The 72,089-nt window shown below is 37.1% G+C and overlaps 2 protein-coding genes across 2 annotated transcripts; one reads left to right on the plus strand and one right to left on the minus strand.

Annotated features, from left to right (window-relative positions):
• Positions 1 to 5,914: 5,914 nt before the first annotated feature.
• On the minus strand, positions 5,915 to 25,113 carry LOC137715342 (nuclear cap-binding protein subunit 1). The gene is made up of 19 exons (XM_068454633.2): positions 24,847 to 25,113; positions 24,666 to 24,725; positions 24,059 to 24,115; positions 23,086 to 23,157; positions 22,207 to 22,269; positions 21,198 to 21,374; positions 20,486 to 20,617; positions 15,591 to 15,657; positions 15,262 to 15,461; positions 13,781 to 13,851; positions 12,801 to 12,885; positions 11,647 to 11,715; positions 11,424 to 11,542; positions 10,388 to 10,526; positions 9,732 to 10,232; positions 7,290 to 7,589; positions 6,914 to 7,092; positions 6,525 to 6,636; positions 5,915 to 6,337 (listed from the first exon to the last, which is right to left on the minus strand). The coding sequence occupies exons 1-19, from the start codon at positions 24,928 to 24,930 to the stop codon at positions 6,227 to 6,229; spliced, it is 2,598 nt and encodes an 865-aa protein (XP_068310734.2). The 5' UTR covers positions 24,931 to 25,113; the 3' UTR covers positions 5,915 to 6,226.
• Positions 25,114 to 40,325: 15,212 nt separating this feature from the next.
• Positions 40,326 to 41,613, plus strand: LOC137715806 (protein GAST1). Its single transcript, XM_068455155.2, has 4 exons — positions 40,326 to 40,518; positions 40,597 to 40,656; positions 41,027 to 41,060; positions 41,239 to 41,613. The coding sequence occupies exons 1-4, from the start codon at positions 40,447 to 40,449 to the stop codon at positions 41,418 to 41,420; spliced, it is 348 nt and encodes a 115-aa protein (XP_068311256.2). The 5' UTR covers positions 40,326 to 40,446; the 3' UTR covers positions 41,421 to 41,613.
• The last annotated feature ends 30,476 nt before the right edge of the window (positions 41,614 to 72,089 follow it).

Genomic DNA, 72,089 nt, shown 5'->3' on the forward strand with positions numbered 1-72,089 from the left:
GCCGGCAGGAGCAGTTATCCTTGTAGTGTCACTAGGAACAACATGAATTTCCCGGTCGCCCTTCTTTGCCAATTTCTTGACACGTTTAGAAGGACGAGGAGCATCATCCTCCGGCTCGGCCTCTCGATGAGGGTGTTTGGCGGGGATTGTCCGCTCGGTGGCGATGGTCCTTTTCGTGGGAACCAACTTCTTCGCCCTTGCCACCGCGGCGGCCACTTCCACCTTCTTCGACACGCGACCCCCTGAAATAGCAAAGTAATTAATAACAAGGACAAGTGATTGAAAAAAAGAAAAAAACAAAGAGCGGAAAGACTATACCTTGGGCCAACTCCTTAGGTTGGGCCGAGGGCGCTGGTCTGGGCTGGTCGCCGAAGACTTTGTTCACCACGTCTTCGGCCGGGACGCCGAAGAAGTCACTGGTATACTCCTCCCACCAGTCCCCGAAGGTGTCGGTTCCCAAAGATTCAAGAACCATCGGCTGGAGCTGGAATTTCTTGCATTTCTCTTGAAACTCCTGCTCCGACGTCTTGCATTCCATCTCAGAGGAACCAGAAAGACGCCATCGACTCAGGAGAGACCGAGAGGCAAGCAGGGGAACGGGGCAGCCTTGAAGGTAGCCGAGCTTCCGGGCGACAAAATAGGGGTGGTAGACCTCCCAGCTGGTTCGACGGGCGTCGCAACCAAGAGGAAGATTACGAGCCAGGACGAAAGACCCCCAGCATTGACGGATGTCCGCATCCTCGGACTCAGCCCACGCTGCCGTGGGGAGCCTGATCGAGGTAGGGTACTCCTGGCGTCGGCATACCAGGAACTCGTCGTCCGAAAGGACGTCGAGGCTGAGGAAGTGTTTAAGGACCTCGTCGGCTCGGTGAGGAGTCGCCGGTCGAGAGGCCAGTTGAAGGCCGAGGGCAGCCGATTGTTGGAAGGCAGGAACCTCCGGCCGAAGGGTGGAAAAGTAAACCTGCAACCAGAGTTGGAACACCCAGAGGGGTCCATTCTGGTGCGGGTCAATCTTGCTAATCGTCGCCTCGGCCAAGCAACGGTAGAGGTTGGCGAGTATAGCCGGGCTGAGGGCCAAGGAGCGACCATTAGCCAGTGCCTAGGCCACTGGCATGTTCTCGACCAGGCATTTGTTTGACCTGGTACAACAAATGAATTTGTTGTACCAGTAGAAGAGGAAGGCCTCGTGTTCACCCTTCCTAAGGCTTTCCTCGCCTTGGCCGGCGAAGTGAAGGATCAAAGTGTTGTAGTTGAAGAAGTTCTTGTGGAGCTTCTGAACTTCTTCCCTTGAGGGTTCCCGATCGCCCTGACTAAGCGTCTCGACGGCCCTTTCGTCGAATAATGCCTTCAGGTCGAGAGACGAAGGGCGTCCGGAAAGGGCGGCATCAATGGGAAGGCCGGTTGGAGAAGTCCCAAGGATGGCCGAAATGTCGAGAACTGTGGGGCTGAGAGGGCCAAAAGGCAGGATCATGGTGTTGGTAGCCGAACACCATAAACTCAGGGCCGCCATGAGTAGCTCCTTATCCATGGCAATCTCCATGGTCGAAAGAATGATGGCATCATAGATACCAAGAGCCTTTCACTCCTTGCCGAAGAATGTGCTCATACGGTCAACCTAGGTGGCCCAGGTTGTGGTGGTCGAGGGCTAGGCTCCTTGAGGCCGCGCCAGAGTCCACTTCGACCAATCGAACCCCTGCAGCAGGGGCATTAAACACTGCTCCTTGAGAAGATTAGTGATGGACGACGACACTGCGTCTCTGAAAAGGGGACCCAGAATCATTTTCAAATCGCAGCGTCTTGACGGCGCTCCGATCAATGAAATCCTTACATTTGCTGCACTCGTCAGAAAGCTTTGAGATAAAGGAGGCCATTGATGGAAGAAAGGATTTGGAGTTAAAAAAGGAGGTTGCAGGAAGAAGGGCTTGAAGGCTTTGCTTGAACAAACAGGAACGATAAAATAGAGATTTCGAAATTTCTGAAGGCGTGAGATGTGAATGACAGAAGTTTGCGTATTTATAGGCTTTTCAGAATGAAGATCAAACGTTTGGTATTTGAAAAGCACTGGTTCAAATGGGGGGAAATTTAACCGGGAAAAGGTCCCAATCATTTCGGATATTTTGGGAACCTGCGAAGATAGGACCGAGGGGTCGAAAATCCAGGACGCACGATTGCGTGCGGCGACGGTTTTAATGCATTAATGAGGATAAGACGCTTCGGTAAGTGCACGATTTCAAGGGCCATGATTGAAAGCTTTTAGGAGCGGCGGAGAATCGACACGTGGCTGTACGTTGGGGGTAACGAGGAGAGTGCAATCATATCTCATAAATGTGCATAAGTAATGGTCATCAAGGGAAGTAAAGTCTGAAAAGCAATAGGCGTTTCCGCTTCTTCAAGGCTGAGGCCCGACCAAAAGTTAACAGTCGGCGACCTCAGAAGCGAGGGGGCAATGTTTGGGCCCAAAATAATATTGTTGGGCTGAGCAGCAGGATGTGTTCGGCCCAAGGTTATGTCATATTATGGGCCGAATGATAAATCCCGGGCCTGTTGGCAGGGTCGGTCAAGTCCTATCCTAAGTAATCTGGATAAATAGAAAAGGTCGACGGAGTCCTGGTGCGACCAGGATTCCCGACCGGCAAAGAATAAAGCCTCGAAATGAAGGAAAATTCAGAATCCCAGTAGGAGTAGGTTTGTTCGAGTTAGAGTTGAAACGGGACAAGGACTCCCAATCCAAATCAGAATGCGAATCGGTCTCAAGGAATAGGGTGCTATAAATACAAGAAATCATGCAACGGAAAAGCCCCTTCAAATCAGCATACAATTGCCCTGTGCAAAACCTCTCAAATACCTTGAGATTTTTCCTTTTCCTTTTCCGCCGACACACCTTCAGTTTGGATAAACAGCACTGTGGAGGCACCCGGCGAGCATCTTCAGTCTGGATAAACAGCATTGCTGCCGCAGAATCAGCCGACCGAGAAACACCTTCAGTTTGGATAAACAGCACTACATCGAGGTCGACCGGTTACCTATCTAAGTCTCGGCCGAGAAGGGTTTTCGAACCTTTGTTGGCAGAGGTCACCTTGCTAGCCTTCTCGGCATAGTCAGGTGTTACGAATTACATTGCTCGGCGTACTGGACGCCGAGTGATTTTATGATTGGATACTCGCAAGTAAGTTTCAGGGTTCGGCATTCCGACGGCCGAACTACGTTTACCATCAAGACATACATCACATTTGAGTACCTATGCCCATATAGTTTGGTCTCGATTCGGCGTGCTTATACTCTTACGAATATAATCACAGTGACCGAATCGGGCTCCGACGATTTGTGAACTCCGCAGAATTAGTAGCCTTGTCTTCAGGCTATAGAACCCAGAGACCGAGAGTGTTCCTTCCTCGGTCGCAATCACAAGATAGAGAAGTCAACGACGTGCTCAACGCAACATCAACAAATTTTACTCCTCGGCCAAGCTCGGCTGACGAGTTGGCACGCCCCGCATTCAACCGAAGGACGTAGTTAGCTTGTTAGTTACTCGGCCTGCGCGCCACGTAGGTTTTGTAATTTTTAGAGTCAACACTAGTCTACTGTGCAAAGTTAAATTTTTATTTGCAGGATATTCTGTCTGGTACCAATTTCAATGTGCGCCTCTAAAAATATTTTATATAGAAAATAACGTTAATTTATATGCAGATCAAATGCAAATTTGGAATTAATATTTGCTAACCAAATATCTAGTTTGCCTAACTTGACTAATGGGTTTATTTATTTGAAAAAATGATACCATCTACACTAAGGGGGAGGGGTAGGCTTAGCCTTATAATGGATTAGCAATAATGTGTTTCAAATTTGCCTTTGGTGAGAATCGAACCTATGACCTTTCACTTACAATTGAAGAAGAATATCACTAGATCGTAGTACTAAGTGGCAGATAGATTTATTCTTAATTTTGTATGGATGGTGGCCTTTTTCCAAACAATCACGCTACTTACAATTTTTTATTGCGTTTATTTATGCAAGATTGTTTCACTTGTTTTCTTTTGTGTGTATTTTTTTAGTTGCTTGTTCTTAACCTCTACTCTGAAATATCGGTCAATTAAAGTGAGTAGTGATTACTGTTTGTAATCTTGATCTAACTCCCTCTATTCTTTTTACTTCAAATTAATCTATAATTGTGTAATTTCTATTTTTCTACTGACAACATTTTTCTCATTCTTTTTCATTTCATATTATATTATACGCATAAAAGCATCATTAAAGTCATTAAAAAAAAGGTAGAACGCCTGTCATAGGTGTCTTCTGTCTATTAAAACTAACAAGGATACAAACCAAATCAATTAGTTTGTAAAGAAATCTGGAAACAGTAGAACTCTCAGGTTTGATTAGTTTTTTGATCACTCAAGTACGTATCACTCGCTCGAATTTAGTTGGTGTTGAGAAAAGAATTCGGACGGGGAGGGATTGGGGATGTCTACAGTTCCCTTCAAGCATGGGTAAAACCTTATTCACAAAAGGACGCAAGGACAGTTTATCCTGAATGCACCAAAGTCCCACTTTAATCAAATTCGCTTACTTCAGTCTTGCCAGGAATCATGCAATTCAACACCATCAAATTAACCGTCCCATCAGGTAAAGTTTCCGGCTTCACAACAAAACCCTACAAACACAAAAATCATAACCCAATTTACACAAACTTATGGAGGCATAAAATTGGAGAGAGAATTTGCTATTTAAAAAAAAAATCTATTCATGTAATAAGATAATACGTAGCAAACCTCGTTGACAAGACATTGAGAATTTCGTAAGATGGAGACTCTGTGCACATTTCTCTTTTTCTAATTTCGAGATTGAAATGAGATTTGTGGAAAGATATATTGACAATTCAGTTTGATAGAAACTGCTTTTTGCTGAATGTGGATGCAGTTTTTCCATTTTCCACGTTCATTTTTTTTTCTTTTTTTTCTCTTTTTCATTTGAGGGGTTCATCACATCCTTTTATTTTCATTTTTTCCAATAAAACGAATTTTTACTTTTTTTTATTGTATTTTCTTATTTTTATACATTTTTATGGGATATTAATCTCTCTCCTAAAATGGAGGAGTGGGGTTAATCTCTCCTTAAACGGCACGTCTTAAATGGAAGAGTGGGGGTTAAACTCTCCTTAACCTGCACGTCTTTCCCCCTTTTTTTAAATTTTTTTCTTTTTTTCTTCTAATAAACAAACTTAAAATTTTTTTTTCTTTACACAATTGCCCTTGCGAAAGGCGAATTTAAACCACATTATTGCTAACTCATTGTGAGGTTAATCCTACTTCTTCCCTTTTAGTGTAGATAATATCGTTTGTCAAAAAAAAAAAAAAAAAAAAAAAAATTACCCTTGCACATTTTCATGTATCAATTTGGTCAGTTTTCGATTTTTTTTGTGATGCATTAAGACACCAAAGTGTGCTTCTGGCTTTCTAATATTAGAGATTAAAGATACTGCACTAGCAAATAGCAATGCCCTATATTTTTAACTAATATTTAGAAAAAAGTTGCTCACGCTTCGGTAGCAAGTGGTGTTTTGGGAAAGTCCAGTCAACCCTGAACTGGATTATTACTTAAAGTGTCGCTTAAAGTGTTTGATTCTTATTGGTGGCATATCATTTAGTTTGCAAATTTAGTTTCCCTATCATCATGTTTTACATAATCCTTGGTGTAGGCTAGCAACTAATATTCACAAAGGAATAAGGGGTCGCGTCAGATGTTTTTCGTCAATACGACGCTTTTCACATGGTCGGAATGGCACATTACACTACAACACAACACCAAGATTCTAAGCACCAACACTTGAACGTGGTACAAGAAGTCCAATAAAATGGTGCCGTTCCCATTCGTTGGCAACGAAGACGACCAACATAACCACATGCCTAGCGGCGAGTTATAGGAGGCAACGAGAGTCCATTTCATATATGCAAAACCCCAAAACAATGGGAGAAGCAGCGGAATTGTAACAAAGTGCCTCCATCCATAAGAATTTTCACAATACTAGCCTCTAATTAGTTGTTTTGGTTACATATCACCTAGTACACATCTGCAGCTAGACATACAAATCGCCTAACGCTCGGTATACATGCCGTAGCTAGCCTCATCTCCTTCAAATCTTATAAGGTTACCTCATCAATGTACATGTGTTGCTGTTTGCTTGGAAAAAAAAGAAAAGGGGGAACGGAGGGGTGATAAGTTTGAAGTTTCACAACCCATCAGTTTCTCGACGAAGACCACAATAAACTGATTTCCGAATAAGAGGATGCACGTCTTCGGTTAGAACCTCGGCATCCAACTTCTCCATGTGAGGCCAAATCTGACAGGTACATAATATACAAGGTCAGAGATTCCGTAGTAAAGAATATTAAGCATTTCTGTAAAACTTCACCCAAAAATCCAAAGAAAACGAAAATCATACCGGAAACGGGAGGGGGAGGGTCGAAAGGAAAACGAACAAAAGAGGGAAGTCGCAAAAAGAACAAGAGAAGCAACACTGTATTTACCTCAGAAGCATATTGCCTCGAGAACGCCTTGAGATAGCCTAAAGTTGAAAGACACCATTGCTCTTTTTCCCCTACATTATAAACATTACTTGTCCTCCCACCATTCAGTTCACTGCAAAAGTTAAGAAGAAAAGTTAAATACATTCGAATAGCATGTCACACAATGTCGAAACAATTTATTAATTTATGATAACAAAAACAAGATATTTAGGAAAACAAAGGAGACTACACGAAAATAAAGCTAGTCAATTACGAAGGACAACAATAAAGTAATCCGTATCCCAATCTCTCCCCTCCATAACATCCTTCATCTGCTCTAACCTTGTAGTCAACATGTTTTTCATTTACATGAATATAGGATTTTGTATTTTAGTGAGGGAAAGAAATACCTTTTCTTAGGTATTCCATTCTCATTGTCTACATCCATTGCGGATGATTCTTCAAGGTCAACTGCCATAGAATCTGCATGAATCCCCTTTAATCCCTGCAATGTGACACATTTGGATGCTTCTGGCAGCCGTTCCGTTAACACATTAAGGAAGCTTCTGTACATGGAGTAGAATAATGCCTGCATGTGAACGCCATGGTTAATACAAGGAAAAGATGAAGAGTGCCAACGGCCTGATTAATTAAAAGTTCAGTAATTATGACATGCACCTACAAGACGGAAATATATACATAATTTTAGATCTATTGTGGGAAAATTATTCAACAGATGTAAAGGGGGAAATATGTTGGCGCTTCTTTTCCCCCACTATTCTGTACCTCAAATTCATCAAGGGATCGGGATAGAAGAGCCTGCTTAGCCTCTAAAGATTCACGTACAGACACCACCTCCTCCTCAGCCTTTTCAGCACGTGATTTCAAACGCTTCAGCCACACAGGATTTTCCCCAGTAACAGCTTCGCCGTCCACGAGTGAAAGCTTTGATTCAGAAGCTACTACCTCTGCTTTCACCGTTGCTGCAGCTTCTTCAGCTGATACAACACTCTTTTTGAAAGAAGAAATCTCCTTCCGTAGATCACATACACGGTTATATGTCTTGCTAACTGCATTTCTTAGTATCTGTTTGGATGATATGGACAAAAACGTATAAGCAATCAAGAAAAACATATTTAGAGATTATATTTAAGTACAGAAAGGATAGTCCATATGGTAACAGCTCCAGGTCAAGAAGAATAAATAAATTAGTAAACAAATAAATTAAAAATTAATTTGAAATTCTTATGGAAGGGGAAGATGGGAATGGAGCAGAGCATATGAAGAGTGCTCAACTGACAACAAGCCATGTTAGCAGTACAACATTGAAGTGATTACATACCCAATTAAAATATACACAACAAACTTTTCTTGAAGGAAAAACAAATTTTTATTGCAAAGAAACAATAAAAATACAAGAGCGGACAAGAAGTCCGCAAAAGCACAAACAAAAACAGGGTAAATAGCAACATCACCGTGACACTTAAAAACTACGGCAATACCACAAAACTAACTAATAGCAGCATTTCAATTACGCCAAACTTCTGAAAAAGAAAAATCTCTAAATTCTGAAGTAACGATGCCCATAGAGATGACAATAACCGAGTTTTATCCCAAGATCCTCCCTTCTACTGACTGAGTAGTCCTAAAAAATCAGCTTGTTTCTTTCCACCCAAATGGCCCAGACGATAGCAGAAACTATACAACCCCATAAGACCTTGGCTTTCTTCCCCTTTCCTGGTAGCTTCTCTACCATTTAAGAATAACAATCCCTGGGTAAAACACAGCTGATACCAAACTCCCTAAACAACTTCAACCATAGAATAAAAGCTACCGAGCAGAGAAGAAGCAAATGATCAATACACAACACACACATATACATATATACATATATATGTGTGTGTGTGTGTGTATTTCAACAATCTGAAATGTCTATATTTTATTCTGTAGACGATTCAGTGAAATAATTGGCATCTCAACCATCGCATCTTGACCGAACTGAGAAACAAAACCCCATTTGAAAACCTTAGACGAAAATCTATGTGAAAAAATGTTCTCTTACCAAATATCTGGCATGTCATGTTGCCACTCTGTCGACCATTGATCATGGGGAATTGTGTTGCATCAAGTGGCAAAGAACATTTCATAAATTGGATAAAAGAATGCTACCCTATATATCCCTGATATATATATATATATATATATATATAATGCTATTTTTACCATCTACTTGTACCATCTCTGTAATAGAAATGAGACCCACATGTGTTGGTGGCCCCTACCTATATGAGAGAGATGGTACAAATGATAGTACAAATAGATGGTATTTTGTTTTAAAAGAAACAAACTGAATTGTAATAAAACATAAGGACTGGACAAGATGGCCACAACCAGTAAATGTTAACTTTGTTCAATATTGTTTACACATTAACCAGTAAATGTAGGTTGGTTTTGAGTTCTGATTGATGCCAGAAACATTAACCATTATTCTTGAAACTAAGATGATTAACACGTATGTACATTGATTTGACCCTTAGCAGGGTAAATTTCTGTTATGGAAATGAAGGCCAAGTATACAATAAAAATGGTAAGAAGGGTAAAGTTTGAAAGTATATCAAGGATGATTTCAATCTGGTTGACCAAATCATTGCACAATTCATGAAGGCCACATTAAGAGAAAACAGTTGAAATGTATTAGTTGTAATAACAACCATACCAACATCATGCAAGCAAGAATCTGGAAAGCTCTAAAATTTGGAAGATGTCACACAAAGTAAATTAACATAAAACATTCAAGAATATAAGAATGCAGGCTAACCAGAGAAAACCAACAAAGGCGCCATTTCCTTTTGTTTCTTTTTGTTTTTTTTTTTTTTCATCTTGATAAGTCTCCTGTTTTAACAATCATCCATTTTTTCAACTAGAGTGGCATTATCTTGAATTGCCTATCTTCGCATGATGATTTTGGATTAGACCAAATTTAAAGCTTATAATAATTCAGTTTCCATTTGTGTGAACAAGGTAGATGCCAAATTAATTTTACTATCTCATGTTTGAAGCAGTTGCATAGATTTGTACCACTTTGAAGTGTTCTGTTCATGTTGTTTTCAAGGTTGATGCCAAGCAAGGAAAAACACCAAAACTCAACCAAGCATTCGTAACGTAAATAGTTATAACAGCAGAAAAGACAAGTTTAACTTTAATGCAATAAAAATGCTGTAAGCATACCTCCCATGGACGATCCGATATGTGAAACTGCTCAATGTTTGCTGGTAAAAAGACCCATCTGACAATGGCCAGATTAGACAAAATTCGGTAGCCCATCATCCTATCTATTGCAATAGCAGTCATTTGAGAATTATTCCTCCAGTAAGAATCAATCTCATTTATCAGCATGACCTGCTTATCCTGGTCAGCACATAGTTTTGCAATGACTTGGCCGTATCTCTCCAATACAGTAATCAAATGAGTGAAACTTTTAGATCCAATATCGAGGAGAGTTTGCACAACCACATTGAGGGTAACTTCCATCCCATGAACAGGAAACACACTTTCCTCTATCCATACTATCATTTCACGGGCAGATGCCCTAGCTTTCACCATGTTTCTGAGGTCAGAAGAAAGTGCATGTAGCCCATCTTCTTCGCTGGTTTCTTGAACACTAAATTTGAAATTCGGTGCTCCCTTGGGAGGAAGCAACTCTTCTAGACCAGGGGCATGCTCAATACTCTAAAGGGAAAATAATTAAAGAACTATATTAGAAAAAGTATAACCATGGAGCACATATGTGGTTGTGTAATATCCTATAAAACCTCAAGATGTGAAGCCTTGTGCTGTAAAAACCTCAATTCTAGTTATCAATATCTTTTTGAATGATTAAGTACCTGCTTCACTTTGTCCCAGTAAGATAAACGGACTTCTCTCTCCAGAACCTCCTGAACAAAAACACGTTGTGGGGCCCATTTTGGAAGGTCTAAGACATGAGCCCACTCTTCCCATGGCCAGATGAACTGAAAGTTTGATCTGCATGGTCAGGTAGGCATGGTATATTAGGAATCATACATGTTAACATATTCAGTATATTAACTAAAAATCCAGATTATATCCACGTCTACATTGCTCGGCAGCTATGTTGCATGCATACGGATACCCATTGCGGGACACGATATAGCAGGATACGGATAAACAAAAAATGTCCAAAGCTAGGGTATGGGTAAAGCATCAATACAACAGTAATAAAACGAGCTTAGAGCATTCATATCTTTCTTCAGCTCTTCTTCCCTTCCTCTATGTTGCAAAATATAAAGTCCTAGCCCCTTAATTTGTTCTGTCACACCAGAGTAAAAAAGATCGTCTCCTCTTATTTCCGGTTATATATCACTTATCACTTCCAGAAATTACAATAGCCCAAACTTCTTTTAAAATAATTGCAAATAATCATTACGTTGAATTTGGCATATGTGTCCATCATGCGTATACGGGTATCCCACAGTTAAAGTTGCCAAAAAGTCGATGGATGCAGACTTGAAGTATCAGGTATGTATACTATCTATCTCAGAGTTATCCACCAAGTATCGTATAAAACAGGGAAATAAAATATCTATTTTTTTGGAGTATCTGTGCTTCATAGCTTGGTAGTAATTTCCCTACAAAAATGTCAGTAATGTCCTTGGCAGTTATGGGACCTAGGATAGAATCCCACCTTCACATGAGATAGGAGTTTATGAAAAAGATGCTACTTCTGTAGCCCAAGGTCCAAACATGCGTACAGCAATGAGTCTACTGACTTTTCAAGCAGTCTTTCCCGTTAAAGTAATATACTTAACAAGATAATGTAGCAACGTCACAAAATGGAAAGTTAGAAGGGAGATTTGTACATCACATAGAAAATTTAGTGGTACTGCTTATACTGGAACTTACAAGTGGTGTGAAAACCAAAGGATGAGTCGTGTTCGACATTCCATATCTAAATCAGCCATTTTGTCGAAAAGAGCTCGTACAGCACCAGCAACTACTGCAGGAAAGGCTCCAGGAAGTGCCTAAGAATTAAACTTCATAGTCAGATTGCTTTAAAATTGATGTCTACTTCAATTCAATCAGACAAAAGACCAAGACATAGACAAAATAATTGTATTCACATTACCTTACAGAGGTCGATAATAACTAGCGTGTAATATATTGTCCTGAAAGGGGGTTGTGGTAGCATAAGCAACTGCGCAAATATAAAACACATCATTTTGTTTTACATGAGAAAGTTTAAACTATACAATTTTACAATGACATAGTCAAGGAATGAATCTGTTAATAAAAAGAATAATGTCCAAGATTAAGCAGGGAAGAATATGGATCTAATCCTATCTTATTCTGTTAAGCCTGCTGGTTCAGCAGAGTTAAAAGTTAATGAATTCTGTAGTCAAAAGAAAAATTTATAAACTTTTTCTACTTTGAGAAGTTAAATTGTTACCCTTCTCGATCAAATATATTGAATTCTATAAGAATCTCGTTCTCAAACTCCAATTCCAAGCATCTCAAATCCATTAGATTAAAACCAATTAAGATCCATGTTAGACTATTATATACTTTGTGACAAAAATTCGTAATTAACATATCATTTTAAAAGAATAGTATGCATTTTAAGCTATTTCATTAGCAGTAAATTCATATACAATCTTTATAAGCCTATAACATGGTACTCCACCAAAAACATCCTTACAGATTTGAACAATAAATCAAGATAAATTTAAACAAAAGGCACCCATATTAATTTAGGAAACAATTCCATAACGTTCGATGAAAAAAAAATCTTCAAGAGCATTAATGAACTAGAAAATTGGGATCAAAAATTAAATTTAGACTGCCAATGTTTTATTTCCATATACAGATAGTTAAGGAAAATCTGAAAACTAGAATGAAGCAAATATTTTACCATTATTTCTCCAAATAAAAGGAAAAACTCTCCAAATATTTCCATTGAAACAAATATAAACCGATTGTTCCAAAACCTAAAACCTAGGCAAACCATATGCAGCTTTGGAGAATCATCCTGCAAAAGGATTACTTGCAAATAACACTGGAAAAACCATAGAAACCAAACTGAAGAAACAACTCCAGCCATACAGCCCATTTATCTTGGCTCATAACTAAGCCACCAAATATTGCTACAATGTGTTAAACTCATACGATTAACAAATCATATATCTTTCACAATTGGATAAAGTAATGATTGGAAAGAGAATAAAAATAGCTCATCAAAATAGGAACTAAAAGACGGCAAAAATACAATGGTTAACAACTTACCTGGGAGAAAATTGTCTCTGCCATAAGATACTCATATCTAAAGGGCACAGGTAGGCCAGCCATATATGAAGCACATTCCTTTCGACTAGCTTTGCATGAAGGAAGAACAAACAGAATAAATATTATTAAGGCCAAAAATCAAATAAAAAAAGAAACAAGGAAGAAGTTTAAGTAGAAGGAATCAGAAAGTACAACTGCAGTGTTCAATATCAATTCACCTGCACACATATTAATGAATACAAGACGGTAAGATAACACCAAGTAATCCAGATTTCAGAACACAAGTAAAATTTCAACTAGGTATCTGCTTGTTTTTCTCTTCAACACATCTAGCTATAAAAAATGTTACAACTAAAACTACTAAAAGGGAACACACAAATTATGCTTTTCTGCCCCCAATCAATGCCTTGGCACCATTAGCAGGGTATGACTTAAAAAGCAACAAAATAGTTTGTTCTCCTGAACAAACACAACAAATATATTGCTGCAAGCCTCCAACAGAATATCCAAAATCACAACCTCTGCTCAACCCACAGTTATAGATTATGTTGCAAAGACACGAGCACAAATTAAGCAATACGACATGCAAACTTGACATTTACGTTCGGATGTTTAAATGCCTCAAAAGAGTTTGACTTTATGTAGCATCTGACTTAACTATCCAACATTTTAAAATGAAGTTCATCCTTTCCAAGAAATGCATAAATTAAGCAGTTAACCATCACACAATTTTGCTATCACTATACATCATAAAACCCTTTTGAAACTACAAAAACACAAGACACCTAACAGAATCTCTTCAAGAGAAAAAGGAGTTGGTCTGATTGGTTTGAACAGGTAGCATATTCTCAATTCCAAAAAGAAAAAGTAAAAAAGCATAAAACAAAGTGATCATCAGAAAGTCAACAAACTAATTAAAGTGAGAAGCTATAAGAAATTTAGTTATGTCTTCTATTAGGAGGTCATTGAGAGGCACAAACCAGCCATTTAAGTAAAATAGCACATCTAGCAGATACTCTTCCACGATGAAGCGATCCATGGGTTGCACGTCCTGTCATCAACAAAGACAAGATTTCATGTCATGAATAAATAAAAGAACAGATTTTACAACCAATCACCAATAAAATCGATGCGTAGAATTTATTGCAGAAATGCACTCAAACAAGCAGAAACACAAGTATGTAATGAACATGATATAAGCTAGTAACTCAAAACAGGTCAAATAAATAATAAAGTAAAAAGGACAACATATCTCGGAAAGTAATTCCTTTAAGTTTATATTGAAATCAGAACTGTGGAAAACGGTACCAGTACCAGATGCAACCAAATTCTTACTTTTGTTGCCTCTAGAGGATAGATATTCATTAATTTATCCCATATTATTTTTCTCTTCTTAACTGTGCAGTATTTCAAAAATGCTTGACATAATTGGACTACATACTGAGCACACAGACTACAGTAAAAACTCTTAAGAATAAAATTTACTTTTTGCCCTTGTAGTTTGTATAATTTGATATAAAGCACACATCATGCAAATGGGTTACAAACTAGTTTTACAAACACAACTGACTTGAACTGGAGCTTCATTCCATAAAAAAGTCGAGAGTGATTGCACGAAGAAATTTCTTTTCACTCTTTAATAGTCTTTAATTTATTAATACAATTCCATAAATAATCCCAGGAGGATTCAAATCCTAGAAAATACTGCTTTGGATTGAAAATCATATCTAGAAGCAGATACCTGAAAAAAGAGAAGCTTTTAAATCTGGGCCATTGGTTTAATCTAATGGCCATAAACGACATGCACAACAAATGTGCATTCTATTTATGCTTAGGAGAGAAAAACAGCTTAAAAATCAGCAAATATTTGAAAACCAGCAAATGTTTGATCTAACAAACTTCAAGAGTTGTGATTTTCTGGATGCTTCAGTTAACAAAATTCCCTGGTTGGGCACCTAGGGGACAGGACACTCTTGTTCGCCCAATGCTGAATATCCTTTTGATGATAAATGAACTCATCTTCATATGAGTTGTCAAGAAAACACTACGGCTTGTTTCACTATAACAATATAACACATTGCAAACATACACTTAACCATATGATATACACAAGCCTTGACCTAGTAACACTGCTGCAACAGATGGTCTTCAACACTACATGGTGAAGTCTTATCATTGCATCAAGAGAGCATAAAAGAGAAAGTGTTTGCAAGCCATCACAATAGAGAGTTACAAACTTCAAAAACTTTAAACTTTGGAGGATTTTGGATATTTTAAGCTGGTCACAGTAATGTGGCACTGAAGTTGTAGAGAAAATATTGAAAAAAAAATAAAAAATAAAAAATAAAAAAAAAGAGAAAAAAAATGTAATAAGAAATCACTAGTGAGCTTAAAATTAACAAACTTAAGAATGAGAAAGTTGGTTTAGACATATGAATTTAGTTCTTAGACGGCAAACTACCTCAGTTTTACTTTCAGGAAATATATTCAGCCTTCGTATCCTTTGCGGATAGATAAACTCTGCATCATGCTTTTGTTTACCATAAGTTATATTAGACATTGTTGAAGGCATAGCAGGTTGGTCAGGACAGCCGATGGGTCCAAACTCATGAGACTTTCCAGCAACTAGCTGTGCTTCAAATGATAGGTGAGGTCTCGGAACTACCAAGTGAGTCCATAGAATTTGATCAAACAGTGAAATAAAAGTCATGAGAAAAAACAGAATAAAAAAACTGCCAATCTAAATATAATGTTTAAGTTTAGACGAACTCTGGGAAACTTGATCATTACCACTATCAAGTTTCCATCCATTGCTAGATAAAACTTGTATTCGGCCCCACAAATCTTCCAAGAAATCCTACCAGAAAGTTCAAAAAAATAAAAAAAAATAAAAAATAAACAGTGGTTAGGATAATATTACAAGGCAGCGTAAAACAATGAATAGGATAATAGTTTGACTAGATAACAGAGATATGAAGCAAGTTAAATGTATAGGGGAAGAACTTAATATATGGTTGATATGCTCAATCTACTGAGGTAAGTAAGTTACTTAAAAGATGGAATATATAAAGTTCTAGGGCCGCATAAAATAGCTGTAGAAGTTTAAAAACTCAAGAATTGAGTGACTAACAAAATTATTTAACAAAACTTTAATTCCAGGTATAATGGTAAATGAGACCAGCTGAGGAAATTACAAGAGAATTAACTTGATGAGTCACATTATGGAAGTATGGGATTAATATAGAAACAGAAAACTTCCTCTGTAAGTTTTCGCTTATATTTACTTTATTAATAATTGTACACTGTGTAGGTATATATATAGACTTTGGCTATTTACATAGATACCCCTTAACTACCTAACTACCTTAACTAACCTTATAATAACCCTAACTAATCACAACCATTAGCACAGCAAATTCCATTTAGTTGTAACAAACTATTTAATAGTAACTGAAATGGATGACTTGTCATTCTCCCTAATACACCCCCACAAGCTAGAAGGGGAATCAGAACAGATTCCAATTGGAAGCTTGGAGCACAGATAGTTAAATCAACTTTTAGATAGGGACTTGGTGTGGAGATCAGCCAATTGGTCTTCACTGCAAACAAACTACATTTTAAGAAGATTAGCCAGAACCAATTCTCGAATATAGTGGTAGTCTATCTCAACATGCTTTGTGCGAGCATGAAAGACAGGATTAGATGCTAAGGATATTGCTGAGATGTTGTCACACCAAAGTTTAGGCAGTGTAGGTAGAGGAAAGTGGAGATCTCTGAGAATTTTGCAGGCCCAAATGATTTCTGCAGCTATGTGAGCTAAGGAGCGATATTCAGCTTCTGTAGATGACCTAGCAACAGTACTTTGTTTCTTGGCACTCCAGCTAATGAGATTGGAGCCTAAGAACACACAGTAGCCACTTGTAGAATGTCTATCAAATGTACAGCCAGCCCAATCAGCATCAGAGTATGCTGAAAGATGGACAGGACCCTTTGTGAACCACAAACCATGTGAAAGAGAACCTTTAAGAAATCTGAGAACTCTTTTAGCTGCTTGAAGATGTTGTTCCCTAGGAGCATGCATGAATTGGCAGATCTGGTTCACAGCAAATGCAAGGTCTGGTCTAGTCCAAGTTAGATATTGTAAACCTCCTACAATAGAACGATATTCAGTGGGATTGGACAAGAGAGGCCCATTGTAATCTAGTTTCTTGGAACTAAGAGGTGTGCAGCACGGTTTTGCACCCTCCATGTTTGTGTTCTTGAGAAGATCAAGTAAGTACTTGGTTTGATGTAGAAAGACGCCTTGTGAGGATCTGTGTACTTCTAAGCCCAAGAAGTAGTGTAAAGGATCAAGATCCTTCACTAGGAACTGAGAACCGAGTTGTTTAATAAACTGTTGACAGAGTTGAGAGTTTGGACCAGTTACTAGAATATCGTCAACATACACCAGAACAATAACCAAATGAGGAATATTTAGAACAAACAATGAGGCATCAGAGGAAGATTGTGTGAGCCCAAGAGAATGAAGGGCTTGAAATAGTTTATCAAACCAAGCTCGAGGAGCTTGTTTGAATCCATATAGAAATTTTCTCAACTTGCAAACATGACTAGGAGAATTAGGAGCAACAAACCCTGGAGATTGTTGCATGTAGACATCCTCCTTTAAGTCTCCATGAAGAAAGGCATTGCTTATGTCCAATTGATTGAGAAACCAATTATATTGGACAGCAAGAGTGAGTAGGATTCGAATTGTAACCGGCTTGGCAACTGGACTAAAAGTCTCTTGGAAGTCAATACCCTCTTGTTGATGGAAGCCCTTTGCCACAAGGCGGGCTTTATACCTATCATTAGTACCATCAGCCTTTTTCTTACCTCGAAACACCCACTTGCATCCAACTATATTTTGGGAAGGATGAGAGGGGACTAGTGACCAAGTACCAGTAGATATCAAGGCATTGTATTCATCTTGCATTGCAGCTTGCCAGTGAGCATGCTTAGAAGCTTGCAAGTAGGTACTGGGAACATAATCAAGATCAACAGGAAGAGGATGCTTGGTTGCTGCATAAACCTGAGACTTAGATTTGCATATGCCAGCTTTGGATCTTGTAATCATTGGATGAGAATTAATAGGGATAGAAGGATGACTTGTCTGACTTGGTGGCAAAGATGAGGGTTCTGAAACAGAAACAGAACTAGAAGAAAGAGGTACTGAGATGGTTTTAGGAGAAGATGAACTTGGGAGGATTTGAGACAGGGGCAGAAACATATGGGGGAGGTGATGCACTGCTAGTGGAGAGATTGGGAATATATTGATCAAAGTGAAGATCTAGAGATGAAGAACCTTCTGGAGATGATGTATCTTGGTTGGAACGGTGAGGCTGCAGTAACTGAAATGGATAAAGCTTCTACTCAGAATATATGAGGAACATGAGAAGCAACAAGCAAAGTACGAGCTGTCTCAACAAGGTGCCTGTGCTTTCTCTCAGCACAACCGTTTTGTTCAGAGTAGGAGAAGAAATATTTGCAACATCATTGGTAATGTGAGAGGTGGCACCCGAGTCAATCAACCAAGACTGAGATGGTTTGGCAAAGTGATTGACACACATAACAGCAAGTTTGGCTAGAGGAATCCGACCATAGATGTCTGGATTCATGCGATCAACGCAGTCAATAGCCTCATGACTGGTAGATCCACAGATTTGACAAGGAACTTTAAAGGTGGAGGAACCTTGAGCATGGCGGGGGCTTTGATAACTGCGATTGCCATGATTGTTGGAGTAATTACCATGATTGTTATGGAAGTTGCGATTGCCTCTATGAGAGAAGGAATTGCCCCTATTGTTCTTTCCACGATTGTTAGATTTTGGTTGGTGCCATGATTGGAGTTGGTGCTGAGCAGCAAACACAGATGTAGTGGGTAAGAGAGCAGGCTGAGATTGCACCGAGAAAGATTGAAAAGGCTCAGCTGCAGAAGATGAACTGACATTTTTGCGTCGATCCATAGACAATTCTTTAGTGAGAAGAAGGCCATGGAGCTCATCAATGGATGTAGAGGACAATCGAAGCATGATTGAGTTGATGAAAGACTCAAATTCATCAGGCAAGCCATGAAGTGTGGCTGCAATAAGATCTCAATCAGATACGGAGACACAGCTTGCAAGGAATCTAAGATTTCCTTAATTTCTTGACGATACTCGGAGATGGAGTGGGATCCTTTCTGAACCGATTGAAGACGCGACCGCAATTGATGAATGTGAGCCTCTGAAATTCCACCAAATCTCTATTCAAGCTTCACCTAGAGTTCTCGAGAAGATGAAACCCCAACCGTGAAGGGGATGATTTCCTCAGAAAGTGTGGAATTGAACCAAATCAAAAGATTTTGATCTTTTTCATACCATTCCTCAAAGGCAGGATTGATGCTGCGATCAAGCTGGAATGGCGATGGACATGCTTCAGTTCCATCAATGATTCCAAGAAGCTTGTATCGCTTGAGGATTGGGCCAAACAGTGCGCGCCATGGCAAATAGTTTGATCTTTTCAGCTTAATCGGCACCATGCTGCCGATGTTGTGAATTGTAAGAGAGGTGTAGGAACTCAGAGGACTTGGATTACCAAAGAAATTAGGGTTTTGAATTGACGGAGAAGACGATTAAGTCGGTGGCGAAGATGATTGCACCGCCATATCTTGTAGAAATCAAGATGCAAGAATGATTGGAGAAGAGGAATTGAAGAATCAGAGGAGGAGAAGAACAAAAAATCGATCAAGAATCGATCGATCAATCGATATAGTTGAGCGGAAGGATGGATCGATGCTGGTAAGCAAAATGGCGTGGTACCATATAGAAACAGACAACTTCCTCTGTAAGTTTTCAATTATATTTACTTTATTAATAATCGTACACTGTGTAGGTATATATATAGCCTTTGGCTATTTACATAGATACCCCTTAACTACCTAACTGCCTTAACTAACCTTACAATACCCCAACTAATCACAACCATTAGCACATCTAATTATATTTAGTTGTAACAAACTATTTAATAGTAACTGAAATGGATGACTTGTCATTCTCCCTAATAATTAGGTCATAGAACAAATAGTAAGAAAAGAAAGCGTCAAATTTCCATTCCAAATTTTGTGAGGTAAATCCTATGTAGACAATCAACTCACTAAGATAATTCAAGACGAACATGATATTCAATAACTTAGAAAAGGCCTATGATAAAGGATCAAGGGATATACTTAAGGGGGGCTACGAAGAAAATGTTTCCAATTCATTATAACAAATTGATCTGAGATATATAATAACACTAGAGTTCAACACATGTGGAGAAACCAGAGACTTTAAAAAGGATCATTCCAAGCATCAATACTAAGTCCTAATCTGTTAAGAGTAGAGTTGTAAGATGAAACATTGTGGATATTAAAGAAGAAATTCATGGTGAATGCTATTTCTGGATGACATAGTTTTGACGGACAATACTAAAAAGTCACTAGCACAGAAAACAAACAGAGAGAAACACAGACAAGCAACAATGACCAAAACCAGCTACCACCTCAAACAATCACTGGAATCTATGAAATTAAAATACCAATATTTCTGGTAGACTACAACATACGCAAATCACCAAATGATATTTTAATCTAAAGGAGAAAGCGAGTATGATGTTCAAATAAGTTATACCTTATCGCTAGGTTCTCTCTCATTCTCATCATCATCCTCAAAAAAGGACAACCCAGTGTCAGAAGCACGTTTTCTTATGCTCAAATAAGCTTCAACACCGACCATAACTCTCTCAATTTCCTCAGGAACTTGCTGCAGTGAGACAATCATGATTGCAGCATTTATACTCATAATGAAACAGAAAACTGGAAACATAAGCCATAGTTGAATCAAACAGTAAAGAGTAAGGGAAAAATACAATGACTCGTGCCTCCAACCATACTCCCATGAAGCTTCACCACAACCAAAAGGGCCACTACATCTGTGTCAGACACAGAAAGCCCTCTGACATAGCTACAACATGTGATAGCGTGCATCCATTCAACTTCTCAGACCCAGACATGTAAAGCCGGGCAATAAGTTTTTATTTTTAAACAGTTAGTGGCTGGAACAGAAGTGAGACACAAATTGTGAAGGCCTAAATTGCTTATAGCAAGAATGCAACAAATTATGCCTTTTATGTAACAAGTTCTAAACAAAAAACATAGAATCCACGGGAACCGTTCAGTATCATACTTTTAGTTTATAAACAGACCAAAGACTAAAAGTTTTATGAGTTCCATAAGCAGACATAGAATATAGGAATATTTTGAAAAAGAATACTGAAACAAATTAAATATTGGTACCATAAAAGAGACTTTTTCTTTCTATCAAGCACCATTAATAACAGTACCTCAATGAGTTCCGCTCCTCCCCAAGGGAGACAAGATAAAATGCATGTTATGTAAAAGTCAGCTCGCGATTGCCAGGACGGATTGCCTTTCTCCTCATCAACTGTTGTTGCAGCTGATGATAATAATGTTTCAAACACAACCACAAGAGAACTGGGATGGATAACTTTACTGCACATCTATAGAATGAGAAAGTTACCATAAGGGAAAAAAAATTATATCTTGGTAAAATGCACGCACTCATGCAGAAAGATATGTACATAGTATATAAATATAGGGTAATGTTCTTTTGCCAAGACTGGGAATCTGAAACACTGATCAAGTTGGTTTTTGTCAGAATGTGTACTCCAGATTCACAGTTTTGAAACAGATGCATTCATCTGGCAACCTAAGTGGGACAAGAGAACATTACTCTATGCATACACACACATACATATGTATATGGATAAGAAAAGTTGTTTCCATGAGTATTGAAGTTTATTTCGCGATGTTAGCCTATGGTACCAAGAGGAAGGGGAAAACCAAAAGCTAATATGGGTAGGGACAACTGGGGAAGATATGACAGTGTTTTGGATAACATAATACAGGTAGTATTAGTACTTTTCATTGTATATTATACCTGGGTAGTAGTCCAATATTACACTGGTAAACATAGAAGTTAATGTTCTTTATATTAATGACATGCATTTCCTTTAAATTGTACTCCAGCGAGTAGGAGATGAAACTTAAGAACTTTGTAGATTGTACATGGTCTAAATAAAAAGCTTCTAGAAATTGCAGCGGAGATACAAAATGTATTCATATGAGCAGCCAAATGTGGTAAGATATGGCCTAAAGTTTAAGTTGATAGCATACGGATGACAACATTACATTCCCAGAACCCATTAACAAAAAAATTTCCTTGGTAAATTTGAGCGAATTAAGGCTTATAACGAATAAATGTGATTGTATTCTTGTGTTCTCAATCTGTTCCTGAATTTCATCAGTCACCAATAGGAACATCTTACATACCATAACAGTCAGGAACCTCATCAAAATACGAATCTTGTTACAATTTCCGGAATCTAAAGCATCCTGAAAATCAAGCACAAAAAAATAGAGAATAATCATCCAATAGTTTTAATCTTTCAAACATAGCCTTATAAAAGAGTTAATGAAAAAACTAACAGAACCAACTTCAACCACATAACTTGCATGCACCAGATATTTAAACATCAAATACTCAGACTGTCGGACATCCCACAATTAACCTAAAAGGTAAACGGGCAGCTCAAATCCCACAATTCCTGTTCACTCATTCATCTCTCTTTCTGTTTTTATTTATGAGATCTCTTTTTATTAATAAGAACCAAAAGTACAACTTACAAGAACAAGATGTCCACAATATGTTCACTTGTTCTTATCCACTATTCCAATTCATTTTTCACATCTCTTATATTATAATTCAAGAGCAGATCCATGAACTAAGAATGTCATTTCATTCACACTACCATTTAATCCAACACTGGCATGCCTGACCTGTTTTTATCAGAGTCAAAGACAAAACCAAATTCAAAGTAATTAACCCTTTTGGCAATCTGTTGAGAGACAAAAGAATCAAGTCTTCTGAAATCATCAGTCATGGCAGCAGCAAAATTGAAATTCAAATGAATACAAACAGCACATGAAAAATATGCAAGGTGTATGGCATTCCAGGTTGCAGAGCATCAACTAAAAAAATACTAGACTCTTGGCAAATGCTCCAATTTGCTAATTTTTTTTTACTTTGGTTTTTTGTTTATTACAAATTACAAAGCAGCAGTCCATATTTGGTAAATTTTTTACTCATCGGAGACAAAATTATGATAGGCAAACATATATGAAGCTTGTTTCAACCATAGAATCATTCACCTGGAAATTAGTTTGAGTGTTCTTAACTACTTTCCTAATAAATTCCTCGTTCTCCAAATTTAACAAGCCAATCTGGGAAGAGAGAGAGAGAGAGAGAGGGTGTGAGTAAACGAATCCCAAAGAGTCTGAAGCAGTACACAAGAAATATGGTTATTGAAGAAATTACAGCTCAAGAAGTAAGAAAATATGCATACAGTAGACTCTAGGATTATTGTTAATAGAAATTACAACTTGTAACACAGGTGGTGTGTAATATGATTTTTTTTTTTTTTTTTTTTTTTTTTTTTTTTCGAACAAACTCTTCAATTGTTTGTTAAACATATATGAATCCACCATGTATGGTACATTTCACCATCCAACAAACATACATCTGATGGAGCTAAAACCATTCATTTAGACTTGTGCAGCTTCATGTAATGGTCAAGCTTTCCCCTTTTTTTTTTCTCACAAAAATAACTGAATGCAATTCAATTAATAAAAAAATAAAAATAAAAATAAAAAACCTTCAAAATGGACCTCATAAAATAATTAATTATGAAACACTAAAGAACTTTAAAGTCAACTATTCAACAGGCAGTAATTTCAAATACTTCATCACCAAATTCCAAAGCATTTTTCTAAATGCTTGGTTTGTTTCACTTTATACTAACAATGTGATTGTGCTAATATAATTTTTGGTCTGAAAACTGTGTAGAACCCTAATGGTGCCCTAGATGAGCATTTCCAGTGACTATAACATGTGAATCTCGCTTAAACAGAAGAGAACAGTTTAGTTTAGGTCAAACTCAGTCAGTTTGAAGAAAATGGAAGCTATTAGCTTAGTCATGGTCAGTTTGAAGGTTTATAGACACTTCCAAGTTCAGCAAAGATTTTTATGCATACTATATATAGGGATGAAAGTAGAAACACTGGAAGAACTGAAGAATCGGAAAAACTACATAAATAAAGTCAGCAATGTATTTATACACCCTACCACTGTCCCATATAGAGGACTCTTGTGAGGCAACTGTTCAGCACACTGGATAAGGTACTGTCAGAAGAAAAAGAACAAAGTTAATGTGTATAGCAGCAGAACAAGAAGTATCTATGAGTATGGAATTCTTTTCCTTCCCAAATTTCTATATTAAAGAGAGAGTTTTAGTGTGTTTGAAAGGAAAAGTAATCGTCCCCATGTCCTCTCCACCCTCCTTGTCTTTTCCATTCCATAATCGTAAGTGAAAATGGTGAAAAACAAGACAATGTAAAAAATTGCCCTTATTTTATCTTCCCTGGTCGTAAACCGAACATATTATCACTGACCCATTTGGCTGGAGAAACAAAAACGTCATAAATTATCGGGTGCTTTAGAATTTTAGTTTTTGGTACGAGATGCTTAGACATCGTATACAAAAGATATCCAGCAACATCTAAAATCTCGACCCGAAACATATCCTTAGCTTATAATTCCAATTTTCACAAACTCATACAAAAAATTTAAGACCTTTTTATTTCTTTGCCTTTTCATCAACAGTCTTCCACTGAGTAAACGAATTGTAAATGGGCACTGAAAGAAGGAAAAACAAAAAAGAAATTGGCTTTACTTGCGAAACGTCGTCAGGAGAGTGCTCCAATTCTCGGCGAAGCACGCCATAGCAAGTTTCCTGCAAATCCAAGAGAATTAATCAATCAATAAACCAGACTAGATAGAAAAAAGGAGAGGATGAGAAGACGAAGCAAATTAGGGTTTTGAAAATCACAACAGAGAGAGAGGGAGGTACGAACAATGTGTTCTTTGACGTCGGAGGAGGTGCCATAGTCGGGAGATTTCTCGCCAATTCGAAGAAGAAGACTCTTCCAACTGCTCATTCTCCCTCTCTCTCTCCCTTCTTCTCTTAATTGAGAGAAAGACAGAACAAAATTGAAAACAGACAGAGAGACTGCTTAGCTACCAACTGAACAAGCGAAGCGAACTGGAGCTTCACCGAGAGGGGAGAGGGGGAGAAGTGGGGGATGGCGTTTATTTGGGGCTTGTACCCTGGCTACTATCTTAGGTTCCGTACGGTACGTGTAACGGCACATAACAGACTAAGACGAGACGTTTTGTCGCACGTTTGGTTTGCTCAAAACGGATGCAACGCCGTGATCCATGGGACAAGTTTTGAGTGAATTTTTGTTCCGCCTTATCCCCTGGAACGACTCGTTCCACATTCGTGGAACACAAAATTATAACATTTTAAGACAAAAATGCCCATCTCCCATTGTCTCCTTCGTCAAATCTCAACCTCTCTGTCTCCTTCTTCTTCCTCCTTGCTTCCATCTGAGCCCTCGTTTTCTATGGCATCTCTCAATATTCAGAAAATGGGGAAGCCATCCAAAGGCAAGAAATCTGAGAATATGTGAGATGGTTGGGGAAGCTAGCTGGTAAGCTTCGCTGGCAAACCAGAGCCACCGACGATGACGAACCAGAAGAAGAATTAGAAGATCCAATCTCATTCAGGTCGTACGATCGAAGCAATGGCTTGGTGGTGCTGGTGTCCCTATAGCCGCCGTTGGATGAGTTCACTTTAAAAGTTGACTTGGAGCTAATGAGGGAGGAAGAGTCGACGTGACCGTCTCCGGAGAAGTAGTGGCCGATCAGGGCTGCGATCAGAGGGATGAGAAGTCGAAGTCAACTGCAGTTCCGATAACGGAATTGACAGCTGAGTTTAGGAGGGAGCCCGGGGTGGAGCAGTAGTGGGTCAGACCGGTCGTGCTTGGTCTTGGGCCTATAGGCTTTTGGAGCAAGAAGGATGAGCTTGAGGGATACATTTATGTATGCTGCAGTAGCAGCTCAGCTTCTGGAAGCCTCGCAGTCTTTGCACCTTCGGCTACGGCTCCGCAGTCGTTTCGTTCCGTCCAACATGTACCAAACGCAGAACGGAACAACCGTCCTGTTTCATCCTGCGCGTACCAAACATACATGGAACCTCTGTTCGGTCTCGTCCCGTCCCGTTTGCGTACCAAACGGTACCTTAAGGCCGTCCAACCGAACAGGTCAGGTGGCTCTCTTTAGCTTTTTTTTTCAAGAAATTATATTTTAATAAAAAGTAACAGATTATATTTCATACAATTTTTAACCGAGGAGGTCAAAGGGCCAAACATACTCCTGTGACAAAAAATCATCTACAATCCAGAGGGTCAAAGGGTCATAGGCCAAATATAATTTATTATTTTAACTGAATTAATATGGTTACTTAAATTAAACTATCTTATTAAAATAAGATTTTCAGACATATTAAAAACTACAACTTCAATTTAAAGATTCAACTACTTCATTTTAAAAACTACAACTTAAATTTAAAGACTACAACAACTTAAATTTAAAAACTACAACTTTCATATTAAAAACTACAACAACTTCAATTTAAAGACTATAATCATCATCTTCATCTGCCATTGTAGGAGTATAGTCGGATGTAAACAATTTCCGTTGGGCCATAATTTCCTTCTTTTCTTATCAAAATATGCCTCACTCATTGGAGTGTAATCTGAAGTTTTCTTTGCATGTTCCTATCATCCATCTCTTCTTGTATTTGTTTTTCCCAACAACTATGATGACTAAGGGCTGGTTTGGTATTGCTGTGCTTTGAAAAAAGCCACTTATGTTGTGTTGTGAGAATAAGCAGCTGTGAAATAAAGTAGCAGAGTGCTTGGTAAACTTTTTTGTAAAAGTGCTTTTGAAAAAAAAAAAAGCAGTATTATAGTGTTTGATAAACTTTTATGTAAAATAGATGTGAAAAAAAACCGGTTTTTCAAAGCTGAGTTTTGCAGCTTCTTGTTTTTGGCTTTTTTTCACCCTAAACTGTGAAAAAAAGTTGAAGCTGAATGTTTACCAAACAAAAAAACAGCTTCTAGCTTTTTTTTTATACCAGCTTTTTTCAGAATCACCTCAGTACCAAACCAGGCCTAAAGGGTTTCGAGTTATCCTACATTTACAATTTCTCAGCTTGGCGTACCTATAAAATATAATTACAAAAATTAAAGGAAACTGATTTATGAAATTAAATGTAATATAATTAAATATTTAAAATAAATTGTGAAACCACTTACTTCGTCATAGTAATTGGTTCCATTTTCATGTTTGCTTCCGGCCTTTAACACTACTTGATGCCATTTATTTAAACTTGGATGAAGATGTTTTTTCCATCTTGAAGAACAACTCTCATGGTTTCAGGAATTTGGTGGAATCAAATTACAATTTCTTAATCTTTTTTTCTTGAAATAAACATATAATTGATGACATACATATTCAGTGTGCGTAGTGTAGTAAGGTGATGTAAGCATATATAATTCAATATTTAGGCTTTTTAGCCAAAATAGCCCCTGAGATTTGCGTAATACATCACTTTGGTCCTTAAGATTTGAAATCAATAGAAATGGTCTCTGGATTGTCCACCATCAATTATTTTAGTCCTTCAATGCAAAATTATGTTAAATAAGGACCAAAATGACAAATATACACTCAATTTAATAAACAATAGGCCAAAATAATTTGACAAAAAGTAAGAGTATTTTGGTTATTTTATTCTTATTTAATGAAGAACTTTCACATAAGGACCAAAATAATTGATGGTGGACAAACTCAAAAACCAAATCTATTGATTTCAAATCTCATGGACTAAAGTGAAGAGTTATACAAATCTCAGAGACCATTTTAGCTAAAAAAAACCTTCAATTTATATGCATGGTTAGCGAATTCCCTTTAATCTTATTGAATTAATCTACATAATAATCTAAGTTCTATTGTTCATGTAAAACAATTGTTTAGAACACGTGCATATACTTAAATTAAGTTTAGAATTCCAACCTTTAGATTCCATATGAGGATGAATTCGTTGTTACGATTCCTAAGTGTTAGCCCTCTACTAGTATCCACATAAATAAATCTTTGTTTAGTGAAGAAGAAAGACGACAAACTGTTAGGTCATTCTCTTCCATTATGGAGACTGCATGGTGTGTGGTGTTTTGTTTTTTAATTTCTCTGAATTGGAAATCTTAATTCCCTTCTCTCTGAAATTTTGATACCACAATGTGTAAAATCTACTCTAGGTCAAAAGACCCTTTAGGTTTGTATATATAGAACAATTCCATAAACGAGTAGGGTTACAAATTAATTCTCCACCACACAGGTGTGCCACATGTCCAAGGAGATAATTCTTTTGAGCTTGCCACACACCCTTTTTGTCACTATCCTTTAGTCTGGTTCACTTCTATTATATTTATTTAATCAAATCAGTTTTTTTCTTTCGAAATGAGCTTCCTTATTTTATTTTAGTTCAAATAACTTATAATAAATATAAGGCCCAAACCAAATCAAATATTAAATTAAAAAAAAAAAAACAATTTATATCAAATTCAACATTCACCAATTTTATCCTTTGATATCATTCTATTGTGTGTGACCTTGTAGGTTTCAACTAAAGCTAACAATAGATCATTTGATTAATCTAATTTTACATAAGTAGAAAAAATTCTATTCAATCCTGTAGTAGTATCCACAAACCTAAAAATAACATCTAGCAATAGCTTTTGGCTTCCCAAATTAGTCATAATATGCTTGAATACACATATTTAGAACCTTAGTTAAGGTTATTCTGCAATTCGCTCCTCTGTCTACTATATTCCGATCATATACTTCAGAGCTCGGAACATTTGTCAAAATCTAAGTATGAATATGATCGCGTTGATGTATCTCATGTACGTTGCTTTGGCCAAGGACTTCAGAAGATAGATCGTCAAGGGCTCATGGAATATTAATCTACCTAGAAGGTTACAGATTCCTTGTTATTCATTCACGTATCTCCATGTTGTTACATTGTCAAATGATAAAGACGTATCCGCAAGGCATCTATGGTGTTCAGGTCAAATGACTACTTTGCATAATTACAACTAATAAGTTCTTACATGATAGGTATGTCGGAACTCTCTCTTGATTGTTGTTTAGTGTACTCATCAACCTTTGGAACAACTATGTATTTATATTAGTGTCGAACATTAATGACTTGAGACTAGTCATACTCCTAACTGAGTTGACATAGCACATACTAGCCTTAGCCGTGTGTTAATGCCCAATTGACAATCTTATGGCTAAGAACATTTTAGAAATGAACGTTAGAAACGGTATTGTTGATCTAACTTACTTAGATCACTTCTTTCTTAAGTTGGTTACATTCATTGGCTTCTGTTATTGATTAAACACATTTACCCTACAATAATGATTAACAATAAACATGCCCTTCCACTGAACTAAATAAAAGTTTAACATAAATATTTCAAAAGCTATTACATCAAATGAGCGACTGTAAGGCACTTTTCTAAAAACTGACTTATGCGGCCGCCTAAGCGATGGTCAGTCGCCAAGATTAAGCTAGAAATGGGAAGAGATTAGGTGGAGTAGGTAGCTGTTGGGCGGTCTAGGCAGAGCCTAGGCAACTCATGAGTCAATTAGATGACCACCACCCCCAAAAAGTCTAAGTCGAGACGAAGTGTTTCAGAACCCAGATCTGAAATATTGGTTCTTTTGTTGATAGATTTATCTATCATGGGCCTATTTAGTTAATTAAGTAATCAATATAAAAACCCAAAATTAAAATTTTTATAATAAAACAATTAATACATACATATATAGTTGATGAGTTTATGAAGTGGACCCATTTAGTTATAAATTAATTTGTGTTTTCCATTATATTGGATGCTCTTTTGGCATAACAATGTCTAATTTTTGAATTTTATGTTTCAAATACAAGTAGTTTTTTTTTTTTTTTTTTTTTTTTTTGTTGAAGTGTAAGTAGTCAATTAGACATTTTTTATATGATATTTAATAAATTACTTAAATTTGCCTAGGCCCTCACTTAGGCGTGTAGGCGCTAAGCCCCAACCTTGCTTTAACGACATACTTTTAACGATCTCCTACTTGCACTCAAAGCCATCTTCCCATGTATATAATGCCTATCTTTTCCATGTGATGATCAAGCTGGAGACATTGGTTTGGTCATTCGATCGACTATATTATCTGCTGATGCAAACTTCAGGATGTTGACTTTACTTTTGGCAGCATATCATTTAATGATATTGAAGCATTTGTTGAAATACTTGTTCTTTTGATGAGCCCTAGTTTCCCTGGCTTGAGCTATAGTGTAACGACCCAAAATTTCTAATTCGGAAGCTAATTACTAAGATAGGCCTAAATTATTAATCTCAATTATTTTATTATGGCTTCATCTAACCTTCTCGTTAGACTGCCTACATATCCTACTAAGGGATCAAGTCATTCGTAGTTCACATTTCATTTTCCAAACCATATCCGATAATATGCAAATAACCGAAATAACCAACTTTGGGTTTAAGAATCGAAACACATCAATTTGGTACCAAACTCATATTTAGAATATCAAAATATGCACAAAATGGCAACATCGGCCCATTGGCCACGCGCAGCTGCCCGCACTGCCACAGATGGCGGTTTCCGGTGAACGGAAACCCAATTTTCCGACTAACTCCAAAAATTATCAAATTTTACAAGCATGAAGATCTCAATTAGAGGAGTAATTTTTATACTTGGGTCAAGTCCAATTCGGTCGGGGAACGCCTGAAATCAGCCTTGGATCGTCGGAAACCCTTAAAATAGGTGTTCACGATTCAACCTCAAAACACATTCCGACACCCCAACCATTGCTTGGGCTTTGTTCCTGACATTGAGGGGAGACTATTGGTGGTAGTAATGGTAGGAGTTAGCTTCAGGTTTTGGCGAATCGAAGCCAAACCCGTGCATCCCCTCTGTATGGTTTCTCTCGAAATCCACCAACTTTATCAAATTTTGTGATGGAAATGGGAAGGGGAACGATTGGGTTCGAAGTAAAGATCATTTTGACACTAATCCCATCGTCAACGGTGGCTGAGCTCAGAAGATCCGATCGGGTCGGGTCGACGGATCAATGAAGGATCTGGTTTTCTTCCTCCTCCATTCCCTCCTTTCTCTCCTTTCTTTTCTCCTTGATTGGCCGGGTCCCCCTCTCTTTTCCCTTCTTTCTCTCATTCCTTCTTCATCACAACCACACACGTGGCATCCCAGATTTGGCTCCAAATATCTGGAGCCTTCCAGAAATAGTAAATTGACCATTTTGTCCTCAACTTCAATCGTTAACATCATTTTCGTTATTACTCCATTTCACGAACGGTTTACACCTCTGTGTTCATGAGATTGAGCTTTATCCAAATATACCAAGAAATATGATAAAATATATAAGGATAAAATGCGTTCTCGTATAGTTCAATTTAGCCAACTTGGGCATTTTCGTCTTTTCCACTTTTTGAAAAAATTTCCACATAATCATATATTTTAAATATTTCTAGGGTATTACATATAGCCCCATTGTTATCAAGTTTAAAGTTACTGGTGATTATATGGTGGGAACCATTCAAAATTTAGTAATGAACTTCATCCATAATGTCTCTTTGCTTGCTTCATTTACAACAAAATATTCTGCCTTACTCGTGGAATCAACAATGACATCCCGTTTCTTACTCTTCCAACACCCAACCATTCAGAGTGAACAAAAATCTGGAGTTGGAACTTCTATCATCAATGTTAGATTGGAAACTGCATCTGTATAAGCTTTCACTAGAAAGTCACAACTCAGAATCTCCTTCATAAACGAGGAACATCTTTTTAGTTCTTTTTAGATACTTTAAGACATTCTTGACTTCTACCCTATGTTCTAATTTTGGGTTAGGTTAATTTCGACTAGTAATGCTGGACATCAGAAGCGATATTTGGCCTTGTGCATACCATAGCATACATGAGATTGCCTATTACAGAAGCATAAGGAATCTTACTCATTTGTTGCACTTCTTCAGGAATCTTAGGTCTCATAGACTTGCAAAGGTGAATTTCAAGTCTCACAGGAAGATAACCTTTATTAGATTCTTCCTTATTAAACCTTTAGCACTTTATCTATGTATATATTGAGATAATCCAATGAATGTTCTAGATCCATCACAATAGAGTTGTATCCCAAGTACATAAGAAAGTTTCATGTGGAAGGTTTTGGATAGCTACACTTCTACAGAAGAAAGCATTGTATTTTCATTCCCAAATAGTAGTATGCCATCTACACAAGGAACATGACTACACTACTGACGACCTTTTGATAAACACAATTGTCATCTTTATTTTGTATGAAACCAAACAATTTGATTTTAGTGTCAAAATGAATATTCCAACTCAAGAAGTTTGCTTGAGTCCATAAATGGATATCTGAAGCTTGCGTACTTTTTCAGATTTGGACACGAAGCCTTTGGTTTAAGTCATACAGAGATTTCTACTAGGTGGCCGTTCAGAAAAGTTGTCTTTACATTCATTTGTCAGATCTCATATCATAGTATGCAATTATAACAAGGAATATTCGAATGGATTTAATTATAGCTACAAGAGAGAAGACTTCTTCGTAGTCAATATTTTCTCGTTGTTTGTAACCTTTGGCTACGAATCTAGCTAGATAAGTTTCCATGTTTCCATCAACGCCTAATTTCCATTTGAAGACTCATTTGTTTCCAATTGTTATTATACCCACTAAAGGGTCTACAAGAGTCCAGACTTGATTTTCACACATGGAATCCATTTAAGATTTCATGGCTTCTTGCCATTTTTTTAATCAATGTTTAACATTGCTTCAGTGTAGTCTGTAGGGTCATTCTTTGTATCATTGTTACCAATAAAGTGTAATTTCCCAAAGTCATTAGCCATATCATACCTCTAAAGTAACTTGCTGACATTTTCAGATCTGCATAGAACTTAGGGTTTAAGAATAAAGTTGTTTGTCTGTTGGGTGCTTATTTGTGGCTCATCAGGAATTTCCTTTAGCTCTATCATTCTTTTGAGAACAATTTATTTTCAAGGAATACAACAGTTTTGGAGACAAAACTTTTGATCGTCATTGTGATATAATTCGTATCCTTGAGTTTGTTAGGTTACCCTTCAAAGTAGCATTTAACAGACCTTATTTCAAGCTTACCTACATCAAGTTTCTTGACATATGTAGGACAACTTCAAATCTTAAGGCGATTAAGACTTAGTTTCTTCCTATATCATATCTTGTAGGCTGTTTGTGGAACGGGTTTGGAATGCACGTGTTTAGCAAATAATCGACTATGTGTAGCTTTTTCTTGTAGAACTTCCCAAGAAAAAGCACTATAAATGCACTCAAACACCCAAAGATAACACCTAAGAAATAAGCCACAAGAATGTTCATTGTGATTGAAGCAAATTGGAGTTTGAAAATGGGATTTTAAGTTAAAGTGAATTTTGAAGTAGACAAAACTCTTTCGGCAACACAACATAAACCAGAGAAACAAACACCCCAAAATATATCATAGCTCAGAGCACTAGTTGTAATCACATTTTAAGTAATTAAAAAACAATGTCATATTATAGCTTAGAGCACTAGCAATGAAAATCAAACCCTACCAAACAAAAACCACTGTTTAGGGCAGAGATCGAACCAACATTTATAATTGTGCAACAATGGTAAAACAAAACTAAAAACGAAATTTGAAGTGTGAACTAGAGATCAAACTAAAACTTCACCTTGAGAATTTTGATGCAACAAAGCCAGAAGCAATCCGATGAAGATGAAACTTCGACTTTTCAACCAAAATTTCGCCACAGGCACATTTGATGGAACAAAACCCTGTGTAGATGGATTTTCAACCAAAATCCTGTGATGATGGATAAGCCTCTAAGAGGGCAAATATTTCGAGATGGAAAAGTATGAAAGTGGGAGAATACTATTTTCATTTTGATGCAAACGAAGATTGCAGGCAGAGAGTAGGAGTAATTATCTATAGCATTAAAAAGATGGTCAATTTTGCCTATAAAGTTTGCGGGTGTCTTAATCTTCACAGTGTCAATTCGTCGTCTACGATGGTCCAATGAGGTCAAGGTTGGTTAGAGATAATTGGCTACAACTTTAGGTGGTAGCACCGGTCGACGCTTGGCAAATTTGCCAAAAAAAAAAAAAAAGGTTTTGCCGAAACCCTAGAAAATTCATGGTCTCACATCACCTCCACATGATGGTCTATCAAGGTGGTTCTTGAGTGGGTTTTATTAAGGGAAATAAGAGCTTCAAGTTGGTGGTGGTGTTGCGGTTTAATTCTGCCAGAGATGGCTGGATTTTGCTTCGAAAGATCACGAAGAAAACAGGATTGGTCGAGAGGTTGGAGTTTCTGGGTTGACTTTTAGAAATTGAAAGTTTTCATTTTTTGGAACATTCCATGTTTCCCTTAACATAAATTAGTATTTATAGTAAGTGCAAAAAGCTAAATTGCCTCTCATTGTCAACACTCATAACTTCTTCATTTCAACTCTGATTTGCGACAATTTTTGCCTAAACAGTCATGGGATAGAGCTCTATTAAAAGAAAAGAATGCAAATCAAACTGTAAAGATTGGGTTTTGTTTCAATGAAAATAAAATAAAATCTCAAAATTAAAATACCACTATAAAAAGTGAAATCTCATAACAGTATTTCACAAAACAAGTATTCATTATGAATACTTGTTATATTATAAAGGGCCTTATATCTACCCACACTCAGGGGCAGATCTATTAAGGGGCCAGGGTGGTCTCGGAACACTTGAAAGCTTAGATAAATGGTTGTTTGGATCTCCGAGGACCACCCAAGTCTGGGCAGTGGTGGAAAAGAACAACAGCCATAGTTGCTACAATGCAAAACAGAAGGAGGAAGAAGAAAGCCAATTATTTTTTCAAATGACTTGGCTAAAACGACGTCGTTTTGAGCTAAGTCATTAAAATAAATTAAAAAACTCACGTAATAAAGCACTTAATCTAGTAGTAATATCTTTTATAGAAAAGTCAAACCATTTAAAATTTAATAAAAGCCAAATGGCTTTTCATTAGTCTGACCACTTTCAATCCAATTCACTTTACCAATTACAATTTATAATATCTAACTGTCTTTGCCATTCCTGTTCCCCATTCCACCCAAACCAACCACGAAGGTAACCAGCAGCAACTTCAGAATTTATGTAAGATTTAGTGTGAGTTCATACATATTTATTGTTAATTTATTAAGATTTTTAGTTTAGTTTTTTTTTTTTTTTTTCTTCTGAAAAACACTACTTAAAAAAAAAGGGCCAAACAGTGAATACATATAAGGGTCTTTGATAATGGTATTTTATAAAAGCCCAAACAATCAAAACACTAATTAAACCATTCAAAAACTCAAATTTAGAGGTTCGCATGACATACAAAACCAGACTACACATCCTCAATAAACAAAAGTACAATCAAATTGGGAACAGTATTGCAAGGGAAAATCATCATCAATTAGTTCGGACAATCCTATTCCAAATAGTTCTTCAAATTTAGATAGTTCCAATCCTATTCTGGATAGTTCACCTCCAATTGAAAATAGTTCTAGTCCAATTGCTGATAATTGCACTCTACAACAAAATGAGTTAAAAGTTATTTGGATAATCTTGAGAGAGACCCCGGAAACAAAATTCCAATGAAGGATTATCCTCCAATATTCGAGATGAGGTTCGAAGAGCATATATATTGATGGAGCCTTTTAGAGCTAAAGATCATGATTTTCCATTCACTTTGCATTCGAATAAAAAGTTACGGTTTGTTGATAATTGATTAAAGGAATTTCATTGGTTGAAATATAGTATATTTAAAGACGCTGCATTTTGCTTTTATTGCTATTTATAAAACAATAGGTAGGCTTTCAAAATTAGAAGCACACAAGAGCATGTTTTGAAAAACATGTCTGGTAGTTTTTACAATAAAGTTGTTGAAGCCGCTGGTAATCTAATGAATCAAAAGACACACATTGAAATAGTTGTGGTCAAACAGTCAGAAGAAGCTCATATGGCTTACCGCACTTGCTTGAATACGTGAATCGATTGCACTAAGTCATGATTAAAGTAACACTGAAAGCAACAAAAGTAACTATTTGAAGCCCTTACAATTCCTAGGTAATCATGATGAGAAAATAAAGGTCGTTGTGTTAGATAAAGCTCTGGGAAATCTCAAGCTAATAGCTCATTCAATTAAAAAATATCTTTCTAATGAAACCATTAATGCTATCATAACTTATATGAAGAATGCTTGGTTCTTTTCTTTAATGGTTGATGAGGCACATGATGTTTCCATAAAAGAGCAAAATGTGATGGTTTTGCGTTATGTGGACAAAAATGGGCAAGTCATTGAAAGGTTTGTAGGAGTTCAACGTGTTCCTAACACCATTTCAAACACACTAAATGTGTCTATTGATATGTTCTTTAATTTTAATGAATTGATCTTCTTTAATTTATGAGGGCAAGGTTATGATGGTGATAGTAATATGAAATGTGAATTCAATGACCTTCAGATAAAGATTTTGAATGAACAACCTTGTGCATTATATGTTCATTGCTTTGCTCATCAACTCCAATTAGCTCTTATTATCACGACAAAAGGATAATGTTGATGGTAACATATTTTTCCTATTGGCTAATAATGTGGTAAATAATATTGGAGCTTCATGTAAGCTTCGTGATGTATTTAGAGAGATGCAACAAAAAGAACTTATGAAAGCTCTAGAAAATGATTCTCTTATAAAACGTACCAGAGGTACAAGATGAAATTCACATTATGGTATTTTGATTTGATTTCTTGGTTCTCGTCCATGGTCAATCTGCTTGAAATGATTATTGATGATAACACCAATGATAGTATGGCCGAAACAAATAGGTTATTGAGAGACATACAATCTTTTGAGTCTGTGTTTCTTCTATTTTTTTGTGGCCAACATCATGTTGAGGATATTAGAATGGATGAGTAGCTCAAGGGAGGTCACACAGTAATGCCCACAAAAAGATCAGCAGTCATCGTTACAAAGTGGAGCTCTTTATTGTTGTCATTGATTAACCAAAATAAATTAGGGTTTATTTTCTGAAACCCTACACATTTTTACATCCTATCCGCACCCTTCCATAATTCCCTTGAATCCGTAGCCTTTCATTCATCCAAAATCCATCTCAGCCGCACCTTTTAGTTCTAAAACCCTAGCTTTCTCTCATTGATTCACTTATCATTCATATCATTCATTCATTCACCCTAATTTCTCCCTAAGCCATCATTCCCATCAACCACAAAACCTAACAGCCGCAGCCACCCATTGATTATCTCCATTCAATCCGTGCATTCCCCTTCCATTGCAGCCACTCCCCACCATTGCCGCAGCACTACCAACCCTTCCAGCCACCTTCCACACCTCCATACACTTTCCTACCACCTTGCCGCACCACCACACTTCCCTAAACCCATTCCCAAATCAGAAAATCATCCAAAAACCACCCACAACCTCTCTGCCACAGCAAGGAGAAGAAGAAAGAGGGACTTAGACGCGTAGAAATTCAAGTGGATTCGTTGGGCGTTCTAGGTGTAATCGATCTTTTAATCTTTATGTTTAAATTCAATTTTATTTCTCTTTCTGTGAACATGAGAGGCTAAACCCCTATTTAGCTAGGGGGTGATTCGAAACCATGTTTATGCTTGCAATATGATTTGATTACCTTTGGTTGGAATTTCATGTATTGTGGATTCAATTTGTTTAACTGCTTGATTGATAACTTATTTGTGTATGTTTATTGAGAGTGCGCGCTTAATTTTCATGCATGAATATGACGCTAGAATATAAGTGAATTTCACTTAATAGTTATGAACTTATATTCACAAGTAGTGGAGGTTGCTTATAAACAATCGCGTTAAATGAATTCTTGGCACTAGTTTCATGCTCATCATAGTAACGAATGCATCATGATTTCCAAAGAACGTAATGATTCTAACTTGTATCTTTATCATGCTGTTCATATAGAGAACTTGTTAGGAATAATTTGTTTGCAATGCATATTCATCCAATTCAATGATTCTAGTGAAATCTGAAGGTTAATTTAAGCGGACCTAATTAACCCGGAGTGTTGAGTTTCATAATTCATCGAAAGACCAACTGAAAATCATCTTGTATGCAAGTGTGACATGTGTGGAGAAGAACCTTCTAGCTAGCATTCCATCCATATTTTCATCCAATTCATCTTTACAATCTGCCCTTAATTACAATCTGTGCATTTTATTTAGTTTCGTCAAAAACTCAATCCCCCTTTACTTTAGTGTCTAATTTAGTTAGAAAGTGTCTTAGTTTGTGTTTCTAAGTGTTTTGATTCAATTTATTACCCAAATTCGTCCAAATTAGTCAAAGTGCTCAAAACTGCCCAGAAAGTGTTTTTAAGGCAGTTTTGAGTGTTTTGGGGCTGTTTTGAGTCTTTTGTTTTGTTTTAGTGTTTTATTGTTTAGTTTGCATTCTTTGAGTCTAGTTTAGTGTTTTAATCTTTGTTTTACGTTTTTGAGTCAGTTTCCAAGTGATTTTGCAATCCCTCCTAATCCCCGGTTAAGAACGATCCCTACTTATTCATATACTACAATTGTCACAAGAGGGTTTTAATTTGTGTGCTTATTTATTCCGCATCACCTGCCCCGGTTGGTGAAACATAGCTCCTGCCCCACCATCGACTAACTTATCCAACTCCTTGCTAGTATACGGTGAAATAAGGGTTTGTACTTGAGGAGGAGCTTCACTAATCAAACCAAGACTAGATTGGGCTATTAAAAACTAATCCCAACTTAAATCAAACATGAGATCAGCTAACTTCGATAAGTTGGGATTATACCTTCTATATGTGGGATAAAATGAGCGGCCCAAACAGAACCAACTCAACCCAAGCCAAACCAGCCAATCCCTATAATTAGTCCAAGCCAAGCTAACGATATGTATCGAACACGCCCTTAATAGCATTCACCGTGTACTCAAGATCTTGTTTGTTAATATTAGTTCTCCATGCTCACATTATCCCCTTGTATAGGAGAAATTTTCTTATGCAATCAAGATTTAGTCTCAGTGACATTACCGTCTAATAATATTTGTTACGTGTTCAACAATGCACTATTTATTTAATAGACGATTAACATGTGGTACACTGAAGAGATGAAAAAATTTCTTTTTTTTTTATAGATTGAAGAAAAAGAAAATTGAAAAGCTAACTTGCGGCATCTGAAGCAAAGAAAATAAGAAAGAAGAAGGTCCGCATCATTCTTAAAAAGTGTCTACCTGCATTAGTTGTTTTCACCGGTAATTTTAGCAGATGAAGGTTGCTTTTGAGTCCCATGTGAGCATAATGAGCATGTGCACTTCTCACATGCTGAGGGGCCTGTCAATTCCCAACTGTTTTTTATTTCACATGGACGAGATAACAGGGCCATGGACACTATGTACCCCACATTTTTTGCATTACCCATTTTAGCCTTGAAAATTCTGATTTTGTGAGAACAAGACGGAGACATACGTAAAGGTGACAAAATTAATACAACGGTTACGAAAAGAACGTAATGTTATCCACACACGCATATTTATTTCTTACGTACCTTTTTTAATTTTTAGCTGTCGGGTCGAATGAATGGAAAATGATTAATGACAAAAAATTAGCAAGGGTGTATAAGAGGTAAAGATAATTGTGTGAATAGCATTATCCGTATAGATACTATATTAATGTTAGCAAGATTATATTTTGAGAGATTACCTTGCACGAGTTAATGTTTTTGATAGAAGTATTGCTAGGTAGAACAATTTTTTAGACTAAATTTGTGAACTATGTGATGTGTCAATAATAAGAAATAAACACGTTCATCAATACTTAAGCAATTAATTTCTTGGTAGAGATACATTATGTCATATGGTTTAAATAGATGGTCTTCATAGCATTACCCTTTTGATAGAGATGCATTATGTGAACCAATTTTTTTCTTTTTTTAACCATTTATGTGAACGGTTAAGATGCCTCTTATTTGATTTTTGGCATTTATATCAAATAAAAAAAAATCAAATAAAAACAGAAATAAAGGGTGAGCACTTATCATTTCCGTGAATGAAGGGCTTCATTCTTAAACAAATTGCAAGGATATTTTTGGGCTTTTCATGTTTCTGCAAAGAGCTGAAGGGTTGTTGTTGTATAGATAAGATGATGTGAGGTATATGCATGTGCTTGTTGGTTACACACTGAAGCAGAAAACTATCCTTTCGTCATTGCCCTGTGTCCTCAAAAAGCATCATACAGTGAAAAACTGCAAAAATATATTCAAAAATATATACAGCTAAATTCTAATGCCTACTGCATCTGCCTATAAATATGTCACTCCACTCTACCACAAATCTCCCATAACCTCAACCTCTCTCTCTGTGCTGCTGTATGAACTTCACTTTTATCTCCAAGTTTCAGCGCAGAGAAAATGGCTACTAAATTACTAAGCATTTTCATGTTATGTGTGGCTTTGATACTTGTTTTACTTGAACCAAACCAGGTAATCTCTCCCTCTCTCTCTCTCTCTCTCTCTCTTCTGAGTACTTACGATAATGTGTGTTTTCCTTTGAATTTCTAGGGCGCCTCCACCGTAGAAACATCGGCATTTCAACAACAGCACCAAGGGAATTACCAACCGGTGAGACTATTTATAATTTTATATACATATATATGGTGAATATATTGTCCACGATGGTTCTATCACTATATAATATATATCCCACCTTATTAGCAGAGATCTCGTTTCACTGTAGCAAACACGAGCCGATAGGCTCCCGTAGAGTTTATGTATTTTACCGTATAGGACCCTCACATTCTAGACAAAATGGAGAGAAATAGTTAAATGTATAAGAGGTTCTATATGGTGAATTCATAATCTCTATGACAGTTTTATAGCTATCTGTTTTTGCTATAGTAAAAGAGTATTTGCTAAGAAGGGGCTCCTCTATGTAGACATTAATTCCATGGTTAATTAGTATTTCTAATTTATTCTTTATAATATATTGCAGCATGGTACTACCCAAGGCAGCCTTCGTCCTCAAGGTGGGTTATAAATTTTTATATGTTACCTTCATATAGATCTTCTACTTTTGGCAATGGCAAGGAACTAATACAAGTCCTAGTAAATAATATTTTGGTTTAATGGAGTTTAAATCTTATTAAAAATTCACAATCTAATTAATTTTCCAAATGTTTTGTTTAATTAATTGTGTTTAATCAGAGTGCGCACCGCGATGTACAAGTCGGTGCTCGGCTACAGCATACAAGAAGCCTTGTTTGTTTTTCTGCCAAAAGTGTTGCGCCAAGTGCTTGTGTGTGCCTCCTGGAACATATGGAAACAAACAAGTTTGCCCTTGCTACAATAACTGGAAGACCAAGAAAGGAGGACCAAAATGCCCCTAAGGACTTTACTCCAATTTATGCATTCTACATATATGATAGTTAGTCAAGCTCTCTTATAATATAATATGCAACTTAAGCCTAATAACATGATGTTGTATGCTCCAAAATATCCACCTTAAAAAGGTAGAGGCTTGAGGATTCGACTTATGTATTAGTTATGTGATTTGACAAATATATAATTGTAATTTTTTTTTAGAACGCTCGAAGTTCAAATCTCATGGATGAAAATGTTCTAGTTAACGAGCTAAATAAACCTTTGATATTGTTCTTAACACCTAGAAGTTGGAAAATCATGAAATTCATGCAAAATCCAACTATCAATAAAAAAAATTTATAGTACAAGTATTATACTACTTTAATTTACACTAGAAGAGGAGGGGGGGGGAAGGTTTAAAACCATGATGCCGTAGGTTGAAGAGTAAGCTTTAATCACCAGATCAATCCACCATTTGCAACACTCAATAAATTAAAATTGTGTGCCATTTGATGATTGTTTCATTTTCAGTTTCACTTTTTCTTTTTAACTAGAAGATGAAAAACTCGTTTGGTAACTACTTTTAGTTTTTTTAGTTTTCAGTTTTGAACAAAATAAAAACTCAAATGGGCATTTTGAGTTTTCAAAATTTGGCTTTTAGTTTTCAATTTTCATTTTTAGAACTAAAAATAGTTAACAAATGAGTTTTCAATTTTCAAATAGTGATTAAAGATATTTGACATGATTTTTACCACCTGCGCAAATAGGGTTAAAATCATAAATATACTTGCAAGAGTACAAGTTAGTTGTAGTAGAACAACTCAAGTAAGACCATTCTCCACAGGGATTGTTAATACATTTTATATTTATAAACAATTCTCAATTGATTATTTAACATATAGTTTAGAAAAAGATTTGAATTTGTGAAGTGAAATAACAAAAGTTTATGAAAATCGGAAACAATGGAAAATAAAGTAAAAACACGTTTTGAAAAATCAAGTTTAAAAGACACTAGGGTTCCGTTGTTAGCTTAACAATCATATGTAGTTCTCCCAATTGCTTATGACTTATATATGCATACTTTGAAGGTTAGGTTTTTCCTAATGCAAATTCTAGCCCCAAACTAGAACATATATCAAACATGCAACCCGTCCGGACGTTTGGATCAAATCTAAAAATGTAAGGCTCATTAATTTTTATGAAAACCTTTTGAAAAACTAGGCAACCCTTAAGACATGGTATTCGCTTTAAGTCAAATTACAATTATTAAGCACAAGAAGCCTTAGCCAATTTCAGGCAAACTCTCCAACCAAAATTGCATTAAATTACTTGTCTAAGCATCCTAATGGTGATCAAGCATAAAGATAAATAGATAGTTTAAACACGATGATTAATAATTCAAAACATGTATGCATAAGGTCATAAACAAATTGAAAAGATACTACATATTCTTGTTAAGACTCGTGGCCTCGCCCTAGCAAAAAAAAAAAAAAAAAAGTTACACATATTCATAATTGAAGTCCAAAGAAAATATTAATAAGAAGCAAGGGATTGAAAACACCTTGTATAAAATCTGCAAATCTTAAAAGCGATAACTGAATTCTCTCTCCAAATCGCATAGAGAGGAACCCTGAGGTCGGCCAAGCTTATGTATTCTACAGTAAAAATTCTTCCTAGAAAAGGTCTTAGAATAAAACCAAAAAATTAAATAAATTAAGATAACTTAGGAAACAAAATCCTAATCAAACATGGAGAATCAACCACTTCAAAGATCTGCCACGTTCATGGGTTAAACCAGCTCCAAAACTGGTCCAAAGGTCTTGTTAAAGATTCAGACGTCCTGAACAACTTTATGGAAGGGCTCAACTCCAGAAAACGTCATCTTGATTGTTAAAAAGCCTAATTAATCATGAAACAACACTTTTGTAGTTTTGCACACTCATCCTTTATTTATTCACCATAATTCAACGGCTTGTCATAAAAATGTGAAACTTGGACACAAACAACTTGAAAGACTCATGACCATGATCCAATTGGAATTACTTCAAAATTCATCCGTTTGATCACTTTTTGCTCAGAAGAAGGTCACATGTTCTTCATTAGAAATACAAAATAAAGTATCAACACCTCACTTAAATGTATTATGTATAGGATGAAATATATAATATGAAAGTGACTCATCAATATTCACATTTGATTTGACATTATTTCATGATTTAATCACGTGTGTGTGTATATATATATCTGATATGAGTAGCCAAGAAATGTGATTAGGTGTCATTCATGGCTTGTGGAATTAAATTAATTTATAGAAATCTAAAACTAACCTACATTTATATTGTAATGTCATGATGTGGACTTGTAATAACCTACATTTATACTATAATAAGATGTTTGTGGTGTATGAGTAAATCGTAGCAATGGTCCCTTAACTTTAACTCAACTGGGACAATGGCCCCTTAACTAAAAATCCATTACCATTGGTCCCTCAACTCATTAAAACGTGCATCTATGGTCCCTTAACTAAAAATCCATTACCATTGGTCCCTCAACTTTGATCCAACTGGAGAAATGGTCCCTCAACTTTAACCCAATTAGAGCATTGGTCCCTCAACTTTAACCCAATTGTAGCAATGGTTCTTCTAACATAACTCATTTTACAAAATTCTGACGAAGTCAATGAAAATGACCATAGCTACACGTTTTGATGAGTTGAGGGACCCAAATTGTAGCAATGGTCATTCCAACATAACTCATTTTGAAAAAATTCTGACGAAGTTGACGAAAAGGACCATAGCTACACATTTTGATGAGTTGAGGGACCAGTGATAATAGATTTTTAGTTGAGGGACCATTGCTCCAATTTGATTAAAGTTAAGGGACCATTGCTATAATTTACTCATGGTGTAATCATCAATGTTGGTAATGTAGTGCAATCACATTCAAGTATAATACCTACTTGACAGTGTATTAAGGACGTCCACAACGTAAACACCAACATTATTAACAGCTTCATTTTGTGTTAATATTGTTTGTTAAAAAAAAATTATAATCTTACCAATTTTTGTACCATACTTTCCCAATTTCAAAACTACCAAGCACCAATCAACTTCATACCAACTACCTATTGAGAGGTTCATGCTGAGGCACCCTACCGAAGCACAAGAGTTTCCCTCCACCTAGAAGGCCAATCATAGCACGATACATGTCAACAGCGGAATAAAAGCTCCTAGAGTCCTACATCAACCGTGGACAAAAGCTGGAGACTCTCCTCAACTATAAAAGAAGACCATTCTTCTACAATTAATCCCTAATGTCATTATTGTTGACACACCCCGACCCTTAATGTCCACCTGGACTCCGAATCGAGCTGTGCTGGTCAACAGTGGAAGGTGACAAAGCCATAATATGTAGTGATGTGGAAAATGTGAATAAATTTAAACGTAAAAGTGCCTAAAGGTAGGAGTGTGCATGTGAGCAGGAATGAACCCATTTCATATGTGATGTCAGAGCATAAGTAAAGTACAGTAAGGTAGGATAAGATTTATACCGTCGAGAGTATTTCTATAACAACGTTTTACCAGAAAAGTCCTTGTCGATGTGAAAGCTCTGCTACTAAAACCTGGAGGGCCGAAAAAAAAAAAAAAAGATGAGTGGGCCTAAGAATAAAGCTTTGTAATACCTTTTCAAAATATAATAAGCCCTCGTCGTAAAACAAGTATAGTTTTCAAAATATACATACTACGTATAGTATGAAAATACTTACTGTAACCTGCAATATCTCAACAATTCAATACATCACAATATTACGTAAATAAACATCTAACGTTCGGTAATCACATAATCTCGCATAAACAAACATATCATATCGAGTGCTCATCGACATATGCTGACACACTAGTTCATGCAGAGATATTCTGACATGAGCAGATTGGGTGTAATAATGATATATACTCTAGTACTACAGTCACGTGAAGACTGGCGCTATGCGCATCACATACAAGTCCTAATTGCCTATAGCAATCTAGGACAAGACTGGCACTTACAATGGATCCAAAGTGAGCATACGGTGCGATGTGAACATACACATGAAAGACTGGCCCTGGCCTGGTCGAGTACCAACACTGGTGTAGCAATGATGAACAGATAATGTAAATAAAATCATACAATGGTAAATCAATAATTTACGTCGACATAATACTATTCACTACCATAAATATAAACAAGGCATCCTGTAATAATATGCATACCTGTGCATCCCGTAAGATTCATAATAATCTCATAATTTATCATCTTGACAATTCTTATAACGTCAATTTAATTATGGCATCACTTAAAAAATGCATTATTAATCTATGTATGGAAACTCAAATAATATATATACTATATAAAAGAAAAGACCTACTTACAGATACTTGCAAAGTCGTAGTTCGGACGAGTAAATATGGATAGTCGATGTTAATCATACATAAGCATAATAGAGACTCATTAATAAAACTTAATTAAAATGTTTGAATTTGGAGAAATCGATGGCAGATTTGGAATCAGGGTGTCGAAATGCCTTAAGGGGGGTTATGGGTAAATTTTCTAAAAAGTCAACGAAAAAGTCAACCAAGACACTGAGCCAGCTAACTACAATAAATATTTGGAATTTCACTAAATGCATGTCAAAAACGGACTTGGGGCATCGAAATTAGCCTAGGAGGGTTTCTGAGAAAATTCTGAAAAAGTCAACATAAAGAATATTCCAAAGAATATTCCCAAATATTATGAGCCCATTTTGGAACTGGGTTGGGCTGGAACATCGGCCCAAAGGTTTGGACCGGGTTGGCCCAAAGGGTTAGGTCCTTTTTTTTTTTTTGGGTCAGGTTGATTCGGTCCCCGTTGCAGGACCGATCGTCAGAATTTGGGCAGCAAACCAGAGCTCCAAACGAGCCCAAAACTCAATCATTTCTCACTTTCCACCTACCAAAATGAAGATAAATGAGTGTAGATTAGGATTATACCTTTCCCTGGATTAGTTGTGGCCGAAGTTGGCCGAAAAAAGGCCTGCAACTCGCGGCATCCCTCGTCTTAAATTGGGTTTGCTAATCCCATGTCTTTTCTACATCTAATCATGCCAAAACACTCATGAAATGAGTTAATCTTCATCAAAAGGCTAGTGGAAGACAATTTGAATGGTCTAAAACTTTACCTTCTGTCAAGAATAGCGATAATTCACCATGATTCGTTAGGGAAGACGATGAACAGTGATTGTCACTCTTCAGATAGAGAAGCAAGCTCCAGGCTTGGCCCTTCGTTTTTGGTCGTACGAACAGGTAGTGATGATGCGATGTGGATGTTGAAGTCTCACCGGGATGGTGACAATGGCTTAATGTCTGCACTTGCAGAGGAATGAAAGGAATGAGAGAGTGGAGAAAGAAAGAATCTGAGGGAGATGATAGCAGGAGAGACTACGAGAAAGACAAAGTGTTTTAAGAAAATAATAAAACTAGTGAGAGGAAATGAGGTGGCAGCAAGAGAGTTGTCAAAAATTTCTAGAATGGGACCTAGGACAAGGGAGAAATGGTGTGTGAACCCCATGTGGCTCACAAAACAGGACACAAAATATCTTCCCAATATAAAATTACCATTTTACCTTTGGTATTCGGTGTTTCGTAAAATCTTCGTTATAACTCCAAATTGAATTCTGTTTGCGCCCACGCGTTCATACCGTTGAGTACAACACAAATATGCTAAAAAAAAAAAAAAAAAAAAAATTAGTCATACGTCTCTCTAAATGATGGTCAACAAAAATCAAAATCCTTGCCTCTAGGGGCATTTTTGTCAATTCACTCCTTTAAAATTAATAAAATTGTAAAATTAGGGACTAGTTGTTACAATTATACTTAAACTAGTTTTTAGAATCCACTAATGATGATTATGCTTGAAACTATGTATTTGCATAAACCCTTCACTATTAATGAGAACTCCTCTACCCTGTGGATGTAGCCAAACTTAGGGTGAACCACGTACATCTTGTGTTGGCTTCCCTATCTCTATCTCATTACACATTATCATCACTAGGTGACTGGAGCAACTGAGCGAATGTCACAAACTTGACACTTTAAGTTATTCCAAAGTCTCGCTGAGGTTATGCGTCAACAACCATTATTATTTAACCTTGTGTAAACTTAAATTATTATAGTATAACTTTTTTTTATAATCAAGAGTATCACTACCCTTTTTTTTTTTTTGAAGGGTACCATAGAATTTCACATAATGATTAACGCATGCCAACATATATTTCAAAATTCTAAATTGACCTCGGCTCAATAAAATCTGAATATTCCAAAACTATAATGAAATTTTAATTCTGAATTTTTTTAACTAAACTTAAAAGCTTTATTTTCAATCTGATCGGCTTGAAAATCAACCTGGATAAGTTAGGTGCTAGTCATTCTGAATATGGCACAACTTGGATGAAAATTTCTACCAAATTACTATACTAACCAAATTATCAACTGTATCATACTAATTTGTACTAAAAATTTGTGCCAATTGGTAATACTGCTGGATTTGTATCGAACCGTACATATTTGGTATGGTATTTTTATTCAAAACTATTACCAATAGTATACAGTACCAAAATAGTATTATATAATGTTCTATATGTTGTAGGCCTATTTGATTGAACGATCTAGGGTTTAGAGAGAGAAGGGGGCTACCTATGGTTAGAGAGAATGATTTAATTGTGAGGTGTGTTTGATTCACTCCATTGTGCCTTTATTTATAGAGTAGGATAGGTAAAAACCTTTCCCTTTAGGATTACACATTTAATAGGTAATCTGCTCCTAATAGGAATATAAGATACATTCCCATATCTACTAGGATTTACACAATCACATTCCTATTCTAAATATGACTGCAGCACTCCCCTTGAGTGTGTATATACTCAACAAACCATCACATCAAATCTTTAGCAGATAAGGTAGAATAGTTGATGAAGTCATTGACACAACGGGTGATCGCGAGTCTCAAATTTAAGTGAAGTATGCGTTTGTAGTAAAACTCACAAAACCTCGCTATGGTAAAACCCAAGGCATGGGGAAAACTTATAGACTAAGGAGAAAAGTGGGAAGTATGCATAATGTCTAAAACAAACGTCAAACTGGACGAAGGTAGTGAACTCAAGGAGTATGATCATCCCAGGATGGGTGCCTCATTAAAACATCGTTAGGTAACAAAAACCCAGTGGGAAAAAGTGCTCCTAATTGTAGGAAAAAGAGTACATTAAGATCATGTGAGTATGCTTCTAGACATTCCCCCTGAGTTAGACATAACTTCTAAATAAAAGAACTACAAGCGATCCAACTCAGATAATTTACGCATACCGATTCCTTGGATGAGCTTCTGAAATGTAGACTTGGGCAATGACTTGGTGAAGAGATCAACCAGGTTGTCTTGGGAACGGATTTGCTTGACTTCAATGTTCTGATGCTGCTACTATTGCTGGTATGAGTAAAAGAACTTTGGTGCTATGTACTTGGTGTTGTCTCCCTTGATGTATCCCTTCTTCAACTGCTTGATACATGTTCATTGTCTTCAAAGATCGTCGTAGGAAGGTCAATGACTGATGTAAGACTACTAGTGCTTCGAATAAGTCCCATAACTTCTCTTGGCCAAAATCACTCATGCGATGCTTCATGCAGGGCGAGAATCTCAGCATGGTTTGATGATGTCATAACTACCGTTTGCTTGGTAGACCTCCAAGATATAGCGGTGTCTCCAATGGTAAAGACATAGGCCGTTTGAGAACGTGCCCTATGTGGGTCAGACAGATATCTAACATATGCGTAACCAACAAGGCGAGAATCAATCCGAGGATCATAGGGGGTGGCAACACTTAGAGATTCGTGGGTATAGAACAAGCCCAAATCCATAGTACCCTTGAGGTAGCGGAAAATATCTTTAACACCATTCTAGTGCCTGCATGCGGGCGCATTGCTATATCTTGCCAAAGGATTCACAGCGAATGAGGTGTCAGGTCTAGTGCACTGAGCCAAGTACAATAAAGCCCTAATTGCACTTTGGTAAGGAACTTCGGGTTCCAAAATCTCTTCCTCATCCTCCTTTGGACAAAAGGGATCTCGTTTAGCATCTAGAGTCCTAACGACCATGGATGTACTCGAAGGCTTCGCTTTATCCTCATTAAAACGATGTAACACCTTTTGGGTGTAGTTCGATTAATGTACTAGGATTCTATCCGAACAATGCTCGATCTCCAGGTCGAGACAATATCGTATTTTCCTAAGATCATTCATCTCAAATTCTGATTTCAAGTGTGTAGTAATTTCCTCAAGCTCTGCGGGAGTCCTAATGAGGTTCTTGTCATCGACATAAACTGCAACGATTACAAATCTGGAATGTGACTTCTTTATGAACACGCATGGGCATAATTCATTGTTCACATAACCTTGACTTGTCAAATATTCACTCAGACGGTTATACCACATCCGCCCAGATTGTTTCAATCCGTAGAGTGACCTCCTCAACTTAATTGAGAGAGTGTTTTGTGGTCTAGAACTATTTGAACCAGTCAATGCAAGTCCTTCTGGAACTTTCATATAAATTTCTGTATCTAGAACCCCATAAAGATACGCAGTTACCATATCCATAAACTGCATATTTAGTTTTTTGGAAACTACCAAACTGATTAGGTAACGGAACGTTATAACATCCATTACGGGGGAATACGTCTCATCGTAATCAATCCCAGGACACTGAGAGAAGCCTTGCGCTACGAGTTGTGCTTTGTATCGCACTGTTTCATTCTTCTCATTACGCTTCCTCACGGAAACCCACTTGTAGCTAACAGGCTTCACGCGTGGTGGTGTAGGAATTATAGGTCTAAACACTTTATGTTTTGCGAGCAAATCGAGTTTGACCTGGATTGCTTGTTTCCAGTTTGACCAATTAGTTTTACATCGGTATTCATCGACGAAACGTGGTTCAATGTCATCGCTAATAATGATGTCAGTAGCTACTGAGTACGCGAATGCCTCGTCAATGATCATCTCATTCCTATTCCAAACCTCATCCAATAATGTGTAATGGACCGAAATCTTACGATTCTTGAGAGGCCAACATGTTTCGTCTGAGCATCACCGTAATCTAGAATAACCTCATGCGTTGGAACGAATGAGTGAGCGATGGTGAGATTCAAACTAGGGTCACTAGTTGGTGCCATTTTCCTCTTTCGGGGTTGTGAATCCTTTGTTGCGTGGAAGGTGCGGCCTCCCTACCTTTAGGGAAAGGCCGGCCTTCCCAGTCGGGTTGTGGATGTACGTGAAGTACATCTATCCTTGCAGGTGTGTTTGCAGCGGGTATATGTGATCTTGTCACCTTAGCTAGATCATTAAAAGCATCCGGCATGCTTTGAGCAATGCTATGAAGATCTATAATTCATCGCACCTCAGTTTCAGACTGGGCAGTGTGGGGATCTAAATGAGACATAGTGGGAACATACCATGACAATTCGTGGCTTTCTATAGGAATGTTAGCATGCTTATCTCTCCCTAATGACGGGAAAACTGTTCATCAAAGTGACAATCCACAAAACGTGGGGTAAAGAGATCTACTGTCAAGGGTTCTAAGTAGCGAACAATTGATGGCGAATCATAACCAACATAGATTCCCATTTTTTTTCTGAGGACCCATTTTGGTACGTAGCGGCGGTGCTATTGGCACATAAATGGCGCACCCAAACACTTGTAAATGCGAGACGTCAGGCTCGTATCCAGTGACCAACTGTAACGATCAATGTGGCTGCGTAGCGGTGGGCCTCAGGCAGACCAACATAGCTGCCTGCAATATTGCATAGCCCCAGGCAGATACCGGCAGTTTGGTTCTCATAACCAAAGTCCGAGCTATCAATTGAAGGTGCTTTATGAAAGCTTCTGCTAGGCCGTTTTAGGTGTGAACATAGGGTACAAGATGTTCCACATCAATCCCTACTAACATGCAATAATCGTCCAAAATCTGTGACGTAAACTCTCCAACGTTATCCAATTGAATCGACTTAATCGGATAATCAAGGTGGTGAACTCTTAGCTTAATGATTTGAGCTAGGAATTTAGCAAACGCAGTGTTGCGTGTGGACAATAAGCAAACATGTGACCATCGTGTCGATGTATCAACCAACACCATAAAGTATTTAAATGGTTCGCATGTTGGTTAGATAGGTCCACAAATGTCCCCTTGCATACTCTGAAGAAACTTAGGGGGGTCGTGAATAATCTTTGTATATGAGGGTTGAGTATTCAACTTTCCTAAAGAACACGCTTTGCATGGCGGGAGTCCTACATAGGGGTGTAACTTATGCCCGTGTGAAGATTTGAAGATACGGCGCATCATGTCACATCTAGGATGTCCCAAACAGTCATGCCAAAGCAACAAAGTGTCCTGGAACTTAGGCATAGGGCCGGCCACACTGTGGTCTTCTATACCGTGAATGGTTGTGATGTACAACCCACTCGGCAGACGTTCCAACTTCTTGTGAATACGTTTCTGGCCATATTTGTATGAAGTGATACAAAGAAATTCAGAACCATTATCTTCAGTGGTTTCAATATGATATTGATTATCTTGAAAAACTCAACAACATTCTTCCGGAACATGGAGAATAGAGTGCATCCTTAATGGTCAAGATTATACCATTAGACAATATGATACGTGCCTTTCTGATTCTTTATCAAAAGTTGGTTCTGTTTTTCAGTGAGAAGTAAAATAGAGATCAAATCTGAAAAATTGGTAAATTTCTGTGCCCTATATTGTTGCTGCAAAACAAAATTGGTGGCATGGAAAGTTGAATAGGTCTTTTTTAGGAGATCTGATTCGGTTAGTTCCACTTTGCAGAATTTCAACAATGAATGGATTCTACAAACTTCAAAGTTGTATTCATTCATGGACTTAAAAGTCCTGGAAGCGAAGATGCTGCCAGTCGTGCCTTGCTTCAGGCAAGTATATGTCTTTCTGGTGATCGAAACGATCAACTAGAGCTAGCCAGAATGTGCGTGGGTCCTCCTCAGTAAGATACTTAGTTTGCAGTGCATCATGGATGTGTCTTCGAATGAAGATCATTGTAGTAGCCTTCTGAGCTTTGTCAACAAGTTTGTCGGCGATATGTGTCTCGATTGTGGCTCTAATACCTTTTGCAGTCAAATGGAGCTTCATGTCTTGAACCCACTTCAGATAGTTTCTTCCAGAGAAATCGAGCTTGTTCAAGTTCGACATGTCCCTAAAACAGAGGGAAAAATGTGAGTAGTCATATGGTAAGCCACAGACATATATCGTAGAACATGCAAGTTCTATAGACATGTATTGGTTTAATTTATGCATGAAAACTACATGTTTCATGTGGTATGTTTTGAATGAAAACTTCGGGTTTCAAAGGCACTAAATTTGAAACTGCAGCTTCAGTTTAGTTTTATGAACAATTAGTTCATAATGAGAGGTTCTTGCAAGAAACATAGAATGCAATATACTAATTTGAATATAATGGATTTGAGGTTCTTCGGGAACTCAAGTGTGAGAGCTTCGTTACTACGAAAGTATATGACGGTTCAAAGTATAAAAATAAATTATTGAATTGTTAATGTCCAAAAGTGATCTTCAGGTCGATAATTTTGGATTCATTATTAGATTAATGGACTGCATGTCACTTTTAATTAATTCAATAAATCGGGCCATGCGGGGTAGATTGTATAAGCTAAATAATATTATTGGGTCAAAAATATAGCCCCAATAAATAATTGGGCTGGGGTTGGGTGCCTTGAGTAAAAGACAAGGCCCAAAAGGGCCTCGGGAGTGGGCTGCAGGCCACAGTGGGTGGGAGAAAAACCCCAGCCATAGCTGGGTTTCAATTGGGGCCGAGGGAGATGGCACGGGGCAAGGCCCAGCAAGGTTGCTGGCCTTTGGGTTTGGCGGCATAGGTTGGCTTCGGTTTGTTGCAAACCGTGACATGAGGGCCAAGCAATCTAGGCTTGCGGGCTGTGGACCAAGAAACTAGGGTTGCAAGCCTGTGGTTGTGGAGCAGCAAGCCCAACAGGGGCTGCGCAGGTAGTCCAAGAGCATCAGGGTGATGCCATCCCATGGTAATATAAAAAAATTACCTAATGTTTCGAACCTAAGGTTTAGGAAACCCATATTTGCTTCTAATTTAATTTTATACATTAACTCACATATCGCACATATTGACAAATATATGAACATATACAATATATATATCGGAAGGAAATTATAAACATAGAGTGGTTCATGCATCATGGGGAATGTTTTCATGCTTCGTGGACATTTCAAATATCTTCTTTTATTTTAAGCGTACCTAATTAGCAAAAAACGAATAAGCCTTTGAATTTTGTGGAAGATAGCCGCCTCCTATGATCCGTCAAATTCCTCAGCTTTTGGCAAGAGCGTGCTGATAACGTGTTGTAGGCCTATTTGATTGAACGATTTAGGGTTTAGAGAGAGAGAGGGCCGACTATGGTTAGAGAGAAGAGAGAGTGATTTAATTGTGAGGTGTGTTTGATTCACCCCATTGTGCCTTTATTTATAGTAGTAGGATAGGTAAAAACCTTTCCCTTTAGGATTACAACATTTAATAGGTAATCTACTCCTAATAGGAATATAAGATACATTCTCATATCTACTAGGATTTACACAATCACATTTCTATTCTAAATATGACTGCAACACTATAATATATTTACCATTTATATATAGGGAATTGTTATTAGCACTCCAAAAATTTCATTTGGCACTCCAAACTTTCTATAATTGGAAAAAAAATACACTTGTGAGGAGTGTAGAATGAGATTTTGGGAATGCTAATAATAATTCCCTATATTTAGTAATTATTATTAAATAAATTCTCGGTTTCTTTTCGCGATAGAAACTAAGAAATTCAACCCTCGCACAACCTCTCTCTCTCTCTCTCTCTCATATCTGTCTTTTCCTTTGGTGTTGTCGCTGCTCTCTCTTCTTTGCGGGTCATCTCGCTCTCTCTCTCTCTCTCTCTCACTCATATCTGTCTTTTCCTTTGGTGTTGTCGCTGCTCTCTCTCTTCTTTGCGGGTCATCTCATCTTCTCCTTCATTGAAAAATACGTTTCGGCCCTTAAATTTGACTTAAAAAATCAACTTTTGGCCCAAAAAGAATTTCCCACTAACAAAGTGACAACATCATTACCATATATGCAGGTATCGCACGATAATAGTAATAAATAAATTTTGTCATGCTAAATGTTTGATAGGTTTTGATACAGTAATCATGCTGAACTCAGCTCTAGCACAATTCTTCAACAATAGGCCATATTTTATGATGTTAAGCCTCCTTTTCTTCTCATTTCATTTTTGTCTTTCCTTGTGCAAGTTGCTTACTTTTTACAATTCAAGTCACATCCACCATGCATTATTTATTCAAAGGAAATGTCATCATGCATACCTCTTAACTAGTTAATTATGAAAAAATAATAATAAACACACTTTTTTGCTCTTACACATATTGTTTAATCATGCTCTTTGTTATTGTGTTTATTTATTCAATTCCATGACAAAATTAAGATGAGTTTATAAAAACTAAAAAGGGGTGTGACAATCATCGCCCTTAATTATGCGATTTCCACGATATTGGCACCTGACTAGGTTCACTTTTCATAGGTAAATGTCGAATTTTAATACTTCCCCACGCCAAGCTTTTTATCTCTACTTCATTTTCTTGGCGTAGAGAGAATAAGAGAGAGTTATTGGTTCTTGTGGGGTGTTACGAGACTCCAATGGCATTTGAATGCTGGGTTTGCTGTTAATTTTGGTCGTGGTTCTGTGTTGCTTGCCCGAACTAGCCTGTCAATTCAACCGTTTTCTTGCTTGGTGCGTTGCAAGCTGAGTTAGGAGCGATTTTATATGAATTAAGAATGGCTTTTCTACAGAATTGGTTTACCTCTTATTCTATATTAAATTACAGTGTATACGCTTGATGAGTTAGCTTGTGATCCTTTGCCCCTCTCTTTAACTTGGTGGCTTCTATAAATCTTAAATGCATGCTGGCTTATGTAGGGTTCAGCACCCTTCTAGGAAAAAGAACTATGTTGCGGGTAAATTAACAGGAATTGGTGCCTCTATGGAGTATAGTTGTCATATTTTTAAGGTTCCTCCAAATGATGTTGGTGATTTAGTTCACGAAGATTTATGGGAGGATGCTAGACCCAAATTTGTTTAATTGTTTTTGTGTGTTTCTGGCTGTAGACCTTCCTTTGTACCAAAAAAAAAAAAACGAAAAAAGAATAAGAGAGTTTTATTTTCCAAGTCTTGAGAAGAAAAAGAAATTAAACTTACATTGGTCATTTAGTACTACAGTATAGTGATATTCCTCTTCACTTGTAAGTGAGAGGTCTTAGGTTCTATTCTCGCCAAAGATGAATTTGAACCATATTATTGCTAGTTCATTGTGAGACTAAACCCACATTAGTCCCCCTTAGTGTAGATAATATTGTGTGTTAATAAAAGAGTAAATTGTAGCAATGGTTCATTGACTTTAACTCAATTGGAGCAATGGTCCCTCAACTAAAAATTCATTACCTTTGGTCTCTCAATTCATCAAAACATGTAGTTATGTTCCCTCAACTAAAAATTTATTACCATTGGTCCCTCAACTTTAATCCACCTGGAGAAATTGTCCCTCAAGTTTAACCCAATTGGAGCAATGGCTCCTCAACTTTAACCCAATTTTAGCAATGGTTCTTCCAACATAACTCGTTTTGACAAAATTCTAACAAAGTTGATGAAAATGATCATAGCTACACGTTTTGATAAGTTGAGGGACCCTAATTGTAGTAGCAATGACCCTTCTAACATAACTCATTTTGACAAAGTTGACGAAAAGGACCATAGCTACACATTTTGATGAGTTGAGGGATCAATGACAATGAATTTTTAGTTGAGGGACCATTTTTCTAATTTGATTAAAGTTGAGAGATTATTGTAACAATTTACTCCAAAAAACATAAAAATAAATAAATAAATAAACTCACATCGACACACTATCTCTCACTAAAACCGGTCACGAGGGCTTTTGGGTCGTACCACATTTTAAGTCACTTATGACCTAAGGCCATCTCCAACCGAAGGGTCCAGAGGGCCAGAGGGTCGAAAATAGCCCAAAAACCATCTCCAACCGAGGGCCAGGCCAGAGGGATCGTGGGCCCATGAAATCTGAAAGGGCCAAAGGGCCAAAGGGCTGGCCATAAGCAGGTAGGCAGCTAGCCCGGGCTGGGCTAGAAGGTTGAGCATTCTCATCGGTTATACTTAAATAAAAATTTGAATCCAACAACTAGCTTACCAGTCGTTGTATTCAATTTATTTTATTTTATTTTATTTTTTATTATTTTTTAATTCTTAAAAATTCTTTTTTTTCCCCTATAAATACCTAAATCATTCATTAAATTTAAGTTCTAATTTTTTTGGTTTTTTGGGCCAGTTACTGTTGTAGTTTTTAAATATAATTTGTAGTTTTTTAATTTCAGTTGTTGTCGGATTTGAATTTAAGTTGTTATAGTTTTTAAATTTAAATAATAAATTAGGTTTGGCCCTTTGGCCCTCGGTTGGAGACGGTTTTTTGTGACAGGGCTAAAACAAGCCCTATGGCCCTTTGACCCTCGGTTGGAGACGGAAGCAAATATGGTATTGTACTGTTCATTAAAATATTAATATCTTAGAGGGCCAGGGGCTAAAACGAGCCCTCTGGCCAGGCCTCAGTTGGAGATGGCCTAAAATAGACCTGACAATTTCTTACACGACCCGTTAACACGACACGTAAACGACACGAAAATAACGGGTTTCGGGTCAACACGATAACTAATCGGGTCACACTATAATAACCCGTTAATAACGGGTTCTTAACAAGTTTACACGAGAGTGACACGTAGGTAACCTGTTTCGACACGATAAGAAAAAAGTTATTTTGATGATTTAAAAATTTTAAACTGCTAAAAAAACTTACTATAAAATACAATACATATAATGAATATGTATATATTGGGATCAGGATCCTCTCCTGATCTAAGGATGAGGATCCTAATGACCAAGGAGTGTGGGCCGTTGGATGAAAATCCAACGGTTATAATTATTATAACTTTAAAGGGACCCCCTGTTTGTAGCCGTTGGAATTTCATCCAACGGCCCACACTCCTTGTTCATGAGGATCCTCATCCTTAGATCAGGAGAGGATCCTGATCGTATATATTGTTTATTAATTATTATTCTAAATAAATTTTAAATTTTAAGTTTTATTTATTTATTAATTTTTATAGTATATTATAGGTAAAGATTGAGATTAAAAATCATAAAACACATTAAAAATAAAAATATCAAGTAATTTAAAAATACCAAACACATTAAAAAAATTATAATAATTAATTTACATGTGCGAAAAATATGAAAAAAAATATGTAAACGCTCGTAGTCGGATCCTCTATGCTTTGCAGATGGGTATATGATCATTTGAATTTTTAAAACTATACAAACTCTCATGAATAGTATTTGTAAGGGAGCTCAAAATAAACAAAATTCATAATCATTAATGTATAAGTCTAAAAGACGTGAAAGCATAATAAACGTTCATAATTGCATCCTCAACGCTTAGATGACAGTTACATAGTCATTTAGATTTTTAAAACCCTCCAAATCTCATGAACAATGTTTTTTATTTGAGTGAAAAATTAATAATAATTATTGTAGAAGTGTGAAAAATGTAATCACTCGTAAAAAAAAGTTTTACAACTTTCATGAAGGGGTCAACTCTGAAATTTAGTATATATATACATACATATATATATATACACACACATACACTAATTTAGTATTATGTTTTACATTTTTTTGGGTCAAATTATATTTCTCATTTTCATTTTTATTGATTTAAAATATATTTTTCTTAACGGGTAACGGGTCGGGTCATATTACCTGATAATATTAACGGGTTGATTTCAAGTCGGGTCAATTACCCGTTTACTTTAACGGGTATTACACGACACGACCCGTTAAACTATCGGATATGACACGAAAATGACACGAACACGAGAAACATGACACGAATATCAAGTCTAGCCTAAAATACTCCAAGTGAGCTCGTTTGCCCGGATTAATCCGAAAACCTTTTTGAGGCCCAATTAAGGCATTTAAGAGCTTGATAATTAATTAAGCTATCCAATTAATTCTAGCCTCGTTCTAATTAATCATATTAATTATTACAGCATTATTCAATTTGGGTGTGCGACCTCTTAGGTTTTAAGTGATCAAACTCCTCTAATCGTTATGCGAATTCAAAACTATCTTCTAATTCCCTTCTTATTATTATTCTCAAAGTCTCGCAGACTTTGAGTGACGCTTAGCTACATATTATGAATAGTACTTGCATTTCCGCTTGGGAGATGTGCTTATTCTCTCACTTGCAAATAACGTATATTTTCCGTAGAATTTTCATAATTAGAACCGTTCAATTTCTTAATATTCATTTGAAGATCATCCTTACAACAAATCATTCTAACCGAAGATTATTTAGTATCCAAATGTATGTAATATATCCACCATACCAAATAAAATATTCATATTGAACCAGACTATGCACTCGATTACCCCCAGATGTATAACGCGTATCACAAGTTATTACATTATCCACAAAATAACTGTTATGTGATGCCTCAGGACAAAAGACTACTTTGCATTATTGTAACGATTGAACTCTTATTGACATGTGTAGAGTTCCTATTTGCTCGCTTTTAGGGAACTGAAGCTACCTATGTATTTGTTTTAGTGTCACCCTACAATGACATAAGACCGGACATTAAAACATATATATCATTTGAAATTAGTCTCAACAGTCAAAATATATTAGATTGCAATCCCATATTATATGAGCTTTGACCTATATTCTTTTGAACTTGTACTATTATATTATTTTGCAAATAATAAACAATACCTTTGCACGCTTGATTAAGTTGTATAGAAAACTATCCAAAACACCCTAGAAAACTTTCATTTAACCATAAGGACAAATAATTTAAAAAATGCCAAGGTTGCCCTTGAAAGCATTCAGACAGAAAAAGGCAAAGGTGTTCCAACTTCCAACATCCAGCAGAGTTCACATGCATTTATCAAGACAAAGCAAAAGAAGACAAGCAAGTTCACATGCAAAAGAAGACAAATAAGTCAGACCACATTTCAGAAATAGTACTGACAATTTCAACAACAGTAGAAGCAAAGTGACAATTGACAAGTGACAAATGACAAATACCAAGGAGATGTCCACATTATTCATGTTTAAAGAATTTAATTTTTTTCGTAGCATCCTCATTCAGTCTATATAAGAGGAGTTCTATTCATTGTAAAGACACCATACTCACACCAGATACACACCATACTTCAATCCTCATACACTCAAGCATCCAAAACCTTCCTAGCATCCTTTGTAAACACTTCTCTTTGTAAACATTCTATATATCAATAGAAGTTCAAGTATACAAATTCAAGCAATCTCCAAGTCTTAAGTAAGTTTTATTTCATTTTTTAGTGTGTTTGTTTAATTAGACTTCTAGTCCAAAATAGGAAAACACTATTGTAGTAATATTATTAACCTGCTAAATTTACGATTATACTTTGTTCGAGCACTCTGTTATAGTTGAATGCTTGTCATACAAATAACTGGACATTAACCAGGGTACCTCTGAGTTCTTCGTACCTCTGAGTTTAGCATTAAGGCCTTATACCTGCATTGTGAGTGGCTGTCATGCTGAAACATGTTGAGTTCCATGTGCAAGGTTTTATGTCTAGTTGTTATAATGGTCATCCGACTATTTAACCGGGCTTGCTTATCGAATTTGGTATCAAAGCCAAGTTTAGCATTTTAATAGTATAATTATAATAGTAAAGTACCTTGTGACACACCCCGACCGAGATCGGAGCGTGCTGGCCGTCACACGAAGGTGACGTAGCCATGTGCACGTGCGGAAGCTAATAAAGTAGTAATATAAAAGTACGAATAATTAGAAACTAGCATACAAAGTACTAAAATAAGTGCTAGTAAGTGAGATACAATTTCAGAGCAGGTCTATAGCAGCCCAAACAAACGACAACAGTAGTACGCCCAAAGGCGACCCTACAATGGTGAGTGTCTGTCAGAACGCCGGAAAGCCCTCAAGGGAAACCACAGCAACGGCTAAGCAACTAGAACCTGGAGGGGCGCAAAACAAAAGCGTGAGTGGGCAAAAACAAAGCTCTTTGAAAACCATTTAGCAAAAAATACATTCTAACCCCTCGCCGTAAAACCTGTATACTTCCCAGAAAATAAACATATAAACGTATGTATAAACATGCCAAACATGCTCCAGGGTATGCCAATCATGCTCAAGATATGCCATGCCAAAATCTCATAATGAATGTAAGTGCCCAGGTACAAATCATATCAATAGCATAACATCTGGCAGCCGGAGTCACCTAACGTGACCTGTACGGCTGCATCTAGAGCTCAAATCTCAACTCTATAACTGAACCTGCCCACGAGTCGGAACCACTCAAGGTGGTCTGTATGACAGGCCTGGGTGTAACATATATATACGCTCTAGTGCTACGATCACGTGAAGGCTGTGCGAATAATCGCGGGTCACCTACGAGTCGGAACCACCTAATGTGGTCTGTACGACAGGCCTATGCACCTAACTTGGATCCAAGCTGAGCGTGTGGTGCGGGAGGTGAACATCACGTGAAGGACTGTGCCCTACTCTGGGCGGGAGCACTAACACCGGGGGTGCAGGTTATGAGCTCTCTAAGCATCTCGATTCGCAACTGAATGTAAACATGTATAACACTTACCTGGCACTTACCTGCGCGTCCACAGCACCCAATATGCATATATATGTATGCCACTACTAATGTGTGCAATGATGCATAACGACAATAATAACATGCATGGCATAAGGCAAATAACCCTTTTTAAATCAATTTCTGGGAATATAAATGTATATAGGTATATACGGAAAACAAAAGCCCACTCACTGGTATGTAGAAGGGTCGTAGCCCCCCTGCCTCGCGTGTGCACGCTCGTCCTCGGGGTACGTGTCACCTATATGCGAAATAGCTATAAAAACGTTAACTTTAAAGCACATAACCTAACTTTCGTAATAACTTCTCATACACTGCTCAAAATGGACAAAAGAATATACCAATGTGCTCTACACAACCTCAGGATCACAACCATATTTTTAAAATAATTTTTGGACCCTGCACGCGCCCCCACGCGCCAGAACAGGCACGGACCCACGCGCGGCCACGTGCCAAGCACACTGACGGTGTCAACAGACGCCGTCAGGAATATTCCGTTAAACTGACGGAATATTTCGTTAAACTTAACCCCTGCCGTTAGGAATATTCCGTTAAACTTAACGGAATATTCTCCTTTCTTCTCCGGCCGACCTTCGCCGGACTCCGGTCACCGGAAAACTGGCCGGAAAACTGGAAAACTTCAAACTCACTATTCTCCTTCGTTTTTCATCCATTTTTCACGTATTTTATACCAAAATGAAGCCCTAAACCTCATCTACCACGTTGGACTAGTTTTAGAGCCTAAAAACAACTGGAATAAACTTTTCAAAAACATGGAAAATCGGCCAAACTTACAGTTCTTGGTTCAAACGTCCAAAACCGTCCAACGATGCACTCCCAAGCTCCTTGGGACCTCACCAACACAACTACAACCTTCAAAAGTCCAAAAACTAACTAAATTAAACTTGCATGAACAGTACACAAATCGGACCACTTCGAAACGACGTGAAAATGGTAGTTTCCTTACCTGAAAATGGTATGTCTGTGCTCGCCTTGACCTCACAAGTCCAATGGTAGCCTTAGTTTCTTCGATCTGTGAGGTTTTGGTGGGTTATAGGTTTGTCCGTACGTTAATGGTGGAAGAGAAGAGAAAGAGAGAGAGAGACACGGGAGAGACAAAGGGAAAGGAGAGTGACTGAGTGTGTGAGTGTGTGTGTGTGGTCCAACACATGCCACACCACACAAAACAACCCACAACGTGACAAAAACGAACTAGGGGCAATAATGTAATTTCACACGTGCGTTCTAGTAATCCCGGGACGGGATGTCACACCTTGAGGATGAAAGTCATTAACACAACTAATATCACACTCTTTTATTTTGTATGAATAACATTTATTATTGTCCTTATAAACCCTACCAACCACAACCACGAGGTATATATTATCCTAGACACCCGACTATAACTAGCATAAAGAGAAGATTAGCATATATATCCAAAAGAATTAGTAGGACTTTGAAGAAGCAAAAGTTTTATCTTGGTTATCTTGAACATCCTTCATTTATTTGTAAATATAATAACGCAGAATTGCAGCATTTATTTGTAAATATAATAACACAGAATTGCAGCATAAAGTTTTAGAAGCAAGAAGAGCAACAAATCAAGTTTTAGAGACCTTGAGAGGAGAAAGAGAGTTTCTAAGAAATCAGTTAGCCATAACTTTAGAGAAAGGTAGATTGTAGTTTATGATAAATTATCTTAATTTAGAAATTAGCAAACCACAAAAAAGAAAAATAACCTTAGACCAAAATAGTTTAGTTTGTTATTTTCCATTGAGAAAGTATAATCATATTTTGCATAGTGAAGAAAATCCACAAGCTAATAGTATTGTAGATCTTATTATTAGTCAAGCAGAAAATATAAAATTAGAAAATAACAAGCACAATCATTTGTTAAACCAGTTGTTAGAGCATTTTCAAAAAAATTCCATAAAAACAATTAGACAAAATTTAGATTATATTACATCTCAGTTAGAAGATAATAATAAAAATATTCAAAGGTTTCCTAGCAAAAGAGAGATAAAAGAGTTTATTGACCTCATGGATAGTAAGCCTAAGCAAGTAGAACTCAGATCATTACAAATAGTTGAGCAGTTCAAATTAGAAGTTCAAAAAATTCAATTAGTGCAAAAAGAGTTGAGTGAACAAGTAGATAAGTTGCATAATAAAATAGATAGATTATTATGTTTAATGACCAATTCTAGAACTAATAGAACATATATCCAAGCTTTGAAGGAAGTTAGTAAGTTAGATAAAGAACCAGTAGGTTTAACGGATTTTTCAACGCAAGTAGCTAGTAGTAATATTCCCATTAGGCAAAATAATTTAATTATTCAATTAGTTTTAAGTTTGGCCGAAAAATTAGATCAAGTTGAAGAACAAATAACAGTAATAAATCAAGTTTTACATAACGCATCTTCATCACTTCCACCATCTTTGTTAGAAAAATTAGAAAGTTTAATGTGACATCCCACATCGCCCAGGGGAGTGATCCTTAAATGTATATTTCCATCCTTACCTAGCACGAGGCCTTTTGGGAGCTCACTGGCTTCGGGTTCCGTAGGAACTCCGAAGTTAAGCGAGAAGGGGGCTAGAGCAATCCCATGATGGGTGACCCACTGGGAAGTTGCTCGTGAGTTCCCAAAAACAAAACCGTGAGGGAATGGTAAGCCCAAAGCGAACAATATCGTGCTACGGTAGTGGAGCGGGCCCAGGAAGTGATCCGCCCCGGGACGGGATGTGACATTTAACCTTAAGTACAAATAATCATATTAGAAGACCTAAAATAAATCATTTTGATAACAGAGAATGGAACCCTTTAGGAGAAAAGGAAAAGAAATATTTAAAACTGAAGATATTTACCCAAATGAAGAGGAAGCACAAGAATTTATTAGAAGAGGATTTGAGAAAACACAGAAAAATAAATATAATTTGTATCAATTAGGTTTATTTGAAAATAGAAGTAGAATTGTAGGTAGCATCAGTCAACATGAAGTTAGTTGTATTGATAAAGAAGTTACACTTAATTTACTTAGTAAGGAAGCAGTTATGCATTTGAGAAAATAACATTTCAATCAGATTCACATAGGGACTATATTAATTGGAATAGCAGGATTCACCAGAGCACAAGTAGGCACAAAAGCTTTAGTATACATATATGATGATAAATGGGATAATCACCAACAAGCAGCAATAGCAACAGTTGAAGTAGACTTCAGTTCAAACTTAGCAGTCATAGGATATATTCCAAATTAAGTTATGAAAAATAAAAGAATTAAGTAAATATATTAAAATGAGCATAAGAACAAAAAATTATAATATGAAAGGAGAGTATAAAAATTATAATATGAAAGAAGAGTATAAAAATTTGTGTATTAGCTTAATGTATATTATCATAAGTTTAATTTAGAATTTCAAATTTTAGTTCAAACATTTGGTAGTAAGCATGTAAATATGATAGAAGCAAAACCCATAGATAATAGCATTTTAGAAGGAACTCAGTGGACATTACCTAATTTACAAGTAGCAAAAAATAGACAACCAGATAGAGTACAAATATATAAAACTAGTACAGGTAAAACAACAATTAGGTTTAATAATTACAAGCAACTAGAAAATATAGAAGAGGATGAGAGGGAGATCGAAAATGAGAGCATTCATATGGCTTTTGATAATTTAGATATTAATTTAGTTGGGCAAAATGTTGATCATATTGTAGATAAGATTATAGAAGATATTTGTGACATCCCACATCGCCCAGGGGAGTGAGCCTTATATGTATATTCCCATCCCTCCCTAGCACGAGGCCTTTTGGGAGCTCATTGGCTTCGGGTTCCATTGGAACTCCGAAGTTAAGCGAGTAGCGCGCGAGAGCAATCCCAGGATGGGTGACCCATTGGGAAGTTGCTCGTGAGTTTCCAAAAACAAAACCGTGAGGGAATGGTAAGCCCAAAACGGACAATATCGTGCTACGGTGGTGGAGCAGGCCCCGTAAATGATCCGCCCCGGGCCGGGATTTGACAATTTGGTATCAGAGCCTAACCTTGGCTGTGGTGTGCCGACGAGGACGTCGGGCCCCTAAGGGGGGTGGATTGTGACATCCCACATCGCCCAGGGGAGTGAGCCTTATATGTATATTCCCATCCCTCCCTAGCATGAGGCCTTTTGGGAACTCACTGGCTTCGGGTTCCATCGGAACTCCGAAGTTAAGCGAGCAGCGCGCGAAAGCAATCCCAAGATGGGTGACCCACTAGGAAGTTGCTCGTGAGTTCCCAAAAACAAAACTGTGAGGGAATGGTAAGCCCAAAGCGGACAATATCGTGCTACGGTGGTGGAGCGGGCACGGGAAGTGATCCGCCCCGAGCCGGGATGTGACATATTGATCTGTTAGATGAAGAACAATACTTAGAAAAATATAAGACATATGATTTAGGATTACATAGAATTTCAGATGAAGAGATGAAAAAATTAATTTTAGAAATAGGAGTAGAACATATTTTAGGTTCAAAATAATATAATAATTTATTAGAATTGAAAGTAGAATGTAATTCAACAGAAGAAAGTAGTACATCAGGAGTAGAAAATCGAGGATACACAAGTAGAACTGATCAACAATTTTTGAGACCAACGAATGAACAATATAATGAACAAGCAGGAGTAGATTACATAGAAAAAAGTATGATGAAACCATATAGAAAAAATAGGATTCCATATTTAAGAAGATTAGAACAAATTAATATACTAGGTAATATATTAAACTTAGATAAAGTAGATCCACAAGATTGGGAGAGAACAATTGAGAGATGGGAAAAGGGTTGCGTACATGCAGCATTAATGTTAGATTTAAGTAATTCACAAAATATGTTAGATTATTTTGAGCATACTTTAGATGGTTTCGTTTTTTATTATTTCCAGTCATGGAAAGTTCAAAATCTAGAACAACATCAAGTAGCTAAAATGCATTTTAATATTGATGGTTTTGTTACTTTGATTAAGCAATAATTTATAGATCATAATAGGTTAAATGATAGAAGCGAACAAGAACAAATAAGAGCAATTAGAAATTTAGAACACTTACAAATTTGTGATTTATAATATATAGCTGAGTATACTACAGATTTCTTTAAATATTTAAAAAGAACAGGTAGAATTAGTGATATTAATTTATTAGACATTTATATGACAAAAATAAAAGGACCAATAGGAGAAAAGATTTGGTATGAACGGCAAAAGCATCCAAAGAAAAATGATATTGCAATAGGACCTAGAATTCAACATGTATATGATATACTTAGACAAGAGTGTAGTCAAATAAAAGCTAAGAGACAAATTAGGAAGCAATTTTATAGGAGCTGTAAAAATATAGATTTACAACAACAATATGGTTGTCACAAGAAAAATAAATATAAAAAAATATACAAAAAGAAATATAAGTCATATAAACCCTACATACAACATAAGACCTTCAAGAACATATAGGAAGAGAAAATATATTCCAAAACAATTTAGGAAAATAAGTGGCAGACTTTGGATTAGAAAATATAAAGCACCAAAAGATAAGAGTAGTTGCAAATGTTATTTATGTGGAGAAGTTGGACATATTAGACCTAAATGTCCAAAATTAGGAAAACAGCCGAGAGATAAAGTACATTTGATGGAGTTGTTTAAGTTAGAAGAGGATAAGGATATACAATCAATATGTAGTTTAGATGATTTAAGTGAAAATGAGAGTATTTATAGTATAGAAAGTATAAATATAATAGAATCAAACTTGGAAGATTTGAGTAGTTCAAATAGTGATTTAGAAGAATAAGGAGTCACCATAGTCTGACAAACAAGTTTGTAAATATTTATCAGGAAAGTTTAAGTGATGTACAGTCAAGATTACCATCAACAGATTTAGAAATTTTAGGAATAATTAACTCACTTGAAGCATTCTCTTTATTTTTACATAATGAAGTACTTACGATTAGCTGATATCTTATCAAGATTAATTCGTTGAACATGAATAGAATATCATGAACCATCATCCTCAAATAGCACAAGACCATAAGGCAGAATAACACCTTTTAATAGCATAATGATGCACCATGGACCTCCATCATTCAATGGATTCCAAAATAGCATAAGCATACTAGCATCACCACCAGTACGTATTTTCAACTTTAATGGCACTCTTGTTGAAAGACTCAGAAATCCAACTCTGAGGTATAGGTTAAGGGCACCAAAACTCTCTAATAGGCAACAGGTTCTCTTAGATAATTTTTAGAATATTCAAATCAAACAGCCAAACATGAGGTTAGGTCATGAAAAACTAATTAGAGCCTTAGAACAAGAGTTTGATAGCTTTAATTTTAATTTCCATCAAAGCCAGCATCATATTCATTCTCTTGAGCACAACCTTCAAGTCATTTCTAGAGATCATGAGTCATTACTTTAGTAAGTTTACCAAAATAAACCAAGAACTCCAATCTCTTATAATGCAGCAAAAGGCAAGTGATACCTTGAAAAGAGAATTGAAAATAGGTTTGGAAATTGATCAGCATAAGAATAAAGAAGAAGAGGTTATTTAACCCATAGAACAAGAGATTAAGATTGAGCTCTTAGAAGAAAACATTGAAATTGAGCAGCATCAAAATAATAAGCAGCATCACCATCTGAGTGATAAAGAAAAACAAGAAAGATATGAAATTTTTCGTAGGAATATATCTTTTGACTTAATAATAGATAACATCCCATTAGAAGAAATTTCAAAAGCAAAATTAAGACTAATGCCACCAGATATGCAAAATGAGATCTTTAGCAGAACATCACAGTCAATGAAAGAGTTAGAATTGAGTGAAATTCAGAATCATGCACACATCTACGTACAATTTGATCTGAGCAATACTTCCATAAATAAGGGTCATCCCAAACATAGAAACGTGCATCATTTTTAAGCTTATCACGTTGGTGCTTGTTTAGTTCATTTGGAAATTGTTTAGCCACCAAGTAATTCACTAAATCTGCATACCATGGTTCACTTACCTCAATGGATAACAGCTGCTCATCGGGAAAAGTTTCAGGGATAGGTACGACATGTTCATGCTCCTCGTGGATCATTCGGCTTAAATGGTCAGCCACTACATTCTCGCTTCCTTTCTTATCCCGGATTTCAATATCAAATTCTTGAAGAAGAAGAATCCAACGGATAAGCCTCGGCTTTGCCTCCTTTGTCGTGATCAAGTACCTCAAAGCTGCATGATCAGAATAAACGATTACTTTAGTACCAATTAAATATGAACGGAATTTATCTAAAGCAAAAACCACAGCTAGAAGTTCTTTTTCCGTCGTGGAGTAGTTCAATTGGGCATCATTGAGAGTCCGAGAGGCATAATATATGACATGCGGCCGCTTGTCTCTTCTTTGTCCTAGAACAGCTCCTAATGCATAGTCGGATGCATCGCACATGAGCTCGAACGGAAGGCTCCAATCTGGAGGTACAATAATGGGGGCCGAGACTAGCTTCTCCTTGAGTTGGTTAAATGCCGAATTACACTCTTCATCAAACTTGAATGGCACATCTTTTTGAAGCAATCGGCAAAGAGGGTTGGACATCTTGGAGAAGTCCTTGATAAAACGCCTATAGAACCCTGCATGGCCAAGAAACGAACGTACCTCTCTAACCGAAGTAGGAGAGGGTAAGTGACGTACAAGGTCTATTTTCGATTTATCTACTTCAATTCCTTTTTCTGAAACAATATGTCCTAAAACTATACCTTGTTTCACCATAAAGTGACATTTCTCCCAATTCAAGACAAGGTTAGTTTCAACACATCGTTTCAAAATTAAGGTTAGATTATCCAAGCAATTATCAAATGAACTCCCAAACACACTGAAATCATCCATGAAAACCTCAATGATCTTTTCAACAAAATCGGAAAATATACTTACCATACACCTTTGGAAAGTGGCCGGTGCGTTGCATAAGCCAAATGGCATGTGACGATAAGCAAATGTTCCAAAGGGACATGTGAATGTGGTCTTCTCTTGATCATCCGGGGCTATCACAATTTGGTTATATCCAAAGTATCCATCAAGAAAACAGTAAAAGGCATGACCGGCTAACCTTTCGAGCATCTGGTCGATGAATGGCAAAGGAAAGTGATCTTTCCTAGTCATGGCATTTAGCTTCCGGTAATCGATACATACTCGCCATCCAGTCTGAATGCGTGTAGGTACGAGCTCATTCTCATCATTCTTGATAACAGTTACTCCGGACTTCTTGGGAACGACTTGAACTGGAGAGACCCAACGGCTATCGGAGATAGGTAGATCACTCCGCAATCCAAAAGCTTGATTATTTCCTTCTTCATTACTTCCATCATCGGAGGGTTGAGACGGCGTTGAGCCTCTCGGGATGGCTTAGTCCCCTCCTCAAGAAGTATACGGTGCATGCATGTGGTAGGGCTTATTCCTTTAATGTCGGCCAAAGTCCACCCTATGGCCGTTTTGTGTTCTCGCAGCACCCTCACAAGCTTCTCCTCCTCCATTGCCGTGAGACTTGATGAAATGATGACGGGCAATGTTTCGCCTTCTCCCAAAAACACATACTTCAAATGGTCCGGCAACGGCTTAAGTTCAAGCGATGGTGCCTGAACAACAGAAGGTAGCATCTTAGTGGAAACTGAATTTGAAAGTGAGAGTGGAACCTTACCATATTGTTGTGGCAATGACTCAAGGGCTGCCACAACCTCAATTATTTCTTCACTAGAACCCATGGCAAAGAATTCCTCCTCCTTGCCGTGGCCTTGCATTGGCCAAAATCCTTCATTTTTGCACTCTATGGCCTTAGTGATGGTTGTTTCCAGGGCGTCCTCGTTCAATTCTTCAAGGTATACCTGCGCCAAAGAATCGATAACATCAATGGAAAAACAAGAATGGTCATCAACGGGATATCTCATAGTTTCAGAAATATTAAAATCAATCACTTCCCCATCGAATTCCATTGTCAAGGTGCCTTTGTATACATCAATCTTCGTTCGGGCCGTCTTCATGAATGGCCTACCAAGGAGAATCGGCAAAGATGTAGAATGGGCTGAATCCTCCATGTCTAGGACGTAGAAATCAGCCGGAAAAATTAAATGGTTCACCTGCACAAGCACATCTTCCAAAACTCCTTTTGGATACGCGTTAGAACGATCGGCCAATTGTATAATTACACCATCTTGTTTTAATTCACCCAAATTCATAGATGCATAAATAGAATAAGGCATGACATTTATGGATGCACCTAAATCAAGCATGGCATGTTCAAAACGATTATGTCCAATCACACAAGGAATCGTGAAACTACCGGGGTCTTTGCACTTGGTAGGCAGTTTACGTTTCAAAACAGCGGACACATTCTCGCTTACCTTCACTACCTCTTTGTTTGCCCTTCTTCTCTTTGTATTGCATAGGTCCTTGAGGAATTTAGCATACTTTGGAACCTGTTTGATTGCATCGAGAAGCGGTATGTTCACTTGCACCTTCCGGAACGTTTCAAGAATGTCCTTCTCGCTTTCTTCCTTTTTTTCTTGCATGAACCTGCGAGGAAAAGGTACATTGGGCAGATTAGGACGTGAAGTACATGAATTTGAACTTAAATTACCTGATTTGGCCGAGTTAGGGTGATTGGGGGCTTGCGGCATTGGGTTTTTCACCCTTACCGTGGGTGAGCTAGACACTTCCTCAGGTTGTGTCGTCTCTTCATCTACTTTCTGGGCAGATTTGGGATTGTTTGGCTCGGTCCCAACTTCTTTTCCACCCCTTAGGGTGATGGCCTTGGCGGATTCGAATCCTCCCTTTGGATTGACTGTGGTTGAGCTAGGAAGCTTTCCTTGCTCTCTAATCTGTCCAAGGAACTCAGAAATCTGCCTTATTTGTTTCTTCATATCCATCATCTCCTTCTCGTTATTTTCTATCCGGTTGTTTTGATTTTGCAACCCCTGCGAAATAGAGGTTAGTAATTGCATAGCTTGATTACTTTCCAAAGACGTACCTGAATGAGATGATGCCGAAGGTTGTTGGGATTGTTGGGGTGCATACGACTTGGAATAAAAACCAGGGGGGTTTGGCCTAAATCCTCCTTGTTGGGCAGCTTGTTGTGGCTCCCTCCATTTGAAGTTTGGATGGTCCCTCCATCCGGCATTGTAAGTGTTCGAGTATGGGTTGTTTTGATTTTGTCCTTGGAAACCAATTGCATTGGCAGATTCCCACCCACCATTCTCGATTAGTTGAGGGCACTTGTCGGATGGATGCCCTTGAATTGAGCACACGCCACAGACTTGGTGTTCTTGTGCTTTTGGACCAATCACAACCTGAGAAACAAGAGTAGTAAGATTAGCAAGTTATGATTGAATTTCAGAAATAGCACTCACCTCATTTACACTTTGTTGCCGTGGGGCTTCCCTTTGGCCCACTCCTTCATATTGTTGAGCGTTGAGCGCTCGGTTGGCTATGAGAACCTTGGCATCCCTTGGTGTTTTGTCCACCAATGCTCCTCCCGCTGATGCATCAAGCATTTGACGTTCGATAGGAAGGAGGCCCTCATAGAAATATTGAAGGAGAAGTTCCTCCTTCATTTGATGTTGAGGACATGAAGCTACAAGGCCCTTGAAGCGCTCATAATAAGCCGAGAATGTCTCACCATGATTCTGTTGAATACCACTAATTTTCTTCCGTAGGAGAATCACTCTCGAAGTAGGGAAGAATTTCTCCAAGAAAGCACGCTTCATACTCTCCCACGAAGTCACAGTTCCCGGGG

The sequence above is a fragment of the Pyrus communis genome, chromosome 3 (assembly GCF_041283825.1).
Source record: "Pyrus communis isolate YQ-2024b chromosome 3, ASM4128382v1, whole genome shotgun sequence".
Lineage (NCBI taxonomy): Eukaryota > Viridiplantae > Streptophyta > Magnoliopsida > Rosales > Rosaceae > Pyrus > Pyrus communis.

What these genes read in the sequence shown, in the direction of transcription:
- LOC137715806 (XM_068455155.2), top strand. Translation starts at nt 40,447, where the DNA reads ATGGCTACTAAATTACTAAGCATTTTCATGTTATGTGTGGCTTTGATA. An exon ending in TTTTACTTGAACCAAACCAG is followed by an intron (nt 40,519 to 40,596) that starts GTAATCTCTCCC and finishes TTGAATTTCTAG; the next exon opens with GGCGCCTCCACCGTAGAAAC. An exon ending in ACCAAGGGAATTACCAACCG is followed by an intron (nt 40,657 to 41,026) that starts GTGAGACTATTT and finishes AATATATTGCAG; the next exon opens with CATGGTACTACCCAAGGCAG.
- LOC137715342 (XM_068454633.2), bottom strand. Translation starts at nt 24,930, where the DNA reads ATGAGCAGTTGGAAGAGTCTTCTTCTTCGAATTGGCGAGAAATCTCCC. An exon ending in CAGAGACAATTTTCTCCCAG is followed by an intron (nt 11,716 to 12,800) that starts GTAAGTTGTTAA and finishes ATATTTGCGCAG; the next exon opens with TTGCTTATGCTACCACAACC. An exon ending in CGAGGCAATATGCTTCTGAG is followed by an intron (nt 6,338 to 6,524) that starts GTAAATACAGTG and finishes TGTACCTGTCAG; the next exon opens with ATTTGGCCTCACATGGAGAA.